The sequence below is a fragment of the Mytilus trossulus genome, chromosome 9 (assembly GCF_036588685.1).
Source record: "Mytilus trossulus isolate FHL-02 chromosome 9, PNRI_Mtr1.1.1.hap1, whole genome shotgun sequence".
Classification (NCBI taxonomy): Eukaryota; Metazoa; Mollusca; class Bivalvia; order Mytilida; family Mytilidae; genus Mytilus; species Mytilus trossulus.
The window spans coordinates 32,779,992-32,852,080 of NC_086381.1; the positions used below are offsets into that span (position 1 = coordinate 32,779,992).

Consider the following 72,089-nt stretch of genomic DNA (forward strand, 5'->3'; position numbering starts at 1 on the left):
GGTAAACTACGTATACTGTTACCAATAAGTGTAAGATGTTTTTGCATAAGAGTGGCGTTGGAGTATTCTGCAAAGTGTGTATGTGTGTGTATGGAGGGAATCTTTTCACAGTCACATGTTTTTTTATTGAAATGTTTCATATTCAATATTAATCTACAAATGTGAAGGGGGAGACCTAGTTCCCCAATTTTAAAACTGAAGGATAACTTTTCTAGGGACTTCAGCAATCAATCAAAAATAGGCCTCCGTGTTCATAACGAAGTAAACCAAAAATATCGAACTCCCTGGTAAATTCAAAAATAGAAAGAATAGAGGACGTGCATAAACACTGACAAAATCAATCGCAGTTGAAAACTGAACAAGTAAAAACAACTAGCCTGATTCGGTACATTCATTTTCTTGATAAATCGTTTACTTGTATGACCGACTTTCATATTGACAATTGGGATCAGCAACAGCGTTATGTAATAATACTTAGGAACGCGTAGTCAAAACTTTGTAAACATACGTTACAGATGAATCACAGAAATAAAAAAATATTCTAAAACATCCTTAAAATTAAACTAACAAAAAACGTCAAACAGACGTTGCTATAATTGATAGTAAGTTTAACAAAGACGCCAGCACAAAATGTTTTACTTTTTAATGATATGTTCATCAATATACATGTACATGTATGGTTTAAAATGTTCAATCAAATTATTGTATTCAATTTTCATGGTGTTATATTTGTTTGAAATGCATTGGAAATGAGGTACGCGATAATACACGTTGACTAGAATACTGAACAATAATATAATTACATACAGGCTGGCATCAATTTGCTCAATTTAATGCTAAAAAAGGAAAAGCCCTTAAGACCAGTGTCTATATTCATAAAGTACAAATAAATAAAGGATAATTGTTGGTTTGGAGGACAACAATTGTAATACAAGAGCTAAAGACATCAACTTTTTAGGTTTTATTAATGTCCATTTTTAAAACATGTAGAATGGTTAAAAAGGGACGTGTAGTATACCGAGAGGAATAGCTATCAAACGATTCAACAGCTTCAAAATTCTGTATTCATTTATAATCCACAACAGACAATTGACTAGGAAAAGATAGACATAGTTTATCTGCATCACACTGCATCACAACACTTTACCGAGTGTGACTATATTGATATTCAAAACAAATTTCGATAAAAACGATAGCTTGGGTTTCTTCCCTAAAAAGCATCACAAAAAAATGCTTAACAAATGCATGTTAATGAGGAAAACTTAATAATCTGACTATTCACATAATAGTATTAAAAGAATACTTCACAGTTTTGTTTATAACGTATTTAACATATCATGATGTTATAGTTAAAGCAGAATAACTTGGAGAGATGAACCTCTGTTTTATTGTCCAGCTACTGACACAGCTACAAAAATAATAACACCACCAATACCGCAACAAATGGTCACGAGGATAAGGATTCTAGCTATGTTAGCTGATTTTCTTGCTTCGTCGTACTTCATTTCACTTGACTGACTTTGAGACTGTGAATAAAGAAATAGAATCGATTAATTACAGCAATAATACATAAAAATGATAACCGAACTACAATTATATTGATTTATCAGAATACATTAATTTTTAACTTCCTCGACATTTCGATAACTTAACTGCAACTTTGTTAAAATATTTTGGATACATGCGGTAGTAAATTTATGGCTGCGATGTAAACATATTATATCTTCAGCATGCCAATGACAAATATACATTTTCCCGGGTTTGATTGGTAAAAAAACTACCTACTGAATAGCGGGTTATTTTTGCGGGTTTTAAATGTTCGCTTCTATAAGCTGATAGAAAAAAATCGCAAATTTAAAAGTTAACATACAATGGTATTCTATAAAAGTTTTGAAGTATTTTGAATACACTATTTAATGAAATTGGCGAAATTTTACATCCGCGAAAATAACCCGATATATGAAAGTTCATTATAACTAGTTCACGAGGAATAATAACACTTCACAATTTTTGAAATATTTGGTCACACATTTAAATGTTTATGTTCCACTTCAGAAGCTCTGGTTCTATTTGCTGTTTATATTTGTTTGACACAACTGATTGCATTGTATCATCTGGTATTGTCACATATTTTGTACTGAAATGTACGTTTTTGCATGGCCAATAATAGCCGGAAATCAAGGTTGGTTATCAGCCCTCGGGGCCGATATCGATATCAGCCCTCGAAATCCATATCAAGCCCCTGAGTTTAACTTCCGGTAACCTGTCAATCAAATGCTATTTGTAAACAAGTTGAACACAATGAATTTTTTTTTTAGAAAGTTACAAATGTGCTGTTGAAGAAAAAAGTAGAAATCAACAGTGAAAATCACAAAAGTTCCCGTAAAATTTTGACGTCATGAAGAATTTAGAAAATATATGACGCCACATTGGGATGAGTAGCGATATAGGATTCTTCCTAAGCAATTTTTAACATTTGTTATGTCACACTTTAAAGTCGTTTAATATTTGCAATTCTTAGAATTCATATATTTATTGTTAATTATTTCTGAAACTTTTCACAAAACGTTGTTAACCTACTGTGATACGAACTTTTTTACTCACAGACTCGTTAAATATCTTTCTGATTTTTGATGAAATACCAAACAAAATTTGGTGTAAGCTGGTTTTTTTCTCCTGCTTAAAAATATGTGATAAATAGATTAATACATGTCACTTTCCATATGGTCTATGGTAACAGCCCACGTCCCATATCAAGCCCTCGGGCTATAGCCCTCTGGCTTGATATGGGAGTCTAGGGCTGATACCAGGGCCATATGGAAAATGCCACGTAATAATCTATTATTATTGTATTGATATATTTGTTCAATTTTGTAAATGACCTTCCTTTTGAAAGGTACATCTGCATGCCACCCTATGCTAAATATAATGAATAAGTTATGGCTGTTGAAATATGCATTAAATTTTCAGATAAGTCCCTTCTCATTTGTTTACTAAATATAACATATGGTGCAATTTATTTGATATATAGTTAAACACAATTACATATTACCATAGATGCCGCAATAATCGCTGCAATACCTGTACACCAGCAACAAAAGAAACAGGTCAAAATCGCTGGTGTCATGTAGCTGTACGGAGCTGGGTTTATAAGTATTACTGGTGCAGCTTGTGTCTGACACACCTGTAAAATAATGATGAACATGAAGTTAATCAATCACAGAAAAATAGTACTTTCACTGCTTTTCATTAATATAGGTAGCTGTATTTAATAATCAGAGCATTAGGGTATACAGTTATCAAAGGTACCAGGATAATAATTTAATATGCGAGAAGCGCGTTTTGTCTACATAAGTCTCATCAGTGACGCTCAGATCAAAATAGTTATAAAGCCAAACAAGTACAAATTTGAAGATCATTGAGGACCCAAAATTCAAAAACGTTGTGCCAAATACGGCTAAGGTAACCGTATAGGACGGTGCCATGTGTATGAATTAACATACACTATCGTAACTGGGTCTTTTTTATTCAGAATCTGTGTAAGTGCAACGTCATGAACAATTATCGTAAATTATATATTTCTTGAAAAAATCTTTTACATAACGTTATCTTTAATTTATGAATCATAATACGCGCAAACATATGCATTTCAATTCATATTACCAACGTTTAATTGATTGCTCCCATTACATTTTCCAGTATTCAAAACAGTACTTACCACTACATTAGTAGTTGTTGTGTTCATTATTGGTGGCGTCATCTGGGGTTGCTGAGTATACTCATAACCACTTGAAGCGTCAGTAAATCCTCCTTTTGAAGGCTGTGCTTGTACAAAACCATGTGGGTTCTGTTGAACAAATTGATTAACATATTGTTGCCCCTGTTGTTCCAGTAGAGGCTGATTCGGGGGATAATATGGCGGAGGGGGGTCAGGAAAGCTCGCCATGCTTTCAGTACCTTTAAGATGTCCTGTAATTGACAAAAGTACAAAACATAGGAAAGATTATTTCATAAAAACAAAATATCTTAACCCAATTATTCGAACATGATTTTCATATCTACAAATATTGAATGATTTTGATGCGTTCGAGCGAGAAGAGGGATTAAGTCTGGAGCTTCAAGACAAAAAAAATTGAACAAAAATAGAACTGTTAGAAAAGGCAAAATGAATAAAAATATACTGAACGAACATTCTCCGATATTTCTGGAAACATCTAGTAGAGACATGACGTCATACGTATGTAAACATTCAAACTGTACAAAACATCTCATTTAAATGGATCTTTTTTAAATAAAAAAAAAATCAACGTGAAATATCGTTTCATATGGGTGTCAAGTAGGTTTTCTACAACTAGATTTCGGTGCTTTTAACAAATTCCTTCACTACTACCAAAGAACTTATCGTTATATTTGTATTAAACATTTGACAACAGAAGATTCAATTATTTTTGGAGTGTCGAATATTCTTTGGATTTTTTAAAGAAAGTATATGTTTCAATGGTCTATTGTTTCGATTGACAGTTTTGGCTTTTCCACTTTTTCAACTACACTCTCACACAATATTATCCAACATAAGTTTTACTTTCTAACTAAATAGTCGGTCGATACCTTTGGTTGCAAATTTATTTGCTGAAATTCATGTAATTTTTTTTTGTATTCTAATGTGAAAGATAAATATGCTAGGTATACATTCTGGAGGTTTGATGAGACAAAAAGCATTAAATGTTCTCCTTGACAATATTTATGTTCATTATTGCAATATATGTTATCGGCCGGTTATAGTTATTCTTATGGGCACCAAGTTTGCTCCTTTTAAAGAAGACCTTTGATCCTTTCCTGGTATGGTAAAACTCAGTAAAGAACCGTCTAAATTACGTTTAATTGATTAATTCAAAAACACTTGCCGTTATCTTGATGATGATTTGTCGATAAATAATCAAGAATTATTTTAATATACTGCTGAAATTTACCCAATATTTAGAAATGTCAGTATTACACTAGAAACTCAAAAAATTATGACAAAAGGGGTGATTGTCCTTTCCCTATAGCTGGGCAATTGTAAAATAAAATGACATTGCCTTCCGATGTTTATATATCCCAACGCGTTCGCTGTGATGGTGTCTGTAGTGATATTTTGGATTTCAATGAGCGTACGTTATCTATGTTTTACTCGTAAGTAACTTAGTCAGGAGTTTGGTTACTATACATTAATTTAGTTTTTCTAACTAAATTCTTCAATAGATACACATATTTTGTCTACTGTACCTGTAACACTTTTTAAACTGGATTAGCACATCTAAATTTTACGGTGATATATTAAACCTAGCCTAGAAATTTAAATGCGATCATTCTAAACTTATCAAAAGTAAAAAGTAACTTAATTATATCTTTTACAAGTTTTGTTTCAATTTCTTTTTCACTCATTTCATCGGAGATATTGCCATCGATAGAATGAACAGCTTGAAATTTCTATTTTTGCAATTCACTCAACTGGACATCAGTTGAGACAATTAAGAATCAGTTTTCTTTTTACTGTTGAATATTGTTATAGTCATGATATGTTTTAACAGTTTTGTTGCTTTGGGTGTTTACCATACTTTTTAGTGGTTGTCTTGATAGTGATCCCCTTGATTGTAACAGTGTTTTTTTGCTCTGTAGATAAATTTTAGATTATGTTGAAAAAAATGTTTAAGTGAAAGTAATCCTAAACCTTATCTGACATTTTATTTTAATGGATCACAGATGTTTTTTACCTTCCAAAATATAATCGAATCAAAATATCAACTATTAATTTGGTGAGTTCGAAGCACTGGTTTAAATTTACCTACATTAGAAACACCTAAACCCAAATATTTGAAGGATACATTGAGATAAGTGATATTAGTTAATAAAACAAAACCAGGACTTAAAAATCATATAGTTCATATAAGATCACATCTTGGCCTTCGGGAGTTTGAGTAAAAACTACGATGAACCATAAAACACAGGCTTTTGTCTCTTTGAAAAAATATCATATTATCTACCCTTTACGAGTGTATTTATGAATACAGTTGTCATTTCTATTCTCTTATTTTAGTTTAACTAAACATACCAGTCAACTAAACATACTTGTGATTCAATTCGTTAATTGTTCAATAGTGTCTGTATAAATTGATAAAACAGAATATAAAAGAATCTGGAAGGTGGTTATTAAGAAAACTTCGTCTTTTCATTGATTGTCGTTGATTAAGTCTGTCAAATTTGACTTCGTCAAAAGTTTTCATATTAATAAGGCTTGTTATCTTGTATGTATTGTTTGACATTGTTCGTGTTAGCGCAGCCTTTCATTTATGTTTTTACATTGTTAATCGCCGTAGAATTGTATAAAATTGTCTGCATCTCCTTTATATGAGTTTTGATGAATAGATACGTTGTTCCAGTGGCAATCATATCATATATTCTTATATTTTGTATTAAGAACAGTTAAACACAAGTGGGTACGTCCTTTCATTTAAGAACTAAGCTTGAAATATTTGACGTCATATACATATATCTGTTGGTTTGGAGAATTTAGTTTCCAAAGTGCGTGCAAAAATTCATTTTATTTTATTTTATTAATCTTGTATTCCAAACTGCAGATTTTTTTTGTAAAAATATTAAATAAAACCAAACTTGTATTGTTTAGGTTAAAACGCTCAAAATGTTAAATAGTATTCCTATTAGTATTCTAACAGCCTTCGTTGGTATCATAACCTCAGTAGAAAGTGCCTCAGCTCTGATATGATATTTAGCAACCCTTTGGGAGGTCTGTATTGAAAAATAAAATATTATGGAATATACTTTTCATATAGCTTCGGCAAAGTTGAACATAAGTTTGTCAATGTTATTCTTTCTTGGTCCCTTTAAGTCATTTAGCTTCTCACGCACTCAAGTGTGTATATTTCTTTGTGTTGAAATGTTTTGCTATGGTGTTAAAGATAAAGCTAGAACGTACTAAATGTTTACTATACATCTTAAGTAGCGATCAATAGTTATCAAAGGTACCAGAATTATAATTTAGTACGCCAGACGCGCGTTTCGACTACATAAGACTCATCAGTGACGCTCATATCAAAATATTTATAAAGCCAAACAAGTACAAAGTTGAAAAGCATTGACGATCTAAAATTCCGAAAAGTTGTGCCAAATACGGCTAAGGAAATCTATGCCTGGGATAAGAACATCCTTAGTTTTTCGTAAAATTCAATGTTTTGTAAACAGGAAATTTACAAAAATGACCACAGTATTGATATTCATGTCAACACCGAAATGTTGACTACTGGGCTGGTGATACCCTCGCGGACGAAACGTCCACCAGCAGTCTGGCGTACTAGAAAATAAACCTGGTACCTTTGATAACTATTATAGATAACAGCACGGCGGGTGTCTTACAAGAAGCAAGAACTGCTTATCCTTCACGAAAAAACTCAATATGTGTGGGGTTCGAGTGGTTCGTTGATGTGTTTACATTTTAGTTTTTTTTAATTATATGTTGGTTATTTGTGTCTCTATCGTTTTGACGTTTTCATTTTTATTCTCCGTCTTTTTGGCACTATGTGTATGAATATTATGTAATATAAGTGCCAATGAGACAATTCGCCATCCAAGCCATATCAATGTATTTAAAGTTAACAATAACAGCCAACAGGTCAAAGTACGGCCACCAACACGGAGCTTTGGCCCAGACCAAGCAGCAGGCTTTAGTTTTGACCCGAAAATGACTAGTGTTAAACAAATCAAACTGGTGAACTATACCTATGAACCAACTCAATAAACGACAAATACTGAACACAAGGCGCATGGTTAATGACCGGTGGATATACATGTACAGGGTTATAAATAGTTTCATCGACAAACGATATTGAAGTTGAATGCAATACCTCTCAATCAGCGTACTCAATTCGAACAAAGATAATGTGCACGAGTTTGTTAAGAATCGACCTGGACTTTGATAAGAAATCTATGTTAATGCTCGAAACAGTTTTAAAGGTCGCAATTTGACTTTGACTAAGACGCTCGTGTGATCACCAAAAATCGGCGCGGGAAATAAGCTCGATCACTTTTCCGGATGCAGGAATCGGCAATTATAAAAAAAAAACAATCGTTTGAAAAAAATGTGTGCGGGCGGGTCCGTCGAACAAGGAAATAAATTGGTGCGCCCTAATGTTGGGTAAATATTTGGGTTACAAAACCAATAATATTGCCAACATCTAACAAGTTCCAAAGCGTAGACATAGTTTATATAGAAATATGAACATATCGTCATCCATATCATCTTATATGGGTAAATATGCCATACTAATTAATAAAAGCAATATGCACTTCAGCTTTTGTCAAATCAGTAATTAGAAAAAAATTGTTTCTGCTATCAACATTTTCCCCGTCTATTTGAAAAGAATTTACAATGACACAATAACACAATGATGGGATGTATCAACGCAACGTCACATGTTACCTGCTATTCATTTTAAAGACACAAAAAATCAGAATGACGGTAAAAATCTAGTCCTCAACCGCAAATATTCAAACTTAAAGCAGTTGAGGGTCAGCGTGCCGATAGTACAATGACTGTCATACTATATCACTATCATGTGATTATGTTAGTTATAAATGTATACAATTGTACCATGTCATGATAAAGATTGTTGTTTCTGCAACTTTTATGTTTTATTTGTCAACAGTCCTTAATGTGATGTAGTTGCTCACCCTTACAAAATGTTTAGACCCTTTTGTTCGGTTATCTATAGTAAATCATGGAGTATATCAATACTAATGAAGGTAAATATGCCTTTCAAATAAAATAATGAGATAACAAAACAAAAATTGAACTTTTGTCATTTTAGAAATTGACAAGAATTCAATTTTTGTTTTGAATGTTTTCCACTTCTATTTTGAATACATTTTCTAAAAGATAGATTCATAGTTTTATGTCTCTTAATTACAAAAACAAAATTTGAAGTTTCAGGTGCATAACCATTCAAAAGAATTTGTCTGTATATATTGTTAAGCATTTGCAATACGATATCATTGAGATATCTTGAAAAAGGTCATCAGAAAGTATATATTATACTTCATTTTTTTATAAGGAAGATTTAATAGAATATGTTTACCTCAGCTGAATACAAATTTGCACGATATTGATGCACATCAGACAAACAAGAGAGATGCAATGATTAACAATCCATAAGTGTTCAAATAGCTATACGCAATTATTGTCACCGTATGTAAACAATATACTGTTCAAAGAATAATTGATCATCATACATGTGTGTATGCTAAATTCAAAATAAAATATAGATATTAATGAACATTTTAAATCATGTTGTTTTATTTTACGCATAATTGATTTGTTATCCCTAATCATTAGCTCAATCTTCAAATTAATGTAGCAAATGCGTGTTTTTAAAACGGTTGCTTGTTGTGACGTCCAATTTTCTTTAGGTCAAGAATGTGTCGACTTGTGGATTTTAAATTGTCCCTAGATATTAATTATTTTCTAACTTCTGTTCATAATTTTCTAATTTGAAGAGGCAAAATGTACTTTTATATAATTTATATATTAAAAGAGGGACGAAATATACCAGAGGGACAATCAAACTGAAAAATTAAAAACAAACTTAACATGCGTTGTGCCATCAGATACTAGGAAAATGATATAATGTATAGAAAAATAAAGGGAAAAATTTTCTTGGGAAAATGCCAATATTTTATACTCAAAAACACTGAAATGATAACGAGGACGATAAATTATTTGAACATGACACAAATACAGATTGAAATCATATCAAACTACAAATGGCGCTTCTTTAACAACATAGAATTTCATACCTTGGTAAATACCTTTTACTCTAGCTCGTGATTGCAGTATATATATATCTCACGTCAAAATCACTCTTCTAATATTAAATTTGGTAATCCATCGAAGGCCATTATTGTATATTATTGGACAACAAAGCTTTGTGATACACATATGATCGCACTATATACGTCGTACAGAACCATAAACAGATGCAGACGATGTCTATTGATTGGAATAAATTCAAGCAATGAAAAGACAGTTGCCATTAATACAAATATATTAATACTCCGTTAACATATATAAACTTCACGTTTGAACTAGTTGCTAATGTTTTCTAAATGGCTTGTTATATTTACATCTTTAAGATTTGAAAAACTTTAACCAAAGAGTGAATGTAATCTTTTCCGGCAAAATAAAAAAAATAATGAGTTCATTCATAAGTAAAATACGGAAAACAGGAATTTTATTTTTACAAAATTTACTTCTGGATACTTTTTTGTGATCATTAACATACTTCTGTCTAAGTTTGGTAGAAATCCAGCATAGTTTAAAAAATTGATATTAAATTTTACAAACATTTTCAGGTGGTAGACCTAGGTTAAGGCAAATAACTCTTAAAATCATCAGTACGTTTGTGTCAGCCATTTTCATAAATACATTCTAAGCTTCTAGGATACATTGATTATTTTCAATCTGTTTCAGGTAAATGCTTAAAATACATTAATAAAACTTGACTATTACAAACGCATCACTGAATTAAAGAGTTATCTCCCTGGACCAAGGTCTACCCCCTTAACCCGAGTTAAAGCATTACAAGCACTATTAGTTCATGTAGAATCCATAGTCTCTTTAGAAATGACCAAACAAATGATAGAGTTCATGTAAAAATGTGTTTACTTTAAATAAGTAGTATTAAACGATTATATCTAGATAATCATAAATGGAGACATCTAGATGTCTTTTGATATTAAGGTATAAAGTGTCTGCTTCCTTGAGGATTCATGACTTTTTTTCTCTTGTGTGTTACCATGATTTGTAACTTCTTGATAATGTTAATTGGTTAATGGGATATGATCATCAATATACTACTGTTGCTTAAATGTGTGCCAGAAAAACCGAAAAATGAAGACACAGATGTTTTTTTCCAAACACAAAAAGTTGATATTTTGAAGAGGGTGATAAAAAAAAGATTTCAAGGCTAAATGAATATATCATCGCTAGAACTACCAATTATCGTGCTTCTTTTGGTAAATGAAACTTTTCTGGAACTCATATTATAGTAATACTTTCAAACATAAAAGGTAAATTGAATTTTGAATTTTCTATCGAAGTTCCAAGTTCTTTGAATGGCATATATCTTCTTTTTTATTTCCCTGTGTGGCGATCTCTCCATTGCCTCGGTTTAGTTTATCATGACTATCTACATCTGTTTCCTATCTTCAGTTTTGTTTTCTTCTAATATTACTGTTTACAGTTTCTATTTATCTTTTTCCGTGTTCACCAAAATAACAAAACGTGAAGTTAACTCCTATAAGGAGCATTATTGTGATTTTCGAACAACTCACATAATTATATGTGGACCTTGTTTTGCTATTAAAAAGATTTAAACATTGTAGCCAAAAGTGTAAAAAAATGGGTAAAATAAATTAAGAACAAAAACTACAATAACAGTAATCTCATATAAAGTCTTCTCACGATTTTGGTCATGTTGACCTAATTTTCAGGGGCCCTTTATCGCTTGTTGTTCGGTGTGGGCTAAGGCTCTGTGTTGAAGGCCGTACATTGACCTATAATGGTTTATTTTTTTTAAATTGTTATTTGGATGGAGAGTTGTCGCATTGACACTCAAACCACATCTTCTTATATCCACTTGTAGCATATATATGCATCCTGTGCACTGAAATATCTAGGTTTTACTATCAGAAGTGAAAGATTAGACATCAATATTTCATATGTCAACCCTATGGAATTAGTTTGTAAGATAATACTAATTGTAAAGAACCAAATATACAACAAAGATTTAAAAAAAAAAGAATCACGCAACTGTTGATGTGTGGATCTGACATGTTACACAATGTATCTAGCTCATCAACTAGAATGTTTAAGAATGTTTAATGCATAGTTGGTTTAATATCGTTTTTTTATAAATAAAGGCAACAGTAGTATACCGCTGTTAAAAACTCATAAATCCATGATTTGAGCCATTACCCCCATAACCATCCCTTTGTCATGTTTGTAGTATGGAAACTTGTGGTATAATTTCAGGGAGATTTATACACTTAAACACAAGTTGTTGACTGGAAACTACAAACATGCTTATTTGGGCCCTTTTTTACCCTCTTTCCCCCTTGGAACAAGAACCCAAAAACTCAATTCCGTTATGGTAAAAATCCTTGTAGTATAATTTCAGAGAGATCTATACACTTAACCCGAGTTATTACCTGTAAATTAGAAAAAAATGCTTCTGTTTTGTGCCCAACTCCTAAATGTTTAGGGAGTTTAACCCCAAACTAAATCAAAGCCTTCCCTTCATTATATGGAACCTTATGGTACAATGTCAGAGATCCATACAGTTTTACATTAGTTATTGTTCTGAAACTACAAAAATGCTTGTTTTGGTCCTTTTTTGGCCCATAGTTCCTAGACTGTTTGTCCCCTAACTCTTAAAATAAATACCGACCTTCATGGTATGAACATTGTGGAACACTATCAGAGCAATTGAAATACTAATACACAACTTATTGTCCTGAAAATGGATAAATGCTTGTTTTGAGCTCCTAATTTCTAAACCCTTGAGATCATAACCCCGAAAAGCAATTCCAACCTTCCTTTGGCGGTTACAAACATTGTGGTAAAATCTTATTGATTTCTATTTACTTATACTTAAGTTATTATCCTGAAACCCTCAGTCTTCGGATGACGCTGACCATGTGATACCAATATACGACCCAAAAAGATTTTTTTTTGCAGTCGTATAAAAACAATAGAACAACAGAAACAATGAACTGCTACAAATACAAACTCAATCATAAATTGGAGCAGACTATTTAATAACAACTACATGTATATAAGCTAAGAAGATGAGTTGAAGCCAAGATAAACATTGCAAATGGACAATGATACCCCACAAATATGATATAAATCAGTTGGAGCTGACTTGTTGTTTATTATACTGGAGAAACAAGCATAAACAAAAATTAGGAAACCTTAAAATTAAGAAGGTCATTTACACATTTTAAAAACATTCCTTATAATTCAAATCACAAACAAATGGCAAGAAACATGTATTGTAACATTAGATCTATTGGATGTTGGATGCGTACTGATTGATATTTCAGTCTTATATTAGATGCATGATTTTTTTATTGGTTGTTAGTGGTTTTGAACTAGCTGTCAGCTACTCCATGTTCTCTTAGATCAGTACTTTACTTCTTTTTTTTTTGTTGGGATATACAAGTTCTGGACATGTATTTCCATGATTTCACTTTTTCAACTGATTTTTATAATTTGGTCTACTGTTATACCACTGTTAGTGGAGTTAGACTCCTTTATTACCCTGCCACATTCTGTATATATGTGCCTGTCCCAAGTCAGGAGCCTGTAATACAGTTGTTGTCTTTTGTTGAAGTGTTGCATATTTGGTTTTAAGTTAATTTTTGTACATAAATTATGCTGCTTGTTTTCTCGTTTTACTTGTTTTACATTTGTCATTTCAGGGCCTTTTATGATATACTATGCACAATGGGCTTTTTCATTATTGAAGGCTGTACAGTGACCTAAAGCTGTGATTTTGGTGTGTCATTTTGTCTCTTGTGGTGAGTTGTTTCATTGGCAATCATACCACATCTTCTTTTTTATATGTATACACAGTGTTTAAATCAGTTACTTGACTAAGAAAATGAGATATAAAGGTACATAATATGAATGACAAACAGAAACCTCCTATAATTTTATATGACTAATAAATTACTCATGTTACTGTAAACAAGATGAGAAGCATTCAAATATCATACCTTCTAAAATATATTTAGCTTTACATGTACAGTTTATGCCTATAACACAATACAGAGAGGTCATTTATCATAATTAATCCTCCTGCTTAAAATCAAATTATATATCCTTTTCAAATCAATTCATCCAATGAAAGGTCTATAAGCATTTTTTTTTTTAACAATTTACATGTAGCTTAAATTATATCTAACCGTGGCGTCGTTTTAGAAAATGATGGCCTGCAGAGATGACAATACTAAATGTATTCAATGTATGCTTAACATACAGTAAATACTACTAAATAAATTAAGTTTTATTTTAATCTCAAATTCCCAAACAAATCTCCCACTATCCTTTTCCACCTTTATATCTAATACTTCATTTTCTGTCTGTACTAGTTTTGATTTCACATTATCTGTATAATTGGAACTTACAATAAATCTAAGTCTAATCAGCATGTTCATCCAATCTGAAATTTTGTAATTTCAACTCAACCGTGACAATTGCTTAGTCTTTTTGCTGATTCTTTTAAAAAACAGTTTTATTCATTACATTTCAAGTAGATGAGCTACCTTCTAGTTCATTATTTTAATCAATTAAAACGATGTAATTTGAGTTGTTTAAATAATTTAGTCTCACACCACCACTTCATTCTTGCTGATAATTTTGTTTCAATGACATTCAGACAAACTCTAAGAATCTGAAATATTGACATTGTTTACTAGTTTCTCTCCAGTGTTCTACAAAAGTTTCAATCTTTCCTTTTCTCTTTTTCTCTTCATGAACTTTTTCCCCTGTCACTTTTGGAAGTTCCATTAGAACTATTACAGTCTGAAATACTTAATATTTTCTCTTCAAGTTTATGCAGTATTGTATGAAAAATCATAATCTTCATCCTCAACCTCTTGTTTGATGGTAATTTCATTTCCATCACAACATTCAACCATTTCCTGAGAATCATGATTATTATTTACAATAACTTGCTCCTCTACATTTGTGTGAGAAAATGTGTTTAAATCTTCATCCTCAACCTCTTGTTTGATAATAATTTCATTTTCATGACATTCAACCTTTCCGTGAGAACAATCAATATTGTTTACATTAACTTGCTCCTCAATACTTGTGGGAGAAAAAAATAAGTTTGCATCTTCAATTTCTTTTCCATGACATTGAGAGATATTCTGGGAATCAACAATGTTAGAATTTTTTACTTGTCTCTCTCCAGTAATGTATTCAAAATTATTGTCCTCATCTTCAATTTCTCTTTTGATGAACATTTCACTTCCATGACGCTGAGAGATTCTCTGGGAATCATCAATGTTAGAACTTTTTACTTGTTCCACTCCAGTAAAGTTTTCAAAATTATTGTCTTCATCTTCAGTTTCTCTTTTGATGAACATTTCACTTCCATGCCAGTGAGAGATTCTCTGGGAATTGTCAAAATTAGCATTGTTTGATGGTTTCTCTCGACTTGTGTATGAAAAATCATTGTCTTCTATTTCTCTCTTGATGAACATTTTTCCTTCATAACATTCAGACGGTTCTTTAGAAATTGTCCCAGACTCGTCTCTCTTGTCGTCTAATGGAGAGTTTAATACATTTCCATCAAGTTTATTGAGACAATATAAACCCTCAACACTATCCTCTTGTTTAATTATGAATTTCTCTCCATTTAATGTAATATATTGACCTTGAAGCATTGAACTGTCATCCACTTCCATCTGCACATTAAATTCTTCATAATTTACCTGTGAATTTTGTTCTTTAGAAGGATTTATATCACTGTTCACATCTGTATGTTGCTGAGAGTTACTTCCATCTTCAACTATCTCTATTTCAGCCCTAGTAAAAACAAAAACAATAAAACATACAGATATCATTTATATATATGCACTTTATCCATAATGATATGCAAAAGAGTAAATGTTCCGGACCATATGAGTATCTGGACCATACACGTATGGTCATGACCATATGGGTATCAACATGTATACTTTTAAACTCTTCATTAGGTGTGATCCTTCCGGTTGTTACGTCACTAAAATGTTATTTTACTAATTATATAATAAAAAAAAATTATTAAAAAAAAAAACAGTTTCACACAGTTAATATTACTAACTATTTGTAAGTACAATTATAAGAAGATGTCAAAATCAAATGAACATATTGTAAGAGGAATTTTATTGTTTAAAGTAGGTGACATCACCGGCAAGGATCATTATATTTTTAAGACATTTTTGAAATAAATAAAGTAAAATATTAAAAGTTGATGTTTCTTTATTTTTTTCTATTCTTCAGGAGCCTGTAATACAGTGGTTGCTGTTTGTTTATGTGTTACATAAAATTGAGAATGGAAATGGGGAATGTTTCAAAGAGACAACAACCTGACCAAATAAAAAAACAACAGTAGAAGGTCTTTCGTTCATTTTTTTACATAAATAAGACCGTTTGTGTTTCTCGTTTGAATTGTTATATGTTGTCTTATTGGGGCCTTTTATAGCTGACTGTGCGGTATGGACTTTGTTCATTGTTGGAGGCCGTACGGTAACCTATAGTTGTTAATGTCTGTGTCATTTTGGTCTTTTGTGGATAGTTGTCTCATTGGCAATATACCACATCTTCTTTTTTATATTTATTTCTATACTTTTATTTTGATCTTAATTATAAGGCCGGTAAAAAGCATTTAAGAGGCATGAAATAGCCACTGCCATTATTTTTAAAATTTGTTTGAAATAATCAACTGACTGTGGAATCTAAATTTGATGTTTATGTAGCTTTTGAAATGTAAAATTTATACATTTTTGTGAACACATTTGTTATGGTTTATTGTATTATTTCTATTGTATATTTGAAAAAAATACCCATATGGTCCAAATACTCATATGGTCCAGCCTGTTAATAACCAAACGAGTATAATACTCATATGGTATGTGTATGGTCGGACCATATGAGTATATGCATATGGTCATGACCATACGCGTATGGTCCAAATACTCGTATGGTCCGGAACATAAACACAAATTAAATTCTGACTTATTCTGCTATCATAAACATGACAGTTCAAAAAGAATCTTTTGATCAAGTAAATGAGAACTCATCAGTCCATGCTAGATGAATTAAAATATATCACTCAGATTAAATATTTTTACCCTACATCTTCAACGAAGTTTTTAAGAGTCCAACAATGGGTCAAACTGTCAGGACTGTCAATGAGGGATATTTTATTTTGTTAACACTGAAAACAAGAGGCTCTCAAGAGCCTGAATCGCTCACCTGAATTTTTTTGGTTTAACCTCTCATCAATGATTATTTTGGCTTTTCAATTTATTTAAACGTTCTTTGAATCATCCTATTTTCTTCAAAAGCAAAAAAAAAATCATATTCTCCTATGTTCTATTTTAGCCATAGGAGCTATGTTTCTTGACATACAAGGAAATGAAATATAAAATTTATACTAGATAGTCTGAAACTCTGAAACTCATTTAGCCTAAGTTTGGCTGAAATTGATACAGCAGTTTCAAAGGAGAAGATTTTTTAAAGTAAGTCAACATGATGAACAAATTGTGAAAAAAGTCTTTAAAGGGCAATAACTCCTTAAGAGGTCAATTGACAATTTTGGTCAAATTGACTTATTTGTAGATCTTACTTTGCTTAACATTTTTGCTTTTAACAGTTTATCTGTATCTATAATAATAATAAGATAATGACCAAAAACTGCAAAATTTCCTTAAAATTACCAATTAAGTGGCAGCAACCAAACAATGGGTTGTTTGATTCATCTGAAAATTTCAGGGCTGATAGATCTTAAGCTCATGAACATTTTTACCTATGTCAGATTTGCTCTAAATGCTTTTGTTTTTGAGATATAAGCAAAAAACTGTATTTGACCCCTATGTTCTATTTTAAGTAACGGCGGCCATGTTGTTTGACGGATCAAAAATCGAAGCACACACTTTGTGCAGGGTAATCTAAGGAACAATCATGCTAAGTTTCATCCTAATCCATTCAGTAGTTTCAGAGGAGAAGATTTTTTAAAGTTAGCAAATATGATGAACAAATTGTGAAAAATTGTCATTAAAGTACAATAACCCCTCAAGGGGTCAATTGACAATTTTGGTCATATTAACTTATTTGTAGATCTTACTTTGCTGATCATTTTTGCTGTTTACAGTTTATCTTTATCTATAATAATATTCAAAGATAATGACCAAAAACTGCAAAATTTCCTTAAAATTACCAATTAAGTGGCAGCAACCCAACAATGGTTTGTTTGATTCATCTGGAAATTTCAGGGCTGATAGATCTTGAGCTGATGAACATTTTAACCCCATGTCAGATTGCTCTAAATGCTTTCGTTTTTGAGATATAAGCCAAAAACTGCATTTGACCCCTATGTTCTATTTTAAGTAACGGCGGCCATGTTTTTTGACGAATCAAAAATCGAAGCACACACTTTGTGCAGGATACTCTAAGGAACAATCATGCTAAGTTTCAACCAAATCCATTCAGTAGTTTCAGAGGAGAAGATGTTTGAAAAATTGTTAACGACGACAGACGACGACGACGACGACGTCGACGAAGACGGACGACAACTGATGAGAAAAGCTCACATGGCCTTTTAGGCCAGGTGAGCTAAAAACATTAAAAATTTGAGCTTTGTCAATTAGCCATCAAATTTGAGATGAAAAATCCCTTAGATCTGATAAAGCGGATTATCATTTAACACATTTGTGAATCTCATTTTAAATGTTTGTGCATAATGTGTTGCTTGTTTATTGATAAACATTATCTAAGAACAGCTTCGCCATGAGCACATGATACGCCAGTCGTCTTGTGTGTAAGTTTTGATTCAGCCCAACATGTGAAAAACTGCTACAAAAAACTCAATTACTCTGAAATAAAATTTGAATTATCACCAAACTATATACAGATCTTTAGATATATATATAACTAAAGTAGTGTGTAAAGTTTTAAGCAATTATTTTTAAAAAATTGAGTACTACGGTGTAACATGAGTAAACCCCCCTAATTTTAAAAAAAAAAAAAACTCAATAAATGTATCTCTAAATTAAAATTTTGAATCAAAACCAAAAGTATGCAGATCTTAATATGAATATAACTAAGAAGTATGTAAAGTTTTAAGCAATAATCATGATAATCATAAATTGTTTTTTTTTAAATACTCAATAACACAAAAATAAAATTTTGAATCATCACCAAAACGTATACAGATCTTTAGATTAATATAACTAAAAAGTGTGTAAAGTTTAAAGCAATAATCATAAATGGTTTAAGAGATACGACGTGGCATGTGAAACAACATCCCCCCCCCCCACCCCCTGTTATAGTAACAAAGTCTCGTTTATAACTCAAAAAGCTTTAATCTTATTTACCCCAAAGAGTAAATAGATGGTTTGAACATCATAAGAAACAAATATCATAAGTTTCATTAGATTTGTATTAGTCATTTTCAAGTTACAGTACAAGAAGTTTACGCCAGATAGACAGACAGACAGATTGTACGACGGACGACGGACATTTGTATACCATATACATCCCATCAAAAATGATGGGCGTAAAAAAATCACACATAGAATAGCAATTATTTTTTTTTCAATATTTTATTTCTTCTTCTTGGTTAAATAAAAAAAATAATCACATAAATTTAAAATTATAAACATGATTAATGCAATAAAAGTTATTTATTTATCACATAGAAAAGACAAGTTTGAATTCTAGTACAAATAATTGGATTATATAATTATTCGGTTTAAATTTAAGTGGAGTCCATTGTCTATGTTCAGCAGAAGAGAAGAATAGAGTATAAACTACTGACACAGAGATATGTCTTGGTTTATTTTAAAGTTGTCAACAAAACAACTAGTATTTAAGTCTTTTGTAATTACCTGGATTTAGATTTCCTCTTCCTTTTTGATTCTACTGCTTGTTTCAATTGTTGTAACTGTGATGGAACTGTTGGTGGACCCATTACAACAACTTCTCTCTCATTAGAAATTTTCAGCTTACTTTTTTCCAAAATAATTTCGGACTGAAAAACAAAATTTAACTAGAATAAAATAAAATATCCTGATTTCACTTTTGTGTAATAATTGGAACAGAAATAATACTTAAATACTTTAGCAAACATGGAGAGACATTTTCATACAAAATATTAATATTTTTTTGGTGAGTTATGACACCAGGAACTACATTTTTGTAATATCAAAACCTGAGTAAAAGGATTTTTGTTAAGATCTTTGGTAGCTGCTACCAGTGCTTTAATATGAATATGGTAGGCAATGAAAGTTTTTACAATGATAATTAATATCATGCATTTTAATTCTTATTGAAATCTAAGCATAAAAAGATATTTAGAAAAATCATATTTGATCAGGATCCCTAATTAACTTTTTATGATTCCAGAAAAGGGAGACATTTTATCGTCTAACAAAGACTAGAGATTATTCAATAAATTGTAAAGAACCATGCACATCATTACAAATGAGTATACATAATCATAAACAGATTTTTAGCATATCACTGCATAATATTACAGAAAATTGTGACGAAAATTGGTTCTCAGAAAAAAACATATGAAGTAATATATTTATAGATATAGGAAGATGTGGTGTGAGTGCCAATGAGACAACTCTCCATCCAAACAACAATTCAAAAATTAAACCATTATAGGTTAAAGTACGGCCTTCAACACGGAGCCTTGTAGGGAATTAAACACAAATGCTTTTTTTTGTTATAGATACATATAAATGATGAAATATACTCTTAGCAACAGGATAGTAAAAAAACAAGGCATACTTCATGGCAGAAATGGTTCTGAATTTCAAGGCTGATCAAAAAGAGATCTCTTTATAATAGTTCTTGACTGTAAAATATCATGGTACATTAAATTAAAAAACATACATGTTGAAGACAATACTTTGACCTATAATGGTTCACTTTTTCAAATTGTGACTTTGAGTGAGAGTTGTCTCATTGACACTCATATCACATCTTCTTATATCTATAAAACAGAACTTACAACAAACTATTGACAGAGTATTAATAATTTTTAATAGGATGATATCAGTAAATTATTAGTCAATCATTAGAAATTGCTCTTCAATCTTTGTTATAAGGAACCTTAAATAGGAAGACATCAACAAACTACTTGTAGAACAAATCACATGCATAGATGAGCTTAAATCATTTGATTACTGATCCGATTCAATACACTAATGTAAAAAAAAAAAAATATAATTTGCAGAGATCATCATTTTGATATAACTAATAATTTTAGTGAAATGCATAGTTTCGATGTTCATTTGATTTCTTGTCAAGAGAAACTTAAGAATACTCTTTTAAATAAAAACGCAGGTATATATATTTATTACTTAGTCATACCTTAATATCATTCTGCAACTGAATCTCTAACATGGACTTCTTTGTCAAAATGCGACGCTTTAAGTTCTTCATATGCATAGTTAGCTCTTTACTCTGTGTTATACACTCAGGCATTGCAAGTTGATTGCTTCTTTTCTTTTGTACTCCCAACAAAGTTTGATTATTTTTATTTTGACTGAATTTGTGATTACATATAACATGTTCATATAATCTGCCTGTGGTACAAAAATTTTTACCACAAAAACGACAGCATAATAGATAATGATTTGCATGTAATTTCTGTAAGTGATCTTCTAAATCTTCTAATTTCGGAAAAGATGAAAAATGTTTATTACAATATTTACAACTTAAGTTGAAAATGGTATTTTTTTCTTGATATTCTTGATAACAATAAAAGTTTCTACCACGCATAATAGGGATATCTTTCATGACTGAGGAATTAGGTTTATTATATGATTTCTGTTCTGTATCTTTCCATTCTGCAAAAAAAAACCACCATGTTTTGTAAAATTAAACAGGATCTTGATGGATAAAAATTGAATCATGGAGGAACTTTGACCATGGCAAACTACATGTCTACACCATACAGCATAGCATGATTGAAAGAATTTCATTCCTCCATGTCAGGAATGGTAAACAGACTTGATATGAGCATGATTAGTTTATGCATTATAAAAACTGCTTGTTTTTTCAACATTTTGTGTAATTCAGATTGATGCTGAGGTAAACCTATCAACATGAAATGCATGTCATGAATCAAATATGAGAAATTGAATCAAATCAGTGAAAAAAAGTAAGACAACTTTGAATGCATCTTTAACCAGAATATATAAAAATATATGCAATTTGAAATGTTTTCTAGAACTCAATATCATTTGCAAATATTACCATGGTTTCTGAGATAACTACCTGTCAAAGTTGGTACCCTAGTTTCATCACTTGAACTTTCCACTAAATGCTTTTCTCCTTGGCTTTTGGTATTAACCTTCAACAATGATTGTTTTTTCAATGGAATACTGGTCTTTTTACCTATAAAAGAATTAAGCTTGTGGGGAAAATATCCGGTTTTCAGTGGGTACTTGTTTTTTGCTGTTTTTGACTAAGGGAGCTACCATTTGATTTTTATGGGGGGCTAGGACGAAATTTTGTCCTGCATTTTTATTTAGTTGTAATCTCTGTCCTGCCGTTTTATTTTTCACTCGAACTGGTCCTGCTTTTTTTTTTTTTAGTTTATCCTGACTTTTTTTACATAAATTGTCATCCTGACCTTTTTTTTTGCAAGTGTCTCATCCTGCCTTTTTTTTTACTCAAAACTCCTGTCCTGCCTATTTTTTTTTCAAATTTCATCCTAGCCCCCCCCCCCCCCTAAAAATCAAATGGTAGCTCCCTAAGACGCTAAGACGTCCCAGAAAAAATAAATTAGTCTTGCCAGATGTCATAATTATTTGGACTATGTATAGGATAAGGTGTATTGTCAACAGACAACAACTGAACAACTTAACAAGGTTGAAAATTATACTGAATTTAATCTATAATTTATAAAGAGTTTGTGTCTCTAAACTGGAGGATACAGATGTTGAGTTACCAATGTTTAACATTATGATATAACTTCAGGATGCATAAATAATTTACACATATGCTGGTATATCTGTAAATCTAAAACAATACTTGAAAGTCGATTGATCAGATTATTTTTCTGAAGGGACTTGAATGACTAGGGACAGAAACGATTACTTCTCGGCAATTTTACAACTCTGGATATGGCAGAATCGGTACATACAATCTTGACCCATAAATGGAAAGTGCTCTTATTTGTGTATTTAATAGACATGATTTGATTTGATTACTTTAAATTTGACTATCAAGGTTGTAAACTTATACAAAAAATGTATGGAACCTTCAGTTTAAATCAGGATATAACTAGTAAGAAAATACTAAAATTGTTAAATAATTTGCAATACATGAAAAGTGACACTGTGTATAAAAAAATATGGGTAGCTGGTATAATTATGAATAATGAGTGATGATGAGTTAGTGCTTATATAAGCATGGGTCATATTTTAAATATTGTATATAAGTATAGGTCATTATTTCCTAAATATTCATATAACTATAGGTACTGAATTTCAGTGAATGGTTTAATGAGGCAAAAATGGCACACCCCTACCAAAAAAATGGTAAACAGACTTGATATGAGCATGATTAGTTTATGCATTATAAAAACTGCTTGTTTTTTCAACATTTTGTGTAATTCAGATTGATGCTGAGGTATACCTATCAACATGAAATGCATGTCATGAATCAAATATGAGAAATTGAATCAAATCAGTGAAAAAAGTAAGACAGCTTTGAATGCATCTTTTCACCAGAATATATAAAAATATATGCAATTTGAAATGTTTTCTAGAACTCAATATCATTTGCAAATGTTACCATGGTTTCTGAGATAACTACCTGTTAAAGTTGGTACCCTAGTTGCATCACTTGAACTTTCCACTAAATGCTTTTCTCCTTGTCTTTTGGTATTAACCTTCAGCAATGATTGTTTTTTCAATGGAATACTGGTCTTTTTACCTATAAAAGAATTAAGCTTGTGGGGAAAATATCCGGGTTTCAGTGGGTACTTGTTTTTTGCTGTTTTTGTCTAAGGGAGCTACCATTTGATTTTAATAGGGGGGCTAGGATGAAAAATTTTGTCCTGCCTTTTTATTTTTCACTCGAACCGGTCCTGCTTTTTTTTTTTTTTTAGTTTATCCTGACTTTTTTTACATAAATTGTCATCCTGACCTTTTTTTTTGGCAAGTGTCTCATCCTGCCTTTTTTTTAGCTCAAAACTCCTGTCCTGCCTATTTTTTTCAAATTTCATCCTAGCCCCCCCCCCCCCCCCCCCCCCCCCCCCCCCCCCCCCCCCCCATCCCATAAAAATCAAATGGTAGCTCCCTAAGACGTCCCAGAAAAAATAAATTAGTCTTGCCAGATGTCATAATTATTTGGACTATGTATAGGATAAGGTGTATTGTCAACAGACAACAACTGAACAACTAAACAAGGTTGAAAATTATACTGAATTTAATCTATAATTTATAAAGAGTTTGTGTCTCTCAACTGGAGGATACAGATGTTGAGTTACCAATGTTTAACATTTTGAAATAACTTCAGGATGCATAAATAATTTACACATATATACTTGTAAATCTAAAACAATACTTGAAAGTCGATTGATCAGATTATTTTTCTGAAGGGACTTGAATGACTAGGGACAGAAACGATTACTTCTCGGCAATTTTACAACTCTGGTTATGGCAAACTCAGTACATACAATCTCGACCCATAAATGGAAAGTGCTCTTATTCGTGTATTGAATAGACAGGATTTGATTTGATTACTTTAAATTTGACTATCAAGGATGTAAACTTATAGAAAAAATGTATGGAACCTTCAGCTAATATCAGGATATTACTAGTAAGAAAATACTAAAATTGTTAAATAATTTGCAATACATGAAAAGTGACACTGTGTATAAAAAAATATGGGTAGCTGGTATAATTATGAATAATGAGTGATGATGAGTTAGTGCTTATATAAGCATGGGTCATATTTTAAATATTGTATATAAGTATAGGTCATTATATCCTAAATATTTATATAACTATAGGTACTGAATTTCAGTGAATGGTTTAATGAGGCAAAAATGGCACACCCCTACCAAACAAGAGGCTCTCAAGAGCCTGAATCGCTCACCTGAATTTTTTTGGTTAAATCTCTCATCAATGATTATTTTGGCTTTTCAATTTATTTAAATGTTCTTTGAATCGTCCTATTTTCTTCAAAAGCAAAAAAAAAAATCATTTTCTCCTATGTTCTATTTTAGCCATAGGAGCTATGTTCCTTGACATACAAGGAAATAAAATATAAAATTCATACTAGATACTCGAACTCATTTAGCCTAAGTTTGGCTGAAATTGATACAGCAGTTTCAAAGGAGAAGATTTTTTAAAGTAAGTCAACATGATGAACAAATTGTGAAAAAAGTATTAAAAGGGTAATAACTCCTTATGGGGTCAATTGACAATTTTGGTCAAATTGACTTATTTGTAGATCTTACTTTGCTTAACATTTTTGCCATTAACAGTTTATCTTTATCTATAATAATATTCAAGATAATAATCAAAAACTGCAAAATTTCTTTAAAATCATCAATTAAGTGGCAGCAACCAAACAATGGGTTGTTTAATTCATCTAAAAAAGATAGATAGATCTTGACCTAATCATGCTAATGAAAATTTTTACCCCATGTCAGATTTGCTCTAAATGCTTTCGTTTTTGAGATATAAGCCAAAAACTGCATTTGACCCCTATGTTCTATTTTTAGCAATGGCGACCATGTTTGTTGATAGATCAAAACTTCGGATACAATTTATAAACTAGATACCCTAAGGAACATTCAGTTAAAGTTTGGAAGTAATTGGCCTAGAATTTTCAGAGAAGATTCTTGAAATAGTTTACGACGACAGACGACACTGGACGACGACAGACAACAGACGACGACGGACGCCAAGTGATGGCATAAGCTCACTTGGCCCTTCGGGCCAGGTGAGCTTAAAAATGGTAAACAGACTTGATATGAGCATGATTAGTTTATGCATTATAAACTGCTTGTTTTTTTCGACATTTTGTGTAATTCAGATTGATGTTGAGGTATACCTATCAACATGAAATGCATGTCATGAATAAAATTTGAGAAATTGAATCAAATCAGTGAAAAAAAGTAAGACAGCTTTGAATGCATCTTTTAACCAGAATATATAAAAATATATGCAATTTGAAATGTTTTCTAGAACTCAATATCATTTGCAAATGTTACCATGGTTTCTGAGATAACTACCTGTTAAAGTTGGTACCCTAGTTTCATCACTTGAACTTTCCACTAAATGCTTTTCTCCTTGGCTTTTGGTATTTACCCTCAGCAATGATTCTTGAAAAAAGGAGAAATCATTATTTAATGATATGATTCTTAATGTAATAAATGTCATCTATACATGTATGTATACACATTCCCAATTTCTATTCTCAATTTTATGTATATATACATGTATAATCATGTAAATTGTATATACCGGTATACATGTATAACTTATTTACTAAAATCATATTAATATTACAGCAAGGTAAAATTAGGTATTAAGAGTAATAATTGGATATTGATTAATATCAACTCAAGTTATCTAATTAAATAAAATAATAAACACGCCATATGCATGTTTATCATTAACATTTATGATACTGAAATAACAACTGTTGATTTGAAGCAATATCCTATTTTCTAAAGTTGTTTAAACCTATTTTTTATGATATATGATAGCTGAGTTGAAAAGAACATTTTCTTAGTGTTTATTACAACATTCCATGACTCATTGATCATGTTGATCTTTTGCACATACCAGAATGAAGTCAAATGTCCTGTTTAGGCCTCAAACATTACATCAGTTATTTTAAAACATTTTGCAAGTTTCAGAATATAGTACAAATGAAACACTTGACAAAAAGAATATTTTCTGGTGAAAAATGTGTTTGTTATAATAAGTATATTATTATTGATGAAATTACATATAAGCATGATAAGTATCTCAGTTGTGTTGGTGAAATAACATCTGAAAGTCACTAATGACCTAATGAATAGATGATAGACCAACTTTTTCACATTGGTCAAGTAGTATCTTGCTTTTTAACTATCATAAAGGATGATAATATTACTTCTCTGAAGGTTGTGGCTTGTTATCTATTTCTAGCAGAAAGAGACATTTGTTGTATATCACACTCATGACACTGCACAGATAGTGTTTATTGAAGAAAAGGTTCATTTGATTGGCTTATCTTATTTAGATTGTTTAGGAAAAATATATATACATAGAACAGGCAAATAATTTAATAACCATGATAACCATTAACTAATCATTTACTAATATACTGTGTATTCATTTCAGGTATCAGTCATCCTTATTATTAAAGCTATAAACCTAGGAAGATGTTGACTCTCATTTATGACTGATACTCAGCTAACAGCTTAACCACAGTGAATTTACAATGCCAGTTCTACAGTGCCCTATTGACGGCTGTAATTGGAAATCTCAGGACCTGGATGAAGCATTTGCTGCTGCTCTAACCACTGCTCTACAGATTCATGACAGAACCGTCCACCCACCTCTGGCTCAACCGTCAACGCACAAGTTAAAATTAGACCCACCGTCTATAGCCACAGGATGTGATCCAGATCAATGGTCTGCATTCACCAGACAGTGGAAGATGTATAAAACAGGGATGGCGATCACAGACAATGTCTTGCCTACAGCCCTTTTCTACTGCTGTGACACTAATCTGCGTACAGATATTATGCGTGACCTTCAAGGTGATGTTGCTAGTATGCTAGAGACAGATCTTTTAAAGGCAATCAAAAGGCTGGCTGTCAAAGAAGAAAGCACACTAGTCCAACGCATAAAATTGAACAGGATGACTCAATCACCTGGTTCAAATATCAGAACTTTTTTGGCCAGTCTCAGAGGCCAAGCATCACTGTGCCAGTATAAAGCAACGTGTAAAGAATTAGGTTGCAACCATATATTTGACTATAGTGATGAGATTATAAAAGACAATTTAGTAAGAGGTATTGCAGACCCAGAAATTATGTCTGACCTGCTAGGTGACTCCAAGACAGATAGAACATTAGAAGAGACTGTGTCATTTATTGCTCAGAAAGAGCAGGGTAAAGTCACAAGGAGTGCAGTAGGAGATTCAGCTAGTGCTATGAGTGCCACATGTAATACTCAGAAGCGACCGCAAGCAGCTGGAGCCAAATGTTGGGCTTGTGGTGGTCCTGCTCATGGACAGAGGAATGATCGCAAGGCCAGGTCTAGATTCTGTGAAGCTTGGACATTCACATGTTCTAAATGTACAGTCAAAGGTCATTACACCAAATCTTGCAGCAAGTGCACTACCTGTGGCGTATGGGGCCACCGTGATGCATCTTCTAGAATCTGCACTCAAGGTAAGGGCCACAGGAACGTGTCCAACCAAGGGAAATCAACTAAAGATCAAGAACAAGAACAAGTTGGTTATATCTATGAGCAGCTGTGCACTACATCTGAACAGACGAACCAAGTATCACGTCTTGAACATCACATATTTGATGGACACTGGGTGGCTAGACCCTCAAAACCCCACCCAATGCTCCTGGTGAACATGACACCCCTACCTGAGGACCATTCATCGTTTGGACATCCCATTCAAGACACTTCTCAGCTTAAGACAATCACTATGTCCATGGTGGCTGATACAGGATGCCAGAGTTCAATCATACCTTTACAATCTGCAAACAGTCTTGGCATAACAGAAAAGGATCTCCTTCCAGTAAAACTTGTGATGCGTGGAGCTATAAAGGAAGACCTCGGTGTAATTGGAGCAGTCGCAGTAAGTGTTACTACAAAAGACACTACTAGCAGTGCCATGTCAACACGTTTATTGTGTTATGTCTCTGATACCATGGAAAGAGCTTTCATTTGCAGAGAAGCACTCATATCTCTGGGAATTATTCACACCAACTTTCCTAATGTATCAACAGTCACATCTCCAAACATTGCTGCATCTATGGAAAGCTCTGAAGATGTAACCTGCTCTTGTCCTAGACGTCGACCTTCACCACCACCTATTCCCACATCTTTACCACCCGGTCTGAAGGCCACAGAGGAACATGTAGAGTCACTAAAAGAGTGGCTTCTTGATTACTATGGTGCTACAACATTTAATGTATGTGAACATCAACCTCTACCACTTATGAATTGTGAGCCTCTTCAACTCCATGTTGATCCTAATGCCACACCCGTAGCTGTCCACAAACCAGCACTTGTTCCTATCCATTGGCAGGATAAAGTTTATGCTGATCTTGAGAGGGATGTTCGCATTGGTGTACTGGAACAAGTAAGTCAAAACACACCTACAACTTGGTGCTCAAGAATGGTTGTAACCAGCAAGTCGGATGGCACTCCAAGGCGGACAGTAGACCTACAACCACAAAATCGACATTCTGTTCGGCAAACACATCATGTCCCAAGTCCTTTTCATCTAGCTGACCGTGTCCCTCAAGGTATGAAAAAAACAGTGACAGACGCTTGGAATGGGTACCACTCAGTGCCTATTCGTGAAGAAGATCGCCATTTCACAACATTCATCACACCATGGGGGCGCTACAGGTACAAGGTTGCTCCACAGGGATTTATGGCCAGCGGTGACGCTTACAATCAACGATTTGATGCTATAATATCAAACTTCAACGACAAGGTAAAATGTGTGGATGACACATGTATGTGGGCGAACTCCATTGAAGCAGCATTTTTTCAGGCATGTGAATGGTTCGACCTGTGTGCTCGTAACGGCATTACATTAAACCCAAAGAAGTTTCAATTTGCTCAAGACACTGTCAATTTTGCAGGACTTACCATCACCCCAACAAACATACGACCAAGTACTAAGTTCCTAGATGCAATTAGCAACTTCCCAACACCAACTGACATTACTGGTGCAAGAGCTTGGTTTGGGCTCATAAACCAAGGAGCATATGCATTTGCAATGGCAAGACAAATGAAACCTTTTCGTGCTCTATTGAAACCATCCACCACATTCTGCTGGACAAATGAATTAGACGAAGTATTTCACAAGTCAAAAGAGATCATTATCCAGGAGATGAAGGAAGGTGTTCGTCTTTTTGACCCTGCTCGTATGACATGCCTAGCTACCGACTGGTCTGTTGACGGAATTGGATTCTTTTTGATGCAGAAGTACTGTCAGTGCTCAAGTAAAACCCCTACCTGCTGTAATGACGGTTGGAAACTATGTCTAGTTGGCAGCAGATTCACACATCCAGCAGAAAGTAGATATGCTCCTATTGAAGGTGAGGCCTTGGCTGTTGTGTATGCACTTCACCAAACACGCTACTATGTTCTTGGCTGCAAAGACCTTCTTGTTGCAACTGACCACAAGCCACTACTACAGATTCTGAACGATCGATCACTCACAGACATCGACAACAGGCGACTTCTCAACCTCAAAGAGAAAACTTTAGGGTACAGATTTACAATTCTTCATGTACCAGGCAGAAAGAACCTTGGGCCAGATGCAGCGTCACGGTATCCTGTTGGACCACCAGATCGTCTGAACTTACCTGGTGAAGCACCTGAACTTGATTCCCTAGTTAACATGACTGCTCATTATCATTCAGATACACTTACCAGTCTATGTCTACATACAGAGGATAATGATACAGCTAATGACGCCTCCACAGTCGCTGCGGCCACTTGTGCCTTGAATGCTGTTATCACAGTTGTTACTTGGAACATGGTTCGTGAGGCCACTGCATCAGACCCTACATTTGTAAATCTAATCAGGCAGCTGGAAGCAGGGTTCCCAGAAGACCACAAGGAGCTACCAACAGACTTGCGTCCTTACCATCGCTTTGCATCCAGTTTATGCACCGTGGATGGTGTAGTTCTTATGGGCCAACGAATTGTTATACCTCCAGCTCTTCGCAAACCAGTACTCAATGCTTTACATGCAGCCCACCAAGGAGTCAGCGCTATGCGTGCGAGGGCCATGGACTCTGTATATTGGCCTGAGATCACAGTAGATATTGCCCAGGTGAGAGACCAATGTGTTCACTGCCATCAGATGGCTAAGTCAAACCCTATGCAGCCACCATCTGATATTACACCTCCAGATTATCCATTCCAGATGATTTGCAGTGACTACTTCACATATAACAGTAATGACTATGTAGTTATTGTTGACAGGTATTCAAACTGGCCAATGGTATACAAGTCTGAATCAGGTGCCGAAGGACTTGTCAAGAGACTTCGTGAGACGTTCGTGACATTTGGAATCCCAGAAGAATTGACGTCTGATGGAGGTCCACAGTTCACAGCAGGGAAGACTCAAGAGTTTTTAAAGGCCTGGGGAGTTCGTCATAGACTTTCATCAGTTGCAAACCCACACGCTAACTGCAGGGCTGAGATAGCGGTAAAAACAGTAAAACGCATGCTGGTGGACAACATTACTGCTGTTGGATCTCTGGATGTTGACAAATTCCAGAGAGCCTTACTAATGTACAGAAATTCTATTGACCCAGAGACAAAAGCATCACCAGCATTGATTCTGTTTGGACGACCCATTCGTGATGCCATTCCCATACTGATGGGTAGATATTCTCCACATGAAACATGGACTGAGTTAATGTCTCACCGAGAGATGGCTCTTGCCAAACGTCATTCAAGGGAACATGAACGGTGGAATGAACACACTCATCACCTGCCAACACTACAGGTTGGAGATCATGTATACATACAGAACTTGGTAGGCAACCATCCTAGAAGATGGGAACGTACAGGAACAGTTGTTGAAGTACGCCAATACCACCAGTATGTTATACGTGTAGATGGCACAGGCCGAGTAACTATCCGCAACCGCCAACACCTTCGAAAGTTCACTCCTTTTCAAACCAACCAAACACATGGTACTTTGATGGCACCTACTGCAGTTCAACATCCAGAAGTGATCTTGAGCTCTCCATCTACACCCAAGACAACACAGCCACAAGTACCCAATATTCCAGTGTCTTTATCACCAACAAGAATCTTAAGTCAACCAGCTGCATTGAATGAGACACCAATTATAGTCCCCACTCAAAAACAGGGTACACAGACTCAGACAATTCAACAGCCTTCACAAATAGATTTGGACCAGTCATTCCACCAGACCCCTGAACCAGATGTACCTTCAATGTCTAGAGTACCACGTGCTCTATCCCGTCTTCAGCCACATAATAAAGCTGGAGAAAAGGAACTATTGACACCACGAAGACCGAGCCGCCGCAACACAACAGAACATAACATTAATGAATCAGGAACTGATTAATGAGATATGCAAAGACATTTATAAGTGAATCTAGAGACTTTGCGTTTAAAATTGTGAAAGGACACCATACATTTAAAATTGTGAAAGGACACTATATGTTTCATATTGTGAAAGGACACCATACGTTTAAAATTGTGAAAGGACACCATACATTTAAAATTGTGAAAGGACACCATATGTTTAAAATTGTGAAAGGACACCATACGTTTAATCTTGTTAGCTTCCGGATGACTTTAACAGAACATTCCTGAAGATCTATTTTCTAATAGACTTGACTTGGTTTAAGTTTTTTTTTCGTATACAAAAAACTTGTCCCCCGGGGAGGAGATAACTAATCATTTACTAATATACTGTGTATTCATTTCAGGTATCAGTCATCCTTATTATTAAAGCTATAAACCTAGGAAGATGTTGACTCTCATTTAACCATGATTACTCATTTGTTACTCTTAGTCTATAAACCATGTATCATGCATTATGTTCATATCTTTTTTCTTGCATTTTTAATGTTTTTTTATTCAAGCGACACTGATGAGTCTTAAGTAGAGGAAACGCCTAACGTGCATCTGGTGTAAATATTAAATTTGAATCCTGGTATCTAATACTATCTATGATGAGTTTATTTGGCCAGCTACAATGTAAATAATAAAAAAATAAAGAGTTAATAAACATGATGAATGTATATACCTGTGAAGGTAGTTCCGGAAGGTATAACAGGTTTTAGAACTGTACTCCGTGGTTGAAGTTTCCTTAAACCATGTAAACAGGGTGTTATTTTAAGATCTGGTATTTGATCCATGTTGTGTAGATTCAGAGAATCACTGCATGTACTAGCTGCTATCCTTCCTGTTCACCTACAAACGTATTTCAATACAGTATTTTTTTATATTGAATTACACGTAAATGAAATTCGCTTATATGAAGTAAATATAATTTAAATATCAACCTCATGATACAGTTTAAGGTGGTACCTAGCACTACAGGGAGATAACTGAGTAAAGTCAGCTAAACGTTTTACTTACGTTGTGTTGTAAAAGGAATATTAAGTTAATCAATGATCAAAAATAGTATTTGTCAAATTGCTATATAAGCAGTGTAATTGTCCTGACAAAACGTTTATTATTTAGGGAATCACTGAGGCATGACTGGAGCAGAGCCCTCATACGCAACTGCTGGGTCCACCACTGGACTTTTGTTGCTTATTAACCACAGGTAGGCTGTTTGTGTAATGAAGGAAAGGTTGAAATAAATAGTAGACATGTCCATAAGATTCCATTGGCTATGGATTTTTTTGGAAAAAAAAGTTTCAAGTTACTGGAGAAAATAATAATTTGTTTTTTACCCTCACTATCACCTATTTCAGTGATTTTTTTATATTTAGTTATATGTGATTTTGGTGGGGTTTTTTTTATCTTCAAATGCTAATTTCATTGATTTTCCATATTTTCACAAATTTTCTATAATTTGTTACATAAATCAATTATCCCTATATCTTTGGATATCAATTTCATCAGTACGCTTGGGCAGTGAATTAATGTGCTAAAGCTTTTCAAAGTTACCCTTGGGAATTGTTCTTTAATCAAATATTCATTAACTACTCTTACTTTCAGACAAAGGTCAACAGTATTAGGTGACTGATTGGGTTTTTTGAATTAGAATGATTTATTTGAAGGTTACAATGTATGTCATGTATGTCCTGATCTACAAATTATTCCAGCTTTTGCATATTCAAATAAACTGTAAAAACTGACAGGCTTATCAATTTTTGCATGTACATAGTTGTTTTTTTCAATGGAATACTGGTCTTTTTACCTATACCATGTATAAATAATTAAGCTTGTGGGGAAAATATCCAAAAAAGTTTTAAACACTTATTGAAGTGATTAAATTTTTACTTCTCAAATTACTTGTTTCAGTGATTTTGAAAAGTCTGTGCGAAAATTTTAAATATTTCACGGCCAAAATCAATAAAAAAAGTGATCTTAAAATAACTTGTTTAAGTATCATCCCTGACTACTGAGAACAAAAAAAATTGTTTCACCCTAAGCTGTCACTATATGCATGACAATGCATGATATATAATGCTAAATATGAAAGAAAAAATTGTTAGACTTGTTGACAAAAATATACCTGCGTGTATTGCATTCAGACGACTAACTGTATGTAAACTGTTCATTGTCGTAAAGTATATTGACGGGACATTTGATCAAGCATGTAATACATAAGAAGTTTATAAGACTTTTATGTAATACATTTGTTTATAATTCTGTCCTTCCCTAGTTTGATTAACAGCATAACAAACGGAATAATTGCCAGAGTTCTTGTGAGTTGACATGAACAGGTACTCTGGCGACTTCCTGTCGGACTTTAAAACACTTATTACACAATTATGTAATGCAGGTTCATGCATCGCGTCACTACTGCCCATATAAACTACTGTTACGGTATGTATCAGTTTATGGGTCCGGTTATACAGGTCTGATTCATTTTCATAATTATTATAGATGTAATGGATCTTGTATATTTCTGTCAAAATTAACTTCCTTCTGCATAGTTTCAGAAACATATAATTTATTATATGTCTCTGATAGTTTTAACCAAAAAAAAGGAAAAAATAATTCTACTTTTAAGAAAATCAGCTTTCTCCCTATAATTTATAAAAAATATTTCCATGTCTTTTTTAAGTCATTTGTAAACATTCATACTGTATGTATGATTTTTTTTTAAAGTAATTGCACAACTGTAAATTGAAGATTCAGAATCATTGCAAGTCTAACTTGCATGTTAGACTTTACAAGAGTAAGAGCAAAATCTGAGTTTCTCATCATTAATATTATACTGTGTTACAGTTCTCCAAAAATTATCTTCCTTCTCCTTAATAAAAAAAAGAAAAGGTAATTATAAGAAAATTCATAATTTTTACCCAATCTGGGTCCGGCATCTGGTCCAGGTTTCATACTAGTCCAAATAATTATGACGTCTGGGACGGTTGTAGGAAGGGGTCCCAGAAAAAAATTAAAATAGCCTTGCCAGACGTCATAATTATTTGGACTAGTTTCATACCAAACTCTGGGTCCAGAGTCAGGTCTGGTCAGGGTTTCAGTGCGTAGCTGTTTTTTGCTGTTTTTGTCCGAAAAAAACATAGTGTCTGTCAAGGCTATATATAAAATTATCATTGCCAGATGTCATAATTATTTGGACTATGTCTATGTATATGATAAGGTGTTTTCAGTATTGTCAACAAACAACAAGGTTGAAAATTATACTGAATTTAACCTGTATTTTTGTGTCTCTCAACTGGAGGATACAGATGTTGAGTTACCAATGTTTGATTATGAAATAACTTCAGGATGCATAAATAATTTACACATAATATGTGACAAATATACCTGTAAATCTAAAACAATAATTGAAAGTTGATTGATCAAATTATTTTTCTGCAGGGACTTGAATGACCAGGGACAGGAACGATTACTTCTCGGCAATTTTACAACTCTGGATATGGCAAACTCGGTACATACAATCTCGGCCCATAAATGGAAAGTGCTCTTATTCGTGTATTTGATAGACATGATTTGATTTGATTACATTAAATTTGACTATCCAGGTTGTAAACTTATACAAAAAATGTATGGAACCTTCAGTTTATATCAGGATAATTTATAACTAGTAAGTACTAAAGTAATTGCCAAATAGGATGCAGGAAACTATAGTTAGCCTTATGTAGCTGTTGGATACTGGCTCTCATGAACAAAAAAGGCCATTGGCTATTTTGTCGGCTTTGGTTAAAGTATCTTAATTAAAGCCGGGGAAATGGAAATGGCTATTTTGCCGGCACCCGCATTAAAGTGAATTCATTCAGATCAAACTTAAAAACACATTCTGAGAATTAAAAATTACACACTGAGATTTCATAAAGACGTACTGAGATTACAAGAAGACCTAAAGACTGTATTTTTAAAAGTAACAAACTGATTAATCCTACTTCTCTATTTTTTTGTTTAGCTACTTACAAATTTCTTGAGCGGTGTGAGAAATATATTATTTTCTCCTCACTAGTGAAATATCTGTTCTCGGCAAATAATTAGTCGAAATTTGATCATGACGTCAACATTTCTTGGTTTCTGCGACATGCCTTGTGCATCATGACACAATTAACTCTATGAAAATCTTAAAAAAAAAAATCTTTAGAGAAACAGATTCCGACACTGTAACTCGTGTACTACGATATTTTACCACTCCCGACAGTTAAATTTTAATTATTTAAAAACGGCTCGGCAAGCCTTGCTCTTTAAAAATTTAACTGCCTCGAGTGGAAAAATGTCGTTTATACACTTGTTGCAGTATAGCAATCTATATGAAATTAATGTTTGCCATCTCGTTCACTGTCACGTTCCCGAAAAAATGCATTGCCTGGTATCAGAGAGTAGCGGGTTGTTAGTATATATGTCGTGTCTCAAGAGTGTCCCCAGGTTTTCTCTAATGTCTGTTATTGTGTCAATGAAGTTTGAATATTTCCAATTTAGAGTCGAGATATTTACAGAAGTCTAGCTATCTGATAGTATTTTGACCGCAGAGAACTTACAACATTTGTTTTCCTCAGCCTGACTCTGAGAATTTTCTCAATTTCTATATTCTCAGGAAAACACATGAAAAACATTTTTTTCTTAATCAAGATCTGAAATGATCTGAAATGTGTTGTACTAGTCACAGTCAACATTATAAGTGTTCTTGAATTGGTAAGTATCGCCAAAAATATCCGTTATTCGATTTAAACAGATGTGGATTTAGGCATGCCTGTGCAATGTAGGTACAGTATATCTCCTCATACGGTAACAGCATCTTTAGTTGTTTCGAGGTTGGTTTCATATAAGTACGTCTGAGTCAGTGACAATTCTACAACAGATTTATATATATATGCTGTCTTACGGGAGGGTTAAGATCTCATAAACATGTTTAACCCCGCCGCAATTTTGCGCCTGTCCCAAGTCAGGAGCCTCTGGCCTTTGTTGGTCTTGTATGATTTTTAATTTTAGTTTCTTGTGTATAATTCGGAGTTTAGTATGACGTACTTTATCACTGTACTATATATATGTTTTAATGGCCAGCCGAGGGACGCCTACGGGTGCGGGAGTTTTTCGCTACATTGAAGACCTATTGGTGGCCTTCGGTTGTTTGTCCTATCATAAAATTTATATAGGCGGATTGCTTATTACAACCCAGCGGACATGCTCGTGTTTTCGATTTTATTTTTCAATTTTGTCATGTTTCGACGAAATCCAAATAGCTTTTTGAAAAACAGACCACCAACAAGGTAACGTTTGAAAGTGGTACGTGCACTTGCCCATATATGTAGTTCCGTAAGGAAATTCTGCTGTCAGGTTCATTTTAACTTAAGATGATGTGTTATTGTCCATTTGGTCAGCTTCCTTTAAATTATTAAATTGAATTGGTTTCCAATATTCTTTTGAAGCTATGGAATTTTTAAATTGTAATATTCACAAAAGATGATGTTTCATCATTGAAACTTCCCACGCCGTTATATATTATGTGTACAATGAAAATAAACTTAGTAAAAAAAGTAAAATATTTCAGAAATAAAATCTCCCGAAAAAATAGTGCAAGAAATGATCTTTATGTCATCATACATTTGTAGCAGATACATGTGCATCTGTCTCTGATTATATCAATGAAACAAGATGTTCATGTTATTACCTCAAATGTAAAAAGAAACATCAAATCACTTAATGATTTAAAAAAGTGAATTTATGTGTAATCATGACATTTTAAAATTGTTTAAATAACTCAGTATGGAACGCCGTAGCTGCCTTATGTGTACTTGTTTACTTGGGCTCAGGGCAAGTTCAGAACCCAGTTGGCATGCAAATGAATGAGACGGAATTACCAGAATTAGGAGTTGGAGAACAGAACAATGAAGCTACCAGAGATGGTAAAAGGCCAATATTTCAACCCTTAAATCTTATAAATGAACAATGTAGGGAGATCCTAAATAATGAATTGAATCGAACAGGCGAGAACTTTGGTATTGATGACTATTTAAAGTCTTTGGATATCATTTCGGCAAATAATTAACATTAACAAAATCATTAAAATTACATGTGATTTAAAGTAAAACATTGTTGTTGTTGTTGTTTTAGCATGATTAAAGACATAATTCCTGATTGAAGGAATCCTGGGTACCGTAATGGTAAATAAAATGGCAGAGCCACTGATGCTGACTGTTTTAAGGAAAGTGGGATTGCAAGAAGTTTACGAAAGTTTTGAACGGGAAGCTATAACTCCTGATATAATAAGTCTGCTTTCAAAACAAAATTTGCAGTTTTTAGTATAGAGAAAAACTATGTGCATATAAAGTAAACTATGTGCATATAGAGAACAAGTATGTGCGTATAGATAAAAAAGTATGTGCATATATAGTAAAACTATGTGCATATATAGAAAAACTATGTGCTTATATAGAAAAACTATGTGCATATAAAGTAAACTATGTGCATATAAAGTAAACTATGTGCATATAGAGAAAAAGTATGTGCATATATAGAAAAACTATGTGCATATATTGAAAAGTATAAGCGTATCTAAAAACAAGCTAGTACACATAAGGCAGCTACGGCGTTCCATAACTCAGCGATCCTTGATTTAAATGATTATAATGATTTAGATGATGGTACAAATTGTAAACCGGACCCTCATCGCTACACTGACCTTCGGTTCGAGTCTATACAGCAGACCAGTTTAGTACAAATGTAGGTATAGGAATACTAGTGCATTAAATAACTTCCAACCTTCCTTAATTTAACTTCCCCTCTATAGTATTCATTATTCGTACAATTCTTTGTTATACTATATCAAAACGACAAGCAATTCACTAGTTGGAAATTAGCAATTTCTGACATGAACAATTGCTGATGAAGCAGACTTGTTAAATAATTTCAAATGATATGTACTGTAGGCCTAATTGTCATTTAAATTATCGTTTTATAATATTGTGAATACATAGGGAGTTAGAATTGAATTCGATATGGTTGTATAAAATATGCAGTTAATTAAACATGTAGTCCATGCTGATGATTTAACTATACTTTTAATATAAAAAAAAAAACACGGAAATTTCGTATTCTTCGCGATAAGGGTTGAGTTCAATATCGTAGCAGCTACGTAGTGCTAAGTAGACTAGTCTTAGATGCATGATCTGTTCGTTGTGACTTTTTGTGTCGGGATGTATAAGTACCCGGCCACGTCCACTTGTATTTTTGTCCATCTGATGATTTAAGCCTTTTTCAACTGATTTTTATAGTTCGTTCTTATGTTATACTGTTATACCACTGCCCCAATTTAGGGGGAGGATTGGGAACCCGCTAACATGTTTAACCCCGCCACATTATTTATGTATGTGCTGTCCCAAGTCAGGAGCCTGTAATTCAGTTGTTGTTTGTTTATGTGTTACATATTTGTTTTTCGTTCATTTTTTTTTTACATAAATAAGGCCGTTAGTTTTCTCGTTTGAATTGTTTTACATTGTCTTATCGGCGCCTTCTATAGCTGACTATGCGGTATGGGCTTTGCTCATTGTTGAAGGCCGGTGACCTACAGTTTTCAATGTCTGTGCCATTTGGTCTTTTATGGATAGTTGTCTCATTGCAATCATACTACATCTTTTTTTATTTGACTATTGAACGTGTAGCTATAGACTAGTTGCTACATATATATAATGATAGCAGCTGCGTAGCCGCTACGTATATAGCAGGTACGATATTGAACTCAACCAAGTTCTTGTACATTTTTTTTTATAGAAAATACTAAAATTGTTAAATAATTTGCAATACATGACACAAATTGTTTTGGCGCTCGAAAGACATTTGTAAAGCCAATCGGCATATAAAATGACGTCATTGAAAATCGGTTCTTATGTACATTGACGTGCTATTAATATTTACGATTGTGTTTACACTAAAAAAGGATAAATAAAATGGTTAAGGGTCTAGACTATATATATATATTTTTGCAATATCCATATTCAGTTGTTCATACTCAAACACGCAAAATTTCAATATAATCCATTTGTAAGATCATAAGATCGTCCAAAAGGGTGTGTAACACGTTATGTATGTAGCCTCCGAGGTTTACAAAATAGAGAAATACTGCATCTTCTTTTTTATAGATAATAATGGACAAAAAAAATGTAAAGACGTATTTACACTTGACACACTTGTATGCGTCCGCCATTACGTACAATCACACAGATTCCCGTAAACTTTGACATAACAATTCAACAAATTTGACGTCACAATAAAAAAAAAAGATTATTGCTTAACGTCAAAGGGTTATACGGAGGCGATATAAGGTCATTTGGAACCAAAATTCAGCTAAATACGAGATACATAGCAACAACAAAAACAAGTGAAAGAAAACAGAAATGAAGGACCCCGATCCATACCCTCGCTAATATACCGGCACGCACCTGTTGCTGTTGACAGTTGTTAATTTCCGCGAAAACCTGACGTGTCCTTTGGATAACATTTTTGAAATTTCTCTTGACAACCAGAACAACATCCGGTATTAACAGCAGATCCATCCTAAACGGTAGGCATAACGCACAAAACATAGACATGCATACCTGTGTCAGTGTGCCAAGTACTCAATTTCTAATACACATTTACTTTTTATCTTTGAAAAAGAGGGACAATGGAATATCCTTTCTTTGTACTGAATGAACGGTTCCAGCTATAGACCTCTGTGGATCAAAGTAGAAAACCCGTGGCTGTGCTGGCCTAGTCCAAATAATCATGACGTCTGGTAAGGCTATTTTTTTTATTTTTTTTTTTATCTGAGACGCCTTTGCCATGCCAGACGTCAAAATTATTGGGACTAGTGCTTGCCCTGTACACTGTAGTCGTGTATATACTATAAATAAGGGGATGTGATATGACCATTGAGTGCCAATGATACAAACTTTTCTCAATCCAAGTTTACTTTTTAAATAGTTGTATGTCAGAGTACGGCCTTCAACACGAGCCTTGGCTAACACCAAACAGCAAGCTGGTAAAGGCCCCCAAAATAACGGTAGTAACACCCCGGGGGTTCACTACGAATTTTTGGGTGATAGGTCGTGTGCCAAACAAGGGTCATAATTTTGCAAGATTTTATATAAAAATGAACCTTGTTTTTGTCTTCTTTTTATAATATCTTATATTAAAATATAAAAAAGAAGATGTGCATGGTATGATTGCAAATTAGACAACTCTCCACAACTCAAGAGACCAAAATGACACAGAAATTAACAATTATAGGTTACTGTACGGCCTTCAACAATGAGCAAAGCCCATATATATACCGCATAGTCGGCTATAAAAGGCCACAAAATAAAAAAGTAAAACAATTCAAACGAGAAAACTAACGGCCTTATTTATTTTAAAAAATGAACGAAAAACAAATATGTAACACATAAAAAAAAACGACAACCACTGCATTACATGCATATTTACGTTTAATTACGGTTCGTTGATTTTGGGTACATATGATTAAATGGTCAATTATATAATATAACTATGCGCGTGGCATCAAGCTCAAACGACCTAGCTATTATATCTTCGCTATGAAAATAAGGATATGTATAGTATGACCTTCCCAGGTACAATGAAGTCGATGTAAACATATTTATAGGCATAAACTGTTTAAATGATACACTACTTGCCGAACAGCTATGAAAAACTACGTCTCCTTTATTGTTCCAGTATGACCTGATGATTAAAAGGCGTTGTAAGGGTAGTCCATTCACGTGTAGTATATTTTTTCGATCCAGCTTTCATCGACAGAAATATAGAATATTTGAAGTGTTTTTTAAAAAATCAACAAAAAAAATCGTCGATTGCATTTTTTGTTCACTGTATTAACTGTAGCCCGAGTCGTGTGGAGGAAATTAAATTTTTAGAATTTTTAGAACAGTATTTATAAAGGACTAGCCGGCGACAAGGTGTCGGAGACTTAGTGCAATTAATATGATGTAATCTATTTGGGAAAAGAACGGCCGCATATGAAAAAAAATGTTTGAAATTAATATTTGCTACTTTTTCGCTGACATGCTTTAATTAAAGAGAAGAGATTTGTCGGCTCGAAACACCCAATGATATGCCTGTATAGGGCGAAATCTCGGATCTTTACCGATTTTGCATGATAAAATATGACTTGGCGTGTCAGCCTACCACTTTAAATAATAAATTTTCAAATTTCAAATAAGCAATTTTAATATTCATATCATATTTGAATGTTATATCGTCCTAACTTTGCATGTAATATTTGCTGCTGGGTGTATATCAAATAGTCATTCATTAACTAACATAAGCAGTATGATATAAGTTTTTTTTAAATGTGAAAGGGGTCTTATGTTTATATAAAAAAAGAAAAAGTGGTTTTTAACTCTTACCCAATTTGTGTGTACCCCAAATGATTGTTCATCGTATTGACCAACTGTACTCGGTACAGCAGCGCAGTAGCTATGTTCGTGTAATATAAGTACATCAGGTTGTTCAACAATTTACCTTTATCAAATACCTTTGTAGGACAAGAGAAATCTGAGAACAAATTTATCAATGAAAATGGACGATACAAAAACATACCAAGAAAAAGAAGATGAAATTCAAACTCCTAGCTTAGATATTTGTTTTGATACATCTGTCCTTGAAAATGGTGTTTTTACCAACGACAACCATGTTTACACATGTACATGTTCGTACTGTGATATTTGTCGAAACATATTTGAGAATAAAGATGATTTGTATGGGCACGTGTTGATCAATCATGGTAATGAACTTAAACGATTAGTCCTAGATTCTAAAATGGAATTGGCGCTACAATACCCTTGTTGCCATTGTGGTGAAATGTTTGCCACTATAGCTGGAAAAGACTGGCATATAAGATGGACTCATGTCCCACTAGTAACTTGTAGTTATTGTAATACAAAGTACACATCTGAATGCGGATTGATTAAACACATTGACAAATATCATAAGGACATACCGAAAAGGAAAAACAAAGCCGATAACAACAGAATGATGTCTTGTCACTATTGTGGAATTCAATTTACCTCTTTATTAAAAGTGAAAAATCATATACAGGAGACTCATACTGAAAGTTTATTACAATGTTATTATTGTGACAAAAAAGTCAATAACCTAGGAACGTTATACGTACATATAAGAATTGAGCATGCAGATCACATTAATGATTTTAAAATTATAAAACTGAAGATTAAGGAGCACATGAGAATGTCGTCTGGTGGTACTTCTTCAAACAGTCATACTAATATGTCTACAAGCAATTACAACTATCAGGATGGCAGTACCATTGATGGCAATAATAACACAATGGCTATACCATGTCAGTCGTGTGAATTTTGTGAAAGGAAATTCAACACAGATGATTTATTGTATAGTCATATTTTTAGCAGACATCAGGACAAGGTTAGACGTTTGTTTTTGGAGTCGAATGAACATCTAAAAATACATTATATCGCACAACAAGGGTTAGACAAATATATTCACCACCCGAACTGTATTTATTTGAAACTAAGCATTATTGATGAACCGCAGTGGGGAACAGTAGATTTTGACCTTCCTTCATGTCAATATTGTGGAGAAAGTTTTGTTTCATTGTCTGAACTACAAACTCACACGTGTATTCGAAAGAAGTATATAAAGACAGAATATCAGGAATCATGCAGTAACGAAACATTCCCAAGCACATATGGACTGGAATCTCATGGTAAAGTATTAGGAAAGGATGGCTGTAAGAATTTGAATTTTCCACCCAAAATAGAAGGTGGAGATGGCTGCCATAGAATGCTGGTAAAAGAAGAGCCACCTGAGTGCTGCCTTCCATACCATATAGATAATCAGTAATACGCCAGCTTTTAACATAGAGAAACAGTTTCTGAGTGAGTCAAGTGTATTCAACAGTAATTAATATTATTTAAGAACAATATTATATATAAATTGATTATTGTTAGTTGCCTAACGTCCAGTAGCAAATATTTCATGCATGTTCAGAACTAGAGCAAGATAGATTAGCATCATCATTGCAAATTGATTCAACAGAAATAGCTACCGATAGATAAGTTACCCAAGAATTGGAATGTATATCAAACATATTCAGCGAGGGACCAAACAATAATACGTTTAGTATATGAGCATATTGTCAATTGGTTAAGCTATTAAAAGATAACTGAATCATTTTTTTAATATTTGAATTTTTCGATTAAGTTTCGTTTTAATTATTTTGACAGCTAATGAAAATTTTAGGGAGTTGGCTTCTCAGTTTCAAAATAATTAACTTTTCAAAACACTAGCATATATAAAGGAATCAAAAGAGCCCAAAAAATATATAGGTCACCGTGCTTGTTTTCGAGATATATGACATCGAAATTTTGGCGGGAAAATGTTCTCTCTTGACTTTTCTTAGCTTTATCATTGACCAGTTTTAGTCCTCAAATTAAAACTATTAGAAAATAATAGAAATTATATAAGACTTTAACAGACAGCTTATCATTATACATGTAAAAGAATTATAAAAAGAAAAAATGGGAATCACCGGGCAAAATTTGTTAAGGCATTCAAATGGATAAAACCACAAGAATTCGAAAATCTGACCAAAATTCCAAAACCTGACAAGCGAGCTTCCTTAAACGGCAGCAAACAACAACCATGCACCAAATTACTAGTCCGAGATTACTCTGACGTCCGACGGCTGTTTTGCCAGACAAGCTTGGGCCGTGGGACGTCAGAGCTTGTCCCATATCAAAAAGTGGATATTTGCCCACCCAAAATAGATGCGCTGCCTCCTTGCTTCTGGAGCCGACTGAGGGCCTTGGAATTATATAAATCGGGCTTCAATCTCTTCGTTTTTCATTTATCTCTCCATTTATGTAAGTTTCACCTACCTGCCAACCTTTATTTTTCTATATTTTAACAGTTTTCACAGAGACCAATCGATTTATGCATTTTGACTTTCACTTTCAAATGGACGTCAAGTTACGAGAAAGTTCGTGGCCTCGAGACTCAAATATGCAAATATTTATATTTTTTTACCTCCTTTATAGGTGATCGATGTTTATCTTTTAGGGTGCAATCAACAGTTTTTTCCTATGACGTCATATTTTGAGGGACCATCTATAATTGACCCTTAGTGGTGTTAATGTTAATGAAGATACTTGTATAAAACTAGATATCATTAGAATCAGAATTTTCTCTAGTTTATGATGAAATAAAAATAAATTGTACTTTTAATAGTACCAAAAAGTTTTATCCAGAGAAAATGGGAAAAACATTGCCTAATCTATGCATAAAAAACATGAAATCAGGCCATGTGCACACCCATGCAGACATGATACATGCACATTTTTCATATTCAAAACTGTATGAATTTCATAGGTTTTTACCTGGTCTTTCTAAAAATTTATGCTTCAGGCTACGTTCGCCTGCTCCGAAAAGAGCTACATTGGGTGCAAATAAGTTTTGCACTTTTCACTGCCAAAAAAACAGGATGTTTACAGTTTGTCTCCCCTTAAAACATGTGTATTTAATCTAATTTTTAAAAATTATTTTAATCATACAACCTGTTTTAATTGAAGCTAATTAACTTATTTTTACAATCAAATATAAAAAACATGATACTTTTTTACCAATTATGTTGATAAAAAGGGACTTCCCTCCAAGTCTATTTTTAGTTGGGGAATAACCCCTAGTTTTTTATACGAAACCCTAGTTTTTTATACGAAACTGTTTATAGCACCCTTAGAAGCAACCACGTGTTTTTACCTCCTTTACAGGAGATCGGTAATTAGCATTAAGTTCCGACCACTATAACAATCGGAAGCTCTCGGACATTTAGGTCTGTATCTGTATCTGTATAGTACTGGAAATGAACTCAAAATACTGAGTAAAACTTATCCAGGAAATGTGTGTGCGCCACTGATGTCTAGTCGCGCGATATAACTGCCTTAAAACTTTCCACAGTTTTACAGTTCACGGCAGCATTTGGTAGTAAGTTCCAATCAATAATAGTTTGTGGAAAAAAAGAATGTTTGTAAATGTCAGTATTTGCTGATAAAAGTTTTATTTGTTTGACGTTAGAAGTTCTGGATGGCCTAGTATTAAATTCTATGTGATGTTCAGTGGGGATGGCTACCAGGTCGTTCACTATTTTATACAGTAGTACCAGTCGTTGTTCTCGTCTTCGTTCCACAAGAGGTTGCCAACCAAGGTCTTTCATCATGGAGGTGACACTACTAGTACGTCTATAGTCTTTGAAAACAAATCTAGCTGCTCTTCTTTGTATGTTCTCTATGCGATTTATGTCTTTTTGTAGGTATGGGTCCCATACAGTACCTGAGTAATCTAAGACTGATCGAACTAGCGAGATGTAGGCAGTTTCCTTAAAATGTTTGTTGCAATGTTTAAGGTTCCGTCTGATGAATCCAAGTGTAGAATTGGCTTTGTTGCAGAATTTGTTTATGTGTGATGACCATTTCAAATTATCGCTAATAATTACACCTAAGTATGGATTTTCATTGACCTGCTCTAATATGTGGTTACTTAGTGTATAACTGTATGTGAGCGGGGACCTGCTACGGTGAATTGACATGACATAGCATTTACTGGCATTAAAACGCATACCCCAGTCCTTTGCCCAGTTGTCAAGTGAATCTAGATCTTTCTGTATTTGGAGTTGGTCCTGTGGTGTCTCGATGGTATTATACAGGAGGCAGTCGTCGGCAAACAGACGTACTTGTGATTTTACACATAGCGGCAAGTCATTAATATGACATAGAAAAAGAAGGGGACCGAGGACAGTTCCTTGGGGCACCCCTGAGTCGACGGAACAAGATGAAGAAAATTCTCCTTCAACGATAACTCGCTGTTGGCGTTGCATTAGGAATGATTTAATCCATGCATTTGTATTACCATCAATTCCATAGTTATTTAATTTGTGTAGTAGTTTTCGATGAGGCACAGTGTCAAATGCCTTACTAAAGTCCAGTATGGTTAAATCAATTTGCTTCTTGGCATCAAAGGATTTCATGATGTCATGCATAGTAATAGGATAGGTAACTTGCATCGTAAATGAACGAGGTGTTACATTATGGTCGTTTGCACTGTTTTCTCGTGGTCACGTGATAATCTTTGAAAATGAAAGGGAAGATGCAAAAATCGTAGGTCACTGTGAAAACTGTCAAATTATCAGAAAATATAGGGTTGGCAGGTAGGTCAAACTTACATAAATGGAGAGATAAATGAAAAACGAAGAGATTGAAGCCTGATTTGTATAATTCCAAGGCCCTCAGTCGGCTCCAGAAGCGAGGAGGCAGCGCATCTATTTTGGGTGGGCAAATATCCACTTTTTGATATGGGACAAGCTCTGACGCCCAATGGGCCAAGCTTGTCTGGCAAAACAGCCGTCGGACGTCAGAGTAATCTCGGACTACAAATTACAGGATCCTGATTTAGGACAATTACATTCAGATTGTGGCGGGGGAAAATGCTATATATCTTCTTCACAATATATAAGTCAAACACAGACTGACAATGCACTATGCCATAAACGAAAAAGGACCAAATGAGAAACAACAGTACGTATACATACATGTAAGTATTCCATTTAAATGATTAATGTAAATGTGGTTGGTTTTTTCAGAACTGTAACTGTGATTTTTGGGGAGCAGGAGTACGTCAAGTAAAGTAAAGGATTTCTAGAATGACAACAGAACAGTAAAAACGTCAGGGATCGGAGATCCCCAGTACATTTTTATCAGTAAAGAAAGAAATAAACGATTTTAGGATATATATATTTTTAAAGTAACTTTGAGATTGTCAAGCAACATGACGGTGATGTGTTAATGGGTAACATCGAATAAATACATGTAATCACAAACAAGGACAACGATAGCAAAGAATGGTCGGTTTTATCTGAATAAACAACAACAAAATTTGGTCACCAAATAAAATGAGATATTTTATTATGTATTACTTTTTTTAATGTCTGATATGCCTTTTTCTTCAACAAACCTGTAGCCAGGGGGGTCGTGGAATTCGTCCGAAAAAACAGAAAAATAACCCCCTCCCTTGAAAATAAATAAGCACTGTTAAAGTCAACGTTCTATTCGAATTGTGACTGTTAAAGTCGAGTTTTTGAGTCCAAATACACCCCCCCCCCCCCTTTTTGGAATTTCCTGGCTACGGGCCTGTTCAAGACAACATCAAAGCAATCCCAGCAGCCCTTAGATTAAAAAAAAATCAATATTCTCAAACGCATTATTGTAGATGTACAATTATACCTTATTATAAATTAAGTATTTGTATAATTCAATAGTCATAATAAGTGAGACTGAACATGACAGATGAACCCAATGGTAAATCCTATAAAGGGAGGTTACTCGGAGCGCTTCCTACGATTTAGGGTTAATTTTCGGCATTTATTATTGACTAACAAATAATGATGTACTTCAACTTTTAATTTTAAAGAAAATTTTATTTCTCAGGACCCCATCAGGGATATGTGAACCACAACAATGATATGCACCATATTTTGACAATTTTTAAATTTGTATAAACAGTGTATATACATTTATATAATTTGACGGTACCCAACATGTTTATTTTTGTGTAGACAAAACTGACTTTTGTGACACAAAATAACTTCTGTCACAAAAGTCAGTTGTGTGTTAAATTTTCACTTCTGTCTAACAAAACTCACTTTTGTCTACACAAAAAGTAATTTTAATTACAAAATCACAGAATGCTAATTGAATCAATATGTGAAGTGCATACTTTTGTATCAGGTAACAAAAGTCAATTTTGTATGCAAAAAAGTTTATATTTGCATACCCATTTGAAAAATGAACTTTGTGTACAAAAATGAATTTTGTGTACAAAAATGAATTTTGTGTACAAAAATGAATTTTGTGTACAAAAATGAATTTAGTGTACAAAAATGAATTTTGTGTACAAAAATGAATTTTGTCATTACAAAATTGAAGTTGTCATTAAACAAGTCTGTATCACATAGTTTTGTAAGACAAAACTGATTTTGTTATGACAGAATTGAATTTTGTGTACAAAAAATTGATTTTGATTACAAGAAGTTCAAGTCCCATTCGGCGCCCCGAAGTTACAAAATGGAGCTCAAATTTGATATTGATGATTTTAACTTTCACTGTTCAGCAGTTATGGTTCTTGTGATATTGAAAAATGCCAGGACATAAATAAATGTTCATAAATCAGGTTTGTTGTCTCTCCGACAGCCTCTTGTTTTGTATATGTATCATTATATATACATTATAGTTCCACCAATCGAACTTTGAATGTATATTAAATCATAGAAAAGTTTATTTGAATCAACCTCGAAAGCACACCTGATTATGTAACTCAATCTCAATATTTGTGGAGTACCCAAATTGCATCTACGCTTGAATGCACATCTGTAAGATTCAAATAACTAAGGATTTGTCATATTTTTCCAGATATTTAGAACAATTTGACAAAATTCCATACTTTCTAGTTTCTATTTGTTTTTTATGATATGAAGGATGCCTGTGGCATATTTTAATTGCTCAATTTTAAAAGTTGACTTTTTGTGGACGTTTCCGTAGAATTTACTTTTCACTATATACTTCATACTATGACTGTTTTGTGTTTGTCTGAAAAAAAAATATTTGAATTTAACACATTTTGGATTGGCTGACAGTGTTTTGCCTATCAGCTCATAGACATAATTTTGTTATGTGACTGTGACTTCATCAACATTTTTTCATGATTTATCCTGGCTAAAAATGAAACTTAGAATTAAATTATAAGGAATAATTGTAATATTTTTCTATCTTTTCGAAAAAATATATAAAATGTTTTGCACAGTTTAAAATAACTCGCTACGTGGTTTATTCAGTATCCACCATTCGTTACCCTATTCCAAACTAAAAGACAGATTAACAGAGTTGCTATTACTTTGTTGAATTTAAAAGAATGACGAACGTAGATACACGTATCTAGTTTTGGAGAGGTACACATCCTTCTTTATCACTCCGATTCAAACAAAAAATTCTCTAAAACAGACATTATCAAGATGCTTGATTTCTGACCGTTTGACAGGTGATATCGGATATGTTCCTTATGTCGTAACTACAATACCTTTCCCGTTTCACGAATGTGACCTACCGAATAGACTATTTACCGGATTTGTAATAATGAAAGCAACACGACGGGTGCCACATGTGGAGCAGTTTTTGGTTGGGTCCGTGTTGCTTAGTCTTAAGTTTACTATGTTGTGTCTTCTGTAATATTATTTGTCTGTCTGTCTTTTTATTTGTAGCCATGGGGTTGTCAGTTTATTTTCAATCTATGAGTTTGATTGTCCCTCTGGTATCTTTCGCCATTCTTTTGTTTAATATGTAGCCATCTAAAAAAAAATATGATAAGAAGTTTTTGTATTCAGTCATTGTTTTTTTTGTCAGTTATTTTCTGTATCTAACATTCGGGATCGCAATATTACAGCTTCTGATGTACAGTTGTACACGTTGTACAAGGAAACAACACAAGGATCACATGAAAGACCATGCACCCCCTTCTTGTACTTATTTTGAGATTTATGGAAAACTGTTAGAAGTTTCTACTTCAATGGCTAATGATGCTTGTCATCAATTCATCAAGGAATACATTGTTTGCCCTACCCATCTAATGCAGAATGTTTTCACTTAGTCTGACAAATACAACATTGACCACTTCACTAGCAGTTTACCAACAAAAGATTGATTTCATACAACGTTCAAGTAGTTTTGAAAACATTTGACCAATCCACAGATTTTTTAAATGTTTTTACAAGAAAGATTTTCGAATATTCCACCATTCGTTATGAGACTCAGAAAACCAGACATCCCATCAGTGGACGATACATAATCAATTGATATCACTTCGTTTCAAGTTGCATTAAAAGTAAAAGCAAAATAGCTCAAAGATGTTGCGTAAAATGCAAGTGTTAAGGCTGAATAAAATTGAGAAAGGAAATGGTGAATATGTCAAAGCGACAACCACCCGACCATAGAGCAAACAACAGCCGAAGGCAACCAATGGGTCTTCAATGAAGCGAGAATTCCCGCACCCGTAGGTGTCCTTCAGCTGGCCCCTAAAATATGCATAATAGTACAGTGATAATGGACGTGGCTGAAGTTTGGAAAACATTTTTTTCCCACCAATCATGCTTTTTCGTTATTGGATGGGAAGAAACAATTTCTGATCTGTCTTTTTTTTCAAAATAAAGCTATATCCAGATCAAACTCCCGTTGTTGCTTTTCACCAACCACTTTTTTTTTTTTGGCGAAACCTTTATGGTACTTGAGTACCATTCTGGTCAGGGCTTGTAGAAGCTACAAAGTCATGTCAATAGCTCATCCACTCTGGATAAAAGAACTGACTTCGAGGGTAATGTAAATGGTTGAAAGCAACTTTGAAAGGATAAACATGTATTATGTTACTTCTCACCGGACTGTGCGCCACTCCTTACGAACCTCTTATTTTTATATGAGTCGGAGTTCATTCAGACATTTGTCAAAAACAAAAAGATCATGGAAGCTAGATCATTTATTTTTACATTCAAATATGTTGATGATGTTCTTTTCACTAACAATCCAAACTCTTCTGGTTTGATTCCATTAACAATCATATATAGAACTAGAAATTAAAGGCAAATAAAACAGACACGACAACTTCTGCCTCATTTTTAGACTTTTATCTCGATTTTGACATAAGCGTTTATCTTAGTACCATAATCTATGACAAGCGAGACAATTTAAGTTCTGAAATTATCAATTTTCCCCTTCCTTACTAGCAATATAATAGCTTAACTTGCATATTTGATATATAACTCATTCGGTTTTCAAGAGCCTGAGGTTGCTACTCTTACTTCGTAAACGTTACTAGTGCCTGAGAAAAAATGGATGAACAAGACTTATGTGGAAAAACGTCTTTTTATTCTGAAACAAGTTTTCGGAAGATTTATGTACAAATATTGTAATACCAATCAAAGCACAATATAATTTTGTCAATATTAAGGAATTTTATGTGACTTTCAAACAAGTGAGATGTTAAGCTGGATTTTTTCTTTCACGAGAAGATGCCTGTATCAAGTTAGGAATATGACAGTTGTGTTCAATTCGTTTGATGTGTTTGAGCTTTTGACTTAGCCGTTTGATAAGACATTTCTGTTTTGAAATTACCATTGTGTTTTGTTAATTTTAATTTTAGATCGGTATTTTATGTTAAAGGTTTGTAAACTTGTATGTAAGCTGTATTTTGCTTGGCGTTAATACGAGGAGCCAATCCATTCCCAGCTTATTTTTAAAGTTGTTGTACTATTGTACCTCTGTCGTTGGTAAGAGAGATAATTGAGTGCACACACATACCATTTTGAACCTATCACGCTCTTTGTTCTAAGTAGGGGATTGTTATTTGGAAGTCGGTATTTGTGGTAGTTATCTGTCAAATTTGTTTGTAGAGTGCTTTGTAATAAATGTTAAGGTTTGTTTTCTCGTTTAAATTGTATCACATTTCTTCATTGGATCCATTATATAGCTTGATATACGGTATAGGTTTAGCCCATTGTAGAATGCTGAATTGGAAGCATTAAATAGCTTGCCATATGGTATAGGTTTAGATCGTTGTAGAATGTAGTATTGGAACCATTATATATAGCTTGCCATACGGTATAGGTTTAGCCCATTGTAGAATGCTGAATTGGAAGCATTAAATAGCTTGCCATATGGTATAGGTTTAGATCGTTGTAGAATGTAGTATTGGAAGCATTATATATAGCTTGCCATACGGTATAGGTTTAGCCCATTGAAGAATGCTGAATTGGAAGCATTAAATAGCTTGCTATATGGTATAGGTTTAGATCGTTGTAGAATGTAGCATTGGAACCATTATATATAGCTTGCCATACGGTATAGGTTTAGCCCATTGTAGAATACTGAATTGGAAGCTTCAAATAGCTTGCTATATGGTATAGGTTTAGATCGTTGTAGAATGTAGTATTGGAACCATTATATAGCTTGCTATACGGTATAGGTTTAGCCCATTGTAGAATGCTGTATTGGAACCATTACATAGCTTGCTACACGGTATAGGTTTAACCCATTGTATAATGCTGTATTGGAACCATTATATAGCTTGCTATACGGTAAATGTTTAACCCATTGTAGATGGATCCATTATATAGCTTGCTATACAGTATAGGTTTAGCCCATTGTAGATCGTGTATTGGAACCATTATATAGCTTGTTATACGGTAAATGTTTAACCCATTGTAGAATGCTGTTTTGGAACCATTATGTAGCTTGATATACGGTAAATGTTTCGCCCATTGTAGAATTGCTATATTGGAACCATTATATAGCTTGCTATACGGTATAGGTTTAGCCAATTGTAGAATGTTGAATAAGAACCCTTATATAGCTTGCTATACGGTATAGGTTTAGCCCATTGTACAATGCTGTATTGGAACCATTATATAGCTTGCTATACGGTATAGGTTTAGCCGGTTGTAGAATGTAGTATTGGAACCATTATATAGCTTGCTATACGGTATAGGTTTAGCCCATTGTATAATGCTGTATTGAATTCATTATATAGCTTGCTATACGGTAAATGTTTAACCCATTGTATAATGCTGTATTGGAACCATTATATAGCTTGCTATACAGAATAGGTTTAGCCCATTGTAGATCGTGTATTGGAAGCATTAAATAGCTTTCTATACGGTACAGGTTTAGCCCATTGTAGTATGCTGTATTGGCAGCATTAAATAGCTTTCTATACAGTAAATGTTTAGCCCGTTGTAGAATGTAGTATTGGAACCATTATATGGCTTGCCATACGGTATAGGTTTAGCCAATTGCATAATGCTGTATTGGAACCATTATATAGCTTGCTATACGGTATAGGTTTAGCCCATTGTATAATGCTGTATTGGAACCATTATATAGCTTGCTATACGGTAAATGTTTAACTCATTGTACAATGCTGTATTGGAACCATTATATAGCTTGCTATACGGTAAATGTTTAACCCATTGTAGAATGCTATATCGGATCCATTATATAGCTTGCTATACAGTATAGGTTTAGCCCATTGTAAAATGCTGTATTGGAGCCATTATATAGCTTGCTATACAGTATAGGTTTAGCCCATTGTATAATGTTGTATTGGAACCATTATATAGCTTGCCATACGGTAAATGTCTCATTGTATAATGCTGTATTGGAACCATTATATAGCTTGCTATACAGTATAGGTTTAGCCCATTGTAAAATGCTGTATTGGAGCCATTATATAGCTTGCTATACAGTATAGGTTTAGCCCATTGTATAATGTTGTATTGGAACCATTATATAGCTTGCCATACGGTAAATGTCTCATTGTATAATGCTGTATTGGAACCATTATATAGCTTGCCAAACGGTAAATGTCTCATTGTATAATGCTGTATTGGAACCATTATATAGCTTGCTACACGGTAAATGTTTAACCCATTGTAGAATGCTGTATTGGAACCATTATATAGCTTGCCATACGGTAAATGTTTAACCCATTGTAGAATGCTTTATTAGAACCATTATATAGCTTGCTATACGGTATAGGTTTAGCCCATTGTAGAATGCTGAATTGGAACCATTATATAGCTTGCTATACGATAAAGGTTTAGCCCATTGTATAATGCTGTATTGCAAGCATTAAATAGCTTTCTACACGGTAAAGGTTTAGCCCATTGTATAATGCTGTATTGGAACCATCATATAGCTTGCTATACGGTATAGGTTTAGCCAATTGCATAATGCTGTATTGGAACCATTATATAGCTTGCTATACGATATAGGTTTAGCCCATTGTATAATGCTGTATTGGAACCATTATATAGCTTGCTATACATTATAGGTTAAATCCATTGTAAAATGCTGTATTGGAACCATTCATTATATAGCTTGCTATACAGTATAGGTTTAGCCCATTGTATAATGCTGAATTGGAACCATTATATAGCTTGCCATACGGTAAATGTCTCATTTTATAATGCTGTATTGGAACCATTATATAGCTTGCCATACGGTAAAGGTTTAACCCATTGTAGAATGCTGTATTGGAACCATTATATAGCTTGCTATACAATATAGGTTTAGCCCATTGTATAATGCTGTATTGGAACCATTATATAGCTTGCTATACAGTATAGGTTTAGCCCATTGTATAATGCTGTATTGGAACCATTATATAGCTTGCCATAAGGTAAATGTTTAACCCATTGTAGAATGCTATATTGGAACCATTATATAGCTTGCTATACGATAAAGGTTTAGCCCATTGTAGATCGTGTATTGGAACCATTATATAGCTTGCTATACGGTAGAGGTGTAGCCCATTGTACAATGCTGTATTGGAACCATTATGTAGCTTGATTTACGGTTAATGTTTAACCCATTGTAGAATGCTATATTGGATCCATTATATAGCTTGATATACGGTTAATGTTTAACCCATTGTATAATGCTGAATTGCAACCATTATATAGCTTGCCATACGGTATAGGTTTAGCCCATTGTACAATGCTGTATTGGAACCATTATATAGCTTGCTATACGGTTAATGTTTAACCCATTGTAGAATGCTATATTGGATCCATTATATAGCTTGATATACAGTATAGGTTTAGCCCATTGTAGATCGTGTATTGGAATCTTAATATAGCTTGCTATACGGTTAATGTTTAACCCATTGTAGAATGCTCTATTGGAACCATTATATAGCTTGCTATGCGATAAAGGTTTAGCCCATTGTATAATGCTGTATTGGAACCATTATATAGATTGCTATACGGTATAGATTAAGCTTCTTGTAGAATGCTGTATAGTGATCTTCTGTTGATATACAACCTTTCCATCTAGATTCTTGTTGATAGATGCTCCAATGACAATGAATCTTCAACTCAATTTTCTCATATATTTAAATATCTGCGGCAGAAGCTCATCTTATAACTAAAATAATCTCTAAAGTCTTCTAATTTGAAAAGAATTGTAAAATATGTTTGTTAACTTAACTTGTTTTCTTTATTATTATCACATCAAAATGACTGATCGCCCTATTACTCTGTGTTATAATTAGACGCAAAAGTTGAACAAATTCCATACATTCATTAAAGTTCACGTCGAGGGACAAATAAAAACTGGGAAAATCGCCAAAACTCAAAAAGGAGCGAGACCCGATGCATCTTATTTCTACAAAAATAAAACACTGTTTGATTAGAAGATGCAGTCGATACAACCATTCCGAACGTAGACAAATATCAGAGAGTTCCTATGACAATCGAAATTAGTCTGCCATGGTATTATCATGTTCATTTGAAAAAAAAACACTATAGATTAAAAAGCACAATAATTTGGATGTCTGTTAATTTTAGTTTTATGATACGACTGCACAGTAAAAGTTTTCGACATTTGTATGTCAGCTTGCGTAGGTGAGTGGTATTATGAAATCAATGACATCAATGTTATGGTTGTTTAGGGAAACAATCGAAATTAGAACCGTTCATAGGACATCCGTTTAGTTTAAGGTAAGGAACTTACCTGAATGCAAGTTATATACACCATTGGATTATATTTATTACATTAAACAGTCTAAAGATTGTATTATATACTGTGGTCAGATAAATGCAGTTCTTTGTATAGATATCGTAAAATATCACTCGCTCTACACAATGGAAAGCTTTTTAGCGCGTTCGCTAAGCTCACATTTTGCTCTCGTCTGATATTGTACGATATGTTATGAGAATCATGTCGTTCGTGGTTGATATATAAATGTATGTTTATAGAATAACTAATCGAAGAATGCAAATAGAGAAAAATGTTCAACGAGTGACCGATCAACTAATTAATTCACGAATGCGCGTAGCGCATGGATCAAATATCAGTGTTGATCGGTCACGAGTTGAATATTTTTCGATATTTGAATTCTTCAATTAGTTATTCTTTTTATTACATTGGCAAATGGCTTTTTTAAAGAAATTAATGTAAAACATGTAGGGAACTATTTGTTTTTTTCTACGCATTCACAATTTGTTTTGATCCGCCGTTCTGTTGTATGACGTTGTATGACGTCAGAGAGTGAAATAACCAAGTTTATTTCACATGTGAAATTATCAATTTTTATTTAATTGAGAAATCAATGTAATTCATTGCAACCAATGTAATAAACTTAGTTAAAATGAAATCCAATTGTTTCAAACAGATAATGCCTTCGCAAAATATAAATCTAAAAGCGTACTAAAATGGAACATAACCCCTTAAATACAGGTACTATAACTAAAGAATGGCATTGTTATATCTTATTTATCTATCAAACGTCAGACAATGAAATTTCATAGGCAGCTCAACACATATATTACAAAAATAATCAAAATTTAAGAGTAAGATTTGTCACATAATAATGTTTTCATATTTGTGTAATAACATAGTATTTTTTACATTACATCATTTAATTTTTGGATACATTTAATTGTTTAATCATACTTATATGGTTTTATCAAAACTCTAAAATAGGTCTTTCGCATAAGAATGCACCGTAGTTGTGACTCCATAGATCTTGCCATGCATAATTATCGATTTTCCTCATGGCGACGACTTCTAAAGCACGAGAGGTTCCACTGTCGGGCTGTGAGGGATGCCAATTGAAATAATTCATAATCGAACCATTGTTGTAGTACCAATTTTCTTCATTTGTATAATGATATCCTTGGAAAAAAATCCAATTAAACTGTTTAAACTCAAAGTGATCTGTAAAATTAAAACTTATGATATCCTTAAATTCATATGCACCATTGTTTCTGTTTTTGTTAGTGGTGTTTTTATATTTAAAACTCTATATATGGAAATACTATACTAGTCAACAAAAGAAACGATACACGACTTTGAATTAAAATTGATCAAAACGTATTAAATATAAAACAAAATGAGATACACTATTTTAAAAAGCTTTCATTTCCAATGTATGCACATGTGATAATGAAAATCAAAACTTGTCGGAAAATATTTCAATTCCGTGTAAACGATCATAGGGTGCAAATTAGTTTTGCGGAAGTTGAATAAAAAATCATTATTTTCTAAGTACAAAATAAAATTTCAAATTTGTTTAAAAATATTCAATATGCTAATCAAGTTATGTTCATGTTGAAACTAATGGGTTGAAATATTGTTTTTTTTTCAAAATTTTTGGGAAAAAAGTGTTTTTTGAAATCACCAAAAAATGCAAAAAAATGTTTTTTTATTTTCTTCTCAAATCAATGCTTTAGATATGAAAACAACACACAGTAAATTTGGAACCTTTCGGGTTAATTTTAAGATTGTTACCGCTTTTTGAATATCACTTTACACATACTGTCTATGGTGAATCAGTTGATAATGTATACATTTAAACGATTTCTCGTGGGGCCGAACTTTGCTAAACAAATAAACGAAGAAACTGTATCATTATTAAAAACAAATTGATGTCAAACACTGTCTTCCCCTTTAAATGAAAGGTTGACATCATTAGTTGGAACTTCTCTTTTTAAAATTGTCGTTTACTGTAAATTTTGTAAAAAAAAAAAATCGCAAAAAAACGTCACGAAAGCAAAAAGAATTTTTTTTTAAACGGATTTATATTTCCATAATGATTAAGTAATACTACCTTCAATATTGGTCTAATGAACGGAAAACTTTATCTTTAATTTGAAAAAAAGTCTTGTATCGTTTCTTTTGTTGACTAATATATAATACAATTGTATGTTGTATTTACGCCATATTTGATTTTAATTACGAGAGTATCAACGATAGAAGTCTAAGTAAGCAACTATGTTAATAGAAAAATTCGTAAGGGTTCCGCGAAACCCAATGTCTCCCCTGCTTTTGCTGTAAATCGCATGCTAAAAAAATAAGGGGGAAAATCAATAAAAATATTCCTCATGATACTATCTTTTGATTGTAATAAGCTTCTGTCCAAGTTTGGTGAAAATCCAGGATAGTTTATGAATCTAATAAATGTTTTAAAAACTTTAACAGCAGACTGTATGTAATGTTTACTGGAAGAAAAACTAAGTCTATCTATAAGTAAAATACAGATGAGATACACAGGAACACAATTTTAACTAAACTTTCTTTAAGGTACTAGCTTTTGATCATAAATAATATTCTGTCCAAGTTTGGTACAAATAAAAAAAAGTAAAGGAAAGTTATCAAAATTCTAAAAACTTTAACCACAGAGTGAATGTGCTGTTTCCTGGCAGAAAATCTAAGTCCATTTAAAAGTAAATTACGGAAACATGGGTTTATTTTTTTACAAATATAAAAAAGAAGATGTGGTATGATTGCCAATGAGACGACTATCCACAAAAGACCAAAATGACACAGACATTAACAACTATAGATCACCGTACGGCCTTCAACAATGAACAGAGCCCATACCGCATAGTCAGCTATAAAAGGCCCGATAATACAATGTAAAACAATACAAACAAGAACACTAACGGCCTTATTTATGTAAAAAAATAAACGAAAAACAAATATGTATTACATAAACAAACGACAACCACTGAATTACAGGCTAAAATTTACTTCTTGATATTATCTTATGATCATAAACAAGCCACGGTCCCAATTTGAAACAAACCCAGGATAGTTTACGAAAGTTATTAAAATTTTAAACACTTTAACCACAGAGTGAATGTAATGTTTTCGTGCAGAAACACTAAGTCCATTTATAAGTAAATATGAAAAAAATGTAATTTTACGTTGACAAAATTTACTTCAGGTTACTATCTTATGATCATAAACCAGCTACTGTCCAAGTTTGGTACAAGACCAGGATAGTTGAAGAAAGTTATTAAAAGTTTAAAAACTTTTAACCACAGAATGAATGTAATGTTTCCGGCAGAAAAACTAAGTCCATTTATAAGTAAAATACGAGAAAAGGGAATTTTACTTTTACAAAGTTTACTTCTGGATACAACCTTATGATCATAAACAAGCTTCTGTTCAAGTTTGGTAGAAATCCGGTCTAGTTTAAGAAATTCGTGGAAACGGAGTTTTGTTTTGTAACAGACACTCATTACCAATTTCAAGATGTAAGTCAAATCATGAAGAAGACATTATTGTGTCTGCTGTTTCAGGTATTGCATGTTCAGTGGGAAAGATGCGTCGAATTTAGTCACCGAATTAAGAAATAATTGATGCAAGTTATACTTTATTGTAGTTTTAACATGGTTAGCCATTATATTCGTTATTATTTTTGCCTGAGCGATAGTGAGAATAACATAACCTAAGATGGATATGCAATAAATTACAGTCATAATAAATTAATTAATAACAACATGTGCATTGTGTTTTAAGTTAATGAAATATATCAAATGCATGCTAATTTGATAAAATTCATTATTCTGCAGTAGTCAATATACGCATGTGCAAACACATTTTATTGGATTTAGAGCATGGGTTAATTCACAAAGCAAAAGAAGCACGTCATATTAGAATATCCTTTCAACTTTCAAAAACGAGTATCGAACAGTCGTAAATACCTACTGAAATTATTATATTACGGGTTACTCGTTTAATGATGCTGTCTTTTCAAAACCTAACACAATAAATACTTATTGACCTATCAGTATGTTGCATTTGATTATTTGCTGATTAACTCCGGAACTTCACTTCAATTTTATGCTAAGGGATAAAAAGGTTTTGTGTCTATCTGTCTTCTGAAAAAAAGTTTCACCCTTGTAGTGGTCTTTTATGATATTTACTTTTGTCTTAGATTTTTATTTTGATACGAAGAAAGAACGTTATTTTAACAAAGGTATAACTGAAAGATATTTTACCTGAAACGAAAAAATACAAACCAAGAAATTTAGCCGCATACTGTTGTTTTTTATCGGAATCAATTTTCATCAGTTCACCTCCTTCATCTGTACATATAGGATTATAATCTGGGTACCTTAAACTACTATTGAGTAGGTGGAGTTTGAAGCAGCTGTCAAGTTGTCCGATATACACATAACCAGTTACTCCTGGACAACGTTCTAATAAGGAGAACATATGAAAACATATTAAAACGTTTAATTGGTTATCCATATGCCTCATTATGATGTTTATAAGACTCACAGAACAACAGAATACATGATAATTACAAAGGTAGAACATAAATGATAAAACAAAATGGTATACAAATAATAAATAGTATTAACTACAAGCAATGACATAAGACAATATTCTAATTTAAATCTAACAATTGAACTCGCAAGCAATTATAAGAATAAATGTATTTTAAGAGTGAAGCCGTTTCATTTGTAAATTGATATAACAAATTATCATATGTTTCTGCGGAAAAAAATAAAAAATTTGGCATCTTCCGCTTTGTCAAAGTCTTGATTGTTACTACAGTACTGTAAATAGTAAATGGTTTTTTTTCGAAGCTCTTTTACTTTAGAAAGGGATTTCGAATATAAGTTTTTAGAATTTCTTAATGTTGCATCTGCGGGATTTACAATGGTTACGATGCGAAAATGTTACCGTGTTACATCTTTTATTTGCTCTGTCAGATTATACTCACATTTTGTATTTGTATGATGTAAATATCTACAAATACTTAAATAGGATTGGTTCGTTAGAATGTTTCCCTTGATTTGAATTTCGATAGACTATGTTGTCAAAACTAGTTTGTTTTTGTTGTTTTTGATTTCACAATCTTTATTGAATCCGGCCTAATGTTTGTTTGTCTCGCTGACCACTCATGTTTCCTCCAGCAAACAAAACTGACCATCAAAAAATATTCAATAGTCAGTGCTGAAAATGGCATTAATCACTTATTAATCAATCATGAACTTTTAATAAGGATTTTATTTGATAAATATAAAAAGACATTTGCCGATTTTTTTCTTTTGAAGAAATTTGTGAAGTCTAGTAAAATTGTAAATTTAACTTACCGTCATAAATTAGATAATAATTCCATCCAGCAACGCTATACCCTAATAACGAATGTCCCTCATCGTAACCAGTGTATGTGCCTCTACATTCTGCAGAAGCCTCGTTATGAAATATCGACATACATTCATCTTCCATGGCACAACGAAATGTGCATTCAACGAGGTTTCCATGAGCTAACAACGGAATGGATCGATAAATGAACAAGTTTTCTATAAAATGTTGTTTTTCTGCTTTTTGGACGACTATGCCCGTCAACCACGAAGAGCCAATTGATATCAATAATGACGATAAAACTAATTTGCTTATTTTCATTATTTATTTTTTCTTCTGATAGTCAAATTAATTGAAAAACGTTTTATTTCTACGGAGTCAAAAAGAGTTATATACCACTGAGAATATATAAAAAGAAGTCATCTCAAACGTAAAGATTATGTTTCAGTAAACGCTGATAGATAAAGCTTTCAGAGTACATATACGTCTTTCTTTTATATCAAATTTTTCAAAAAAGTATACGATGTTTCCTCGTTAGACGTTCTCTGATTGGATATATTGATTTTCTTAAAATTCTGATTGAAATACTCCTCCTTATTTATAAAAAGGTATGATGTAAGAATCGTTAATAAATTGCGCAGACTAAATAAAATATATATTACTGTGATACTGGTTAACTAAATTTTTGTGATAAATTACTTTTATATATACTACATCTTAACATGCTTCACTACTGGACGAAAAAACAACTGTCCATACCAGTAACAGTCGTTGAACGACTGTCTTGGTCTGTAAAAGACAAGTAATGACTGTCAAATCGGTCATATTTCGTTGCAACAGTTCATTTATGTCTGTCCCAACTTTTCTACGGGTTGTAAAAGTCAGAGGTTCATACTTTTATTCAAATTGTATAATTCGTTTTATACTTCACCACATTTTTGTTTATATAAAAAACGTAGATGTGATATGATTGTCAATGAGACAACTATCCATAAGAGACCAGAATGACACAGACAGTAACAACTATATGCCACCGTATGGTCTTCAACAATGAGCTTCGAGTATCGGGTCCAATACAGCTAACTTCGAATCTATATCAGGGCCAATACAGACAAATAACACTAAACAATTTATTTTGTAAACGTTTGCTAAATGGACAAGTGCAAAGTAAGCCAATATTGACAAAAATAACATGGCTCAAAGTTGGATCAACATTGTGTTGTAGTCTACAGCACATGGATCAAACGTTGGCTCAATTTTGGGATAACACATCCAAGTCTGGATACATGTTTGGTCAACGTAGGACTATCAAACTTTAACATTGGCACTAATGTAGTTTAACGAATGAATTGTTCGATTCATATAAAGGATGTTTTCATGTGGAACAAAATGTCAAACCCTTTGAAGCAACTACTGACATCTTTTCTGGACTATATATACTATGTTTGTTCAAATTGCCTTTGTTCTACTTACTTCCTGCACAAGGAAATTATTTTACGTTTTTTTGTTTGTTTTATAAATTGTCATGAATTTTTTCGACATTGTATTGCCGTGCAGTACCTCCAATGAAAGACAATTATAAATTCATTATTCGTCATGACAACAAGCAAAATCTTAAGCAAATTTCAAAAGTTTTATCGTTTTATTGTATTAATATGTTTGTATTATTATCACGATTACGAAATAAAATGTCATGATTCAGTACATGATGATCAATGTATTCACTACTGCATGAACGAAAAACAAAAGTTTCCAGCTTATTGTATTTGCCTTGTCTGCTGACATTGTTCATTCATGCGTACAACTATATGCATTTATGATTTTTTTAACGATCAGCGTCAATTAGTGCTTTTCTGTTTCCTATCACATTTTCTGTCGATACTCTAATCTGTATCATGCATTCGTTAGTATAAAGTTATAGTAATCATTAAAAATGCACGACCTTATATAATGCTAAATATAGGTAAACTTTATGCTACTGTAGTCTCGTAACTGTACATATATAGCAATAAATAATTAATGTGTTATTCCATCATTTAAGGTGTAAGCAAAACACAAAGTTACTAATAAACAAACATACAAACAGTACAAACGAAAGCTACACACTTTATTGAAAATATGTTCTTATAAACGGAAATATCACAATATTTGTTAAGAGGAAAAAGTGCATTTAACAATTTGATTAAAATCCGATGTTGTGATACGCTACGCCCACTGAGGTGATGAGTACGAACCCCGCTCATTTAATGAGTTTTCTACAGGTACAGCATAACTTTCTTTGTGTCTATGAACAATTTTGGTAAATATTTTAATTAATTTGAGGTAACGAAATCTTTGACTTAATAATTTACCAGTTATACATAAAATTGGAATCTTTGAAAAAATTAAACGAGCCTGCCCAAACGAACATTGCATACAAGGTGTGAAATATACACAACGAAAGAAGCATTTTCTTTAGTAGTTAGTTAAAGTCGTCCCTTTGTTACATTTACGAGTTTATAATTGACAGTTATGGAATATCCTTGTCACAGATGATAACTGATATGATCTTAATGTTCTATCATGAGCCACACGACGGGTGCCACATATGGTGTAGGATATGCTTACACCTGCGGAGCACCTGAGATGACAGTGTGTGTTGGATGTGTGTTGCTCAGTCTTAATCTTTGTATGCTATGTTTTGAGTTCTATTTTTTCTCTGATATTTTTTCTATTATAACCATGGCTTTGTTAGTGGATGTCTGTCTTATGTGCTTGTTGGTGATTGCTTAGTCATAAATCAGATTGTTTGTTTCCTCTTTTAAATTGTCTCATACCCAAATGAATCTCAATTTTGTCGTCTTATCTTAAATTTTAAAACAGTTTCTATCAATAACTTTATATAATTATCAACCGAAATGGCTGTCTAGCCATATACATATGTGTGATAAATAGACGCAACCGTAATTAACCAGGTTCAACCCATCATTTTTTCCTTTGAAAATGTCCTGTACCAAGTCAGGAATATGGCCATTGTTATACTTTTGTTCGTTTCTGTGTGTGTTACTTTTTAACGTTGCGTCGTTTGCTTTCTCTTATTTTTGAGTGTAAATTCACATTGCGATAAGACGTGTCACGGTACTTGTCTATCCCAAATTCATGTATTTGGTTTTGATGTTATATTTGTTATTCTCCCGGGATTTTGTCTGATGCTTGGTCCCTTTCTCTGTGTGTTACATTTTAGTGTTGTGTCGTTGTCCTCCTCTTATATTTAATGCGTTTCCCTCGGTTTTAGTTTGTTACCCCGATCTTGTTTTTTGTCCATGGATTTGTGAATAATGAACAGCGGTATACTACTGTTGCCTTTATTTACCGATGTTCAAATCTCATACATCCATTAAGGAACAAATCAAAAGGAAAATAAAAACTGAGAAAATCTTCTGAACTCAAAAAAGAGCGAGAACGGATATGCATCGAGAAATCAGTGTATCCTGCTTTAAATGCACCACAAAACTCATTTGATTATGACAATCGGAAAGCTGCAAACATCACGTTTGTTATAGTTCTAGTTCTGCATATATGTCAATATGAATGACATAATTAGTCAAACGCGAGCTTTTAAGCTACGGTATTATCCGTAATCTTATGTTCACTGTGTGTTATAAAGGTTAAAGCATTCACTGAAATACTGTTTATTGAATGACATTCCAAATGGAGCTTGCTTTACGTGACGTAGTTTGTGTTATGATAATTAAGGTCGTGTATGAATATTGCTTTTTTTCAATACGGAAATAGTTTTTATGAACTAGTATTACCCGTAGAAATACATATTATCAGTTAAAATACCAATCCATCAAATACAGCGTTTTTGTTATAAGAATTAAAGTCGTGTATGAATATTGCTTTATTTGAAATCGAAAATAATTGTATTTGCTTGTATTATCCGTAGAAATACATATTGTCAGTTAAAATACCAATCCATCAAACACAGTCAATCTGTTTTGTTGATATTTTTTTTAATTTTCATGTTGGCAAGTATGTTGTTTCTTCTTAACGTAAGATCTTGCATGATATAATTTGTATTTTGTATCTACGATCCCTTTTGCGTAGAAAATCGTACTTTTGGTAAGAAGATGCAGTCGTTTGCACCGTTTCAAATGAAATAAACAAATCATAATGTTCCTATTAGAATCAAAATAACTCATACATGTTAAAACAATTAGACAATATCATCATTTGACACGAGATATGTTTTATGATACGGCTTCACATTTGTATGTAAGCCTGCGTGGCTGAGTGGTAGTATGAGGTTAACATCCGCAAGCTAAAACCATTCAAATGACATTCGTGTTTCTGAGATAAGTAACTATAAGTCTGAATATAAGTTAAATTCAACCGACACAGCTAGAATAAAAGACTGAAATCAGACTGAAAACAGAGAAAAAAATCAATAATTTGACGTTTAAATTCGAAATTACTATTGGCAATTTCATTGCTGAATCTTCATTGTTATAAATAACATGTTTTACCAATTAAATGTTTTGGTGACGTTTTAAAAAAAAAATGTTTTGAATCTGTATGGTTTTACAACACTGGAGTATATGGTAGAATGGAAGATGGTTTACAACTGAAGTTTAACTTATTTGATAATATAAGGACAAGGTTACAACACAGTAAATAGACAAAATGTATTGAAAATCTTGTATTTAATAACAAAAACTTAATAGAAAATTACTTTACAAGTACCCATTTTGACATCTCAACTAGTAACTGTTAAATTATACAAATGTACATCTAGAAATTAGAAACAGTTTAACTACTGATATTGAAAGTGACTCGATGTTTTTTGTTGTTGTTTTTTGTTGTTGTTATCTCCCTTCAATCAATATGTCCAATTATTTCTACCATAAAACTTCTTAATACATTTTTTTGTTCATTTCTATTTTATAAAATATTATGAAATATTGATATTCATTTTATATGGAAACTTTATGGTAAAATTAGTGAGTTTATATTTAGAGTATACAAACATGACATATATATAATGTTTAATTTGACATAAATTATATTTGTTGTTATCTCCCTTGCGTCACTAATTTCTATTATACTTATAATTGAACATGTAAATATATAACGTACAGATATTATTCGGCACAAACTGAAAAATTGTGAAACATTGTTCATATCTATGATCATGCTTTATCACAATTGTCATTTTCAATCTCATTTAATTTTCTATTTTAGTTTTTTTCATTTATTTTTAAACACTCATTTAAAAATCATCCTGTTTGACATTCCCATTCTAATTGCTTGTCTGTGTTTACATCAGTATTGGAAAATTATTTTTATTTCTTTCATTCAACTACTAATTTGGATGCAAACATGTAATGAATAATGACTTCATTAAAGATTTTGTTTGTTAATTGTCAATGCCTTTGGAACACATTAAAAAGATAAGACGTATTTGATATGCTGAATTCAAAGAACTGTAAATATATTGTATGCAGGATACTCATTTAAAAAATGATATAGAAAACATAGTGAGATCCATTTGGGGTTATGCGTGTCTCTTTTCATTTGTTAGCTCTAACTGAATAGGTGTAGCTATTTTGTTCCATTATAATTTTGAATGCAAAGTGTTAAAAGAAAAAAAAGATATAAATGGAAACTATCTCATCTTAGATATTCTTGTAGAAAATAGAAATATAACTCTTGTATGTCTAAACGGACCATACTCACTTCAGATTTTGTCCCCAATATTATGTCTGTTATTGATTATTTTGAAAATAAATACTTTGTTATTTGTGGTGATTTTAATCTTGTCCAAACAACCATGTATACATTATTGCAACTATGTGAATATTAACAATCCGAAATCTAGGGAAAAGGTTCTTGAATTTATTGAAGGAAGACATTTAATAGACCTATATAGAGAACTTTTTGTAAATGTACAGCGATACACTTGGAGAAAAAGAAATCCTTTTAAACAGACTAGATCAGATTTTGTTCTCCTCTTTGTAACTAATTAAACAGTCTAAACATTGTAATGTTCTTCCAAGCTATCGGTCATATCACTCCAAGATTTTGCTAGATTTAGAATTTAACCCATTCATTAGCGGGAAAACAATATCATATTCAATGTTTACAAAAAGAAAGACAAAAAAGGGAAATAAATCTTCAAAATGACATAACTACATTAGAGGAAAGAGTTTATAAACATTCCATTAACGAATTAGAAGCAAAAAAAAGATGAGCTTGAAAGTTTACGAGCACAAACATTAAAAGGGAAATTAGAGAGCTCCCGTTTCCAATGGATACGGGAAATGGACAAACCCTAATAATTACTTCTGTGTCTTAAAATCAGAAATTTTATGAGCAACATTATTCATAAAGTAGAAAAAGAAAATAGAATATTTATAACAAAACAAAAAGATACTCTGAATGAAGTTAAATATTTTTATGACAGTCTTTATAAAAAAAGGAATACTAAAAGTAATTTAATTGATTCAGTGTTTCTTTACTTTCATCTCAGAAAAAAGAAAGCTTGGAAAGTATAATTACTGTAAAGAAAGCTGGAGAAGCATTTAATTCCTGGAACGGATGGTTTTTCAGCAGAGTTCTAAAAAATGGTTTGGAAGGATCTTCAAATTTTATTGAAAATTCTTTAAATTGTGGTGCTTAAACAGGGAAACTATCTATTACCCCAAAACAAGGGATTATTACTTGTTTACCCAAAGAGAACAAATCTCGTCACTTTTAAAAAAATAAATGGCGCCCAATAGCTTTATTGAGTACTGTGCTTAAAATTTGATCAGCAGCTTTTGCAAACATATATAAGAGTGTCCCTGATAAATTGATAAATTTTGATCGAACTGGTTTTATTAGTGGTGGGTGTGTTGGGGGACATATAATACTCATTTAAGATATATTACAGTACACAGAGGATCATGAAAAATTGTTAAAATAAAATATTCTGAAAGAATTGTACAGATAAAAAAATACTTTAAAGCAATGGTCTAAAAAGAATCTACCTGTTATAGGTAGAATAACTATGATCTCTATGATTAGAGAGCTGTGGTGTAGTGGTTAGTGCATCGGACTACTATTGCCGTCAAATATTGCAACTGACATTAAGTTAATTCCAAAATTTGTTTTGAAACAATCAGGAGGTCGCAACGAAATATTGATCGGAAAAACATTGAGGAATCGTCTGATATTGTATCATATAGATGATAAAGAATTTGAAATACTCGATTGCAGTGACCGAGGTTTCTATAAATTTAATAAAGTGTTGACTGAAGATTTTCGTGATGTAAGAACTATACCGAAACTGATGACTGATGATGTGAGAAAAGGACTAGACGAGATGATAGAATTTGCGACTAATAAAAAACTTTAATTGTTTTATTATTTTATTTTATGTTGATTTGTAAGAGAGATAGTTTGTATGATGTTTGTGAGAATGTTGGGAAAAAGTTTTTCCAAATATTTTGATAATTTTTGTGCTCTGTTTGCATGTCTTAAAATAGCTGATGATTGACTCGATATTTAATACTTCGAATTTTGATTGCGTTGTGGAATGGAATCCAGCCCAGTGCCACCAATATTTTCTATTGTATTATTTTTTGTCCTCTGTCGGAAAATAAGACGTCATAATCATTTTTCACTCTAATTTTTATTTGTATTCTGTGTAAGCTTTTTATCAATTTAAATGTATGTGCTGAATGGTAGATAAGAGTGAGTTAGAATATAAGTATATGAATATTTTTCTATAAGGATATGATTAGATATCTATATATGAGTATATAACCAGATAATTGTGTTCGTGACAAATATTTCACGCATTTGAATTGTAAACGTAGAATATTGAATGTTTCTTTTCAGAGAAAGGACAATAATTGATAATAATGTTTTTCATTGATGTGTAATTCTGAACTGTGATATGTAAATACGATGTTTGATTATAATAAAGATAAAAAAAAAAAAAAAAAGTGCATCGGACTACTAACACAAAGGTTCCTGGTTCGATTCCCGTTTGGGATGAAAATTTCAGGAACTCAATTTTCGGCTCTCCATTGACACCATTCGCGAGTATGGTCTTGAGGAAACGATGATAGTCCGTCGGACGGGGACGATAAATGGCTGACCCGTGTTAAGAGAGAGCCATATCTCTTGCACGTTAAAGACACCCTTGTAGATTTCGAAAAAGAGTAGGCTAATGCCGCTACAAGGCAGCACTCGCACCCGCAAAGTGGAAAGGGATTAATATAAGTTGCAAAACTTGTTTCCCAATCCACTATAAATAAATATGTTTAAACTAAACTATGATCAAAACTTTAGTCATGCTTATTGCAAACCATCTCATGATCTCTCTGTCAAATCCTTCAGATGATATTGTTCAGAGAATACATTTATACATACATATGGAACTCGCATGTACATAAACTTAATCAAATAATTGTACAGATCAAAAGTACTTTAAATTAATGACTTTAAATTAATGGTCTAAGAGGAATCTGACTGTAATTGGGAGAATAACTGTGCTTAAAACTTCCGTAATGCCATTGTAAACCATCTCAATATATCTCTGCCAAATCCTTCAGATGATCTTGTTTTAAAGAGAATAGATTTATTGAACTCACCTATACATAGAATTAAGAAGGATATCCTAATTAAAAATTATTATGCTTGATTTGAAAATGGTCATTACAGCACTTAAATCAATATGAATTAGGAGGATTTTGCTGAGAGATAGTTATACAGATAAAAGGAAGTATTTGTGTTGATTATATTACACCACTTTATATGACAGTTAACAACCAATTTTTGAAATGTTCACTAAGATCCTGGGAATATTATTATTCAAAAAGATAGAAACTCTATTCACTTATGATTCATTTTTTCCCCATCTTCTTTATTTATTGATTTTTATCTTATTTTTTTTTACTTTCTTTATCTTTTCACTAGAAAATGTAAATTATTTCAATTATTAAGTATTTATAATTATCTAATATGTATTTTATTGAATGTATGTTATGTATATGTAATTTTTGAAAATAAAAAATAAAAATTAAAATTCGCCAACCCCCTTTTTTAAATTTGTCTAGTTGTAGATATCGTTTTAGAAACTTTCCGGGTAGATCATGCTTGTTTCGGTGTTTTAAACATTGTCTAAAAAAAAAAGGGAAATTCATATCCGGTTGTAATAATATAAACCAGAACTATGTCGGTCAGGGTTGATAAATATATATATAAACGAGTCTTGTTGTGTCAGGGATTTCGATACCCTAAATTACTTAAAACTTTTACTACATTCTTTCATAGATACAAAGATTTGATCAGTAAATTTGGCTATACCTGTAGAAAACTTATCAAAAATGGTATTTTACAACCTAAATGTTATGGTAATATTGTACCTAAAGCGAGGAAATAACTAAGTAATCCGTGTGAACTCATCAAACCTTTAAACACACTTATAAGTAAGGGTTATCGTACCAATATTGTAATTAAATCTCTGAATATAGTTTACATTGGCACTTATATCGATTTTGTCATTAGCAAATTAAAAAATAACTAAATTGTATCATTTTTTGAGGCGGGATTTATAGAGACACATGCACATTAATTGATATCTCTATTGAAGTCGCTCCTCACTATCCTACTACCTGTCGAAACATTTATTTTAGGCATTGCACAAGTCATGTCTTCTCTGACTGTTTATGCCGTTAAAATACTACATCACTGGGATGTGTTTTTAGTTGATTTTAGTCTCTGATGCATGATTTTTTATTATTAATTGTTTTTGGCTTTTAACTAGCTGTCAGTAACTCCAAGTACTCTCAAATCATATTTTCTTGTTTATTCGAATTATTGATACTGTTAATAATGCTTTTTTTG

The 72,089-nt window shown here is 32.8% G+C and overlaps 3 protein-coding genes across 12 annotated transcripts; 1 reads left to right on the forward strand and 2 right to left on the reverse strand.

Moving 5' to 3' along the window:
• Positions 1 to 737: 737 nt before the first annotated feature.
• On the reverse strand, positions 738 to 3,968 carry LOC134683826 (uncharacterized). Its single transcript, XM_063543134.1, has 3 exons — positions 3,719 to 3,968; positions 3,053 to 3,184; positions 738 to 1,526 (listed from the first exon to the last, which is right to left on the reverse strand). The coding sequence occupies exons 1-3, from the start codon at positions 3,944 to 3,946 to the stop codon at positions 1,386 to 1,388; spliced, it is 501 nt and encodes a 166-aa protein (XP_063399204.1). The 5' UTR covers positions 3,947 to 3,968; the 3' UTR covers positions 738 to 1,385.
• Positions 3,969 to 13,910: 9,942 nt separating this feature from the next.
• Positions 13,911 to 35,663, reverse strand: LOC134685588 (uncharacterized). 8 transcript variants are annotated; one of them, XM_063545409.1, is made up of 8 exons: positions 35,554 to 35,663; positions 32,852 to 33,018; positions 26,094 to 26,183; positions 23,663 to 23,782; positions 22,118 to 22,237; positions 21,209 to 21,687; positions 19,714 to 19,856; positions 13,911 to 15,649 (listed from the first exon to the last, which is right to left on the reverse strand). In XM_063545409.1, exons 2-8 carry the CDS (start codon positions 32,961 to 32,963, stop codon positions 14,668 to 14,670), a joined length of 2,046 nt encoding a protein of 681 aa, XP_063401479.1. In that variant the 5' UTR covers positions 32,964 to 33,018; positions 35,554 to 35,663; the 3' UTR covers positions 13,911 to 14,667. The 8 variants fall into 8 exon arrangements, with proteins under 8 accessions (XP_063401479.1, XP_063401476.1, XP_063401478.1 ...); XM_063545406.1 differs by having other exon boundaries at positions 22,097 to 22,237; XM_063545408.1 differs by having other exon boundaries at positions 23,642 to 23,782.
• A 12-nt stretch (positions 35,664 to 35,675) lies between these two features.
• On the forward strand, positions 35,676 to 48,194 carry LOC134685589 (zinc finger protein 521-like). 3 transcript variants are annotated; one of them, XM_063545416.1, is made up of 3 exons: positions 35,676 to 35,833; positions 42,745 to 44,117; positions 47,873 to 48,194. In XM_063545416.1, the coding sequence occupies exon 2, from the start codon at positions 42,775 to 42,777 to the stop codon at positions 44,080 to 44,082; it is 1,308 nt and encodes a 435-aa protein (XP_063401486.1). In that variant the 5' UTR covers positions 35,676 to 35,833; positions 42,745 to 42,774; the 3' UTR covers positions 44,083 to 44,117; positions 47,873 to 48,194. The 3 variants fall into 3 exon arrangements, with proteins under 3 accessions (XP_063401486.1, XP_063401484.1, XP_063401485.1); XM_063545414.1 differs by lacking the exon at positions 35,676 to 35,833 and adding an exon at positions 40,651 to 40,768; XM_063545415.1 differs by lacking the exon at positions 35,676 to 35,833 and adding an exon at positions 40,793 to 40,981.
• The last annotated feature ends 23,895 nt before the right edge of the window (positions 48,195 to 72,089 follow it).

Bases quoted from the DNA above. Each gene is read 5' to 3' on its own strand.
- LOC134683826 (XM_063543134.1), bottom strand. From the start codon at position 3,946: ATGGCGAGCTTTCCTGACCCCCCTCCGCCATATTATCCCCCGAATCAG. The intron at 3,185-3,718 runs GTAAGTACTGTT...ATTATTTTACAG, and splicing joins CAACAACTACTAATGTAGTG to GTGTGTCAGACACAAGCTGC. The intron at 1,527-3,052 runs GTAATATGTAAT...CTTTATTCACAG, and splicing joins CGATTATTGCGGCATCTATG to TCTCAAAGTCAGTCAAGTGA.
- LOC134685588 (XM_063545405.1), bottom strand. From the start codon at position 32,963: ATGGATCAAATACCAGATCTTAAAATAACACCCTGTTTACATGGTTTA. The intron at 26,184-32,851 runs GTATATACATTC...CCTTTTTTCAAG, and splicing joins TTCCGGAACTACCTTCACAG to AATCATTGCTGAGGGTAAAT. The intron at 15,650-19,713 runs GTAATTACAAAA...TGTTTTTACTAG, and splicing joins AAGAGGAAATCTAAATCCAG to GGCTGAAATAGAGATAGTTG.
- LOC134685589 (XM_063545416.1), top strand. From the start codon at position 42,775: ATGAAAATGGACGATACAAAAACATACCAAGAAAAAGAAGATGAAATT.